The sequence below is a fragment of the Pseudophryne corroboree genome, chromosome 7, assembly GCF_028390025.1.
Source record: "Pseudophryne corroboree isolate aPseCor3 chromosome 7, aPseCor3.hap2, whole genome shotgun sequence".
Classification (NCBI taxonomy): Eukaryota; Metazoa; Chordata; class Amphibia; order Anura; family Myobatrachidae; genus Pseudophryne; species Pseudophryne corroboree.
Genome location: NC_086450.1, coordinates 207621973 through 207694061, shown reverse-complemented (window position 1 = coordinate 207694061; position 72089 = coordinate 207621973).

The following is a 72089-nucleotide window of genomic DNA, read 5'->3' as shown; positions in this document are numbered from 1 at the left end:
AAATTAGGGAAAGATCAAGATCCACTTCCACCTCGTGCTGAAGCTGCTGCCACTAGTCATGGCCGAGACGATGAAATGCCAGCAACGTCGTCTGCCAAGGCCGATGCCCAATGTCATAGTACAGAGCATGTCAAATCCAAAACACCAAATATCAGTAAAAAAAGGACTCCAAAACCTAAAATAAAATTGTCGGAGGAGAAGCGTAAACTTGCCAATATGCCATTTACCACACGGAGTGGCAAGGAACGGCTGAGGCCCTGGCCTATGTTCATGGCTAGTGGTTCAGCTTCACATGAGGATGGAAGCACTCAGCCTCTCGCTAGAAAAATGAAAAGACTCAAGCTGGAAAAAGCACAGCAAAGAACTGTGCGTTCTTCGAAATCCCAAATCCACAAGGAGAGTCCAATTGTGTCGGTTGCGATGCCTGACCTTCCCAACACTGGACGTGAAGAGCATGCGCCTTCCACCATTTGCACGCCCCCTGCAAGTGCTGGAAGGAGCACCCGCAGTCCAGTTCCTGATAGTCAGATTGAAGATGTCAGTGTTGAAGTACACCAGGATGAGGAGGATATGGGTGTTGCTGGCGCTGGGGAGGAAATTGACCAGGAGGATTCTGATGGTGAGGTGGTTTGTTTAAGTCAGGCACCCGGGGAGACACCTGTTGTCCGTGGGAGGAATATGGCCATTGACATGCCTGGTGAAAATACCAAAAAAATCAGCTCTTCGGTGTGGAAGTATTTCACCAGAAATGCGGACAACATTTGTCAAGCCGTGTGTTCCCTTTGTCAAGCTGTAATAAGTAGGGGTAAGGACGTTAACCACCTCGGAACATCCTCCCTTATACGTCATCTGCAGCGCATTCATAATAAGTCAGTGACAAGTTCAAAAACTTTGGCCGACAGCGGAAGCAGTCCACTGACCAGTAAATCCCTTCCTCTTGTAACCAAGCTCACGCAAACCACCCCACCAACTCCCTCAGTGTCAATTTCCTCCTTCCCCAGGAATGCCAATAGTCCTGCAGGCCATGTCACTGGCAATTCTGATGATTCCTCTCCTGCCTGGGATTCCTCCGATGCATCCTTGCGTGTAACGCCTACTGCTGCTGGCGCTGCTGTTGTTGCTGCTGGGAGTCGATGGTCATCCCAGAGGGGAAGTCGTAAGCCCACTTGTACTACTTCCAGTAAGCAATTGACTGTTCAACAGTCCTTTGCGAGGAAGATGAAATATCACAGCAGTCATCCTGCTGCAAAGCGGATAACTGAGGCCTTGACAACTATGTTGGTGTTAGACGTGCGTCCGGTATCCGCCGTTAGTTCACAGGGAACTAGACAATTTATTGAGGCAGTGTGCCCCCGTTACCAAATACCATCTAGGTTCCACTTCTCTAGGCAGGCGATACCGAGAATGTACACGGACGTCAGAAAAAGACTCACCAGTGTCCTAAAAAATGCAGTTGTACCCAATGTCCACTTAACCACGGACATGTGGACAAGTGGAGCAGGGCAGGGTCAGGACTATATGACTGTGACAGCCCACTGGGTAGATGTATGGACTCCCGCCGCAAGAACAGCAGCGGCGGCACCAGTAGCAGCATCTCGCAAACGCCAACTCTTTCCTAGGCAGGCTACGCTTTGTATCACCGGTTTCCAGAATACGCACACAGCTGAAAACCTCTTACGGCAACTGAGGAAGATCATCGCGGAATGGCTTACCCCAATTGGACTCTCCTGTGGATTTGTGGCATCGGACAACGCCAGCAATATTGTGTGTGCATTAAATATGGGCAAATTCCAGCACGTCCCATGTTTTGCACATACCTTGAATTTGGTGGTGCAGAATTTTTTTAAAAACGACAGGGGCGTGCAAGAGATGCTGTCGGTGGCCAGCAGAATTGCGGGACACTTTCGGCGTACAGGCACCACGTACAGAAGACTGGAGCACCACCAAAAACTACTGAACCTGCCCTGCCATCATCTGAAGCAAGAAGTGGTAACGAGGTGGAATTCAACCCTCTATATGCTTCAGAGGTTGGAGGAGCAGCAAAAGGCCATTCAAGCCTATACAATTGAGCACGATATAGGAGGTGGAATGCACCTGTCTCAAGCGCAGTGGAGAATGATTTCAACGTTGTGCAAGGTTCTGATGCCCTTTGAACTTGCCACACGTGAAGTCAGTTCAGACACTGCCAGCCTGAGTCAGGTCATTCCCCTCATCAGGCTTTTGCAGAAGAAGCTGGAGACATTGAAGGAGGAGCTAACACGGAGCGATTCCGCTAGGCATGTGGGACTTGTGGATGGAGCCCTTAATTCGCTTAACAAGGATTCACGGGTGGTCAATCTGTTGAAATCAGAGCACTACATTTTGGCCACCATGCTCGATCCTAGATTTAAAGCCTACCTTGGATCTCTCTTTCCGGCAGACACAAGTCTGCTGGGGTTGAAAGACCTGCTGGTGAGAAAATTGTCAAGTCAAGCGGAACGCGACCTGTCAACATCTCCTCCTTCACATTCTCCCGCAACTGGGGGTGCGAGGAAAAGGCTCAGAATTCCGAGCCCACCCGCTGGCGGTGATGCAGGGCAGTCTGGAGCGACTGCTGATGCTGACATCTGGTCCGGACTGAAGGACCTGACAACGATTACGGACATGTCGTCTACTGTCACTGCATATGATTCTCTCAACATTGAAAGAATGGTGGAGGATTATATGAGTGACCGCATCCAAGTAGGCACGTCACACAGTCCGTACTTATACTGGCAGGAAAAAGAGGCAATTTGGAGGCCCTTGCACAAACTGGCTTTATTCTACCTAAGTTGCCCTCCCACAAGTGTGTACTCCGAAAGAGTGTTTAGTGCCGCCACTCACCTTGTCAGCAATCGGCGTACGAGGTTACATCCAGAAAATGTGGAGAAGATGATGTTCATTAAAATGAATTATAATCAATTCCTCCGCGGAGACATTGACCAGCAGCAATTGCCTCCACAAAGTACACAGGGAGCTGAGATGGTGGATTCCAGTGGGGACGAATTGATAATCTGTGAGGAGGGGGATGTACACGGTGATATATCCGAGGATGATGATGAGGTGGACATCTTGCCTCTGTAGAGCCAGTTTGTGCAAGGAGAGATTAATTGCTTCTTTTTTGGGGGGGGTCCAAACCAACCCGTCATATCAGTCACAGTCGTGTGGCAGACCCTGTCACTGAAATGATGGGTTGGTTAAAGTGTGCATGTCCTGTTTTGTTTATACAACATAAGGGTGGGTGGGAGGGCCCAAGGACAATTCCATCTTGCACCTCTTTTTTCTTTTCTTTTTCTTTGCGTCATGTGCTGTTTGGGGAGGGTTTTTTGGAAGGACCATCCTGCGTGACACTGCAGTGCCACTCCTAGATGGGCCCGGTGTTTGTGTCGGCCACTAGGGTCGCTTATCTTACTCACACAGTCAGCTACCTCATTGCGCCTCTTTTTTTCTTTGCGTCATGTGCTGTTTGGGGAGGGTTTTTTGGAAGGGACATCCTGCGTGACACTGCAGTGCCACTCCTAGATGGGCCCGGTGTTTGTGTCGGCCACTAGGGTCGCTTATCTTACTCACACAGTCAGCTACCTCATTGCGCCTCTTTTTTTCTTTGCGTCATGTGCTGTTTGGGGAGGGTTTTTTGGAAGGGACATCCTGCGTGACACTGCAGTGCCACTCCTAGATGGGCCCGGTGTTTGTGTCGGCCACTAGGGTCGCTTATCTTACTCACACAGTCAGCTACCTCATTGCGCCTCTTTTTTTCTTTGCGTCATGTGCTGTTTGGGGAGGGTTTTTTGGAAGGGACATCCTGCGTGACACTGCAGTGCCACTCCTAGATGGGCCCGGTGTTTGTGTCGGCCACTAGGGTCGCTTATCTTACTCACACAGTCAGCTACCTCATTGCGCCTCTTTTTTTCTTTGCGTCATGTGCTGTTTGGGGAGGGTTTTTTGGAAGGGACATCCTGCGTGACACTGCAGTGCCACTCCTAGATGGGCCCGGTGTTTGTGTCGGCCACTAGGGTCGCTTATCTTACTCACACAGTCAGCTACCTCATTGCGCCTCTTTTTTTCTTTGCGTCATGTGCTGTTTGGGGAGGGTTTTTTGGAAGGGACATCCTGCGTGACACTGCAGTGCCACTCCTAGATGGGCCCGGTGTTTGTGTCGGCCACTAGGGTCGCTTATCTTACTCACACAGCTACCTCATTGCGCCTCTTTTTTTCTTTGCGTCATGTGCTGTTTGGGGAGGGTTTTTTGGAAGGGACATCCTGCGTGACACTGCAGTGCCACTCCTAGATGGGCCCGGTGTTTGTGTCGGCCACTAGGGTCGCTTATCTTACTCACACAGCGACCTCGGTGCAAATTTTAGGACTAAAAATAATATTGTGAGGTGTGAGGTATTCAGAATAGACTGAAAATGAGTGGAAATTATGGTTTTTGAGGTTAATAATACTTTGGGATCAAAATGACCCCCAAATTCTATGATTTAAGCTGTTTTTTAGGGTTTTTTGAAAAAAACACCCGAATCCAAAACACACCCGAATCCGACAAAAAAAATTCGGTGAGGTTTTGCCAAAACGCGGTCGAACCCAAAACACGGCCGCGGAACCGAACCCAAAACCAAAACACAAAACCCGAAAAATTTCCGGCGCTCATCTCTAGTTTGAATGACAGCCTCTGAGGATCCTTTAGTCCTCAGGAGTGAAGTTTCAAGCACCAGGTCATCAAAGCTAGTCTGGCTAGGTCCGGATGCAGACAGGGGCGAAAATGCACAGCACCGATCAGGTCTGAATTAGCCCCATAGTACAGATATTATCATGTAACATGTCCTCCTCAGTTAACCCAGCTGAGCACTACCTGCATGATCCTAATCCAAGGGCTTCAGCCTGTTTGCGGCCACTTTTGCTAGACATAATAGTACTGAGCAACAAAGTGGACTTACACAGTGCAAGTACAAATAAACAGAAGAGGGTATATATAATATGACTGCAACACAGATGTAATATACTTATATAAACATGTAGATAAACACTGTGAAAACTGCAATTCTAACCCAAATTCACCTAGTCCAGGGTATAGAATATCAGACACAGATATATGGGATACATGAACATGAAAACCAGACAGCAGATAAAGGCACTCAGTCACATGCAATGGAGTATACAAATTAGAGATGTGCGGCTGGCACTTTTCGTGTTTTGTGTTTTAGTTTTGGTTCTGATTCCAGTTTCGTGTTTTGGTTTTGGCTTGGTTTTGCCAAAACCACCATTTCGTGTTTTGGTTTTGGATCTGGATGAATTTTGAAAAAAACATGAAAACAGCTAAAATCACAGAATTTGGGGGTAATTTTGACCCTACGGTATTATTAACCTCAATAACATTCATTTCCACTCATTTCCAGTCTATTCTGAACACCTCACACCTCACAATATTGTTTTCAGGCCAGAAGGTTGCACCGAGGTGGCTGTATGACTAAGCTAAATGACACAAGTGTGCGGCACAAACACCTGGCCCATCTAGGAGTGGCACTGCTGTGTCAGACAGGAGGGCAGATATAAAAAAAAAGGTCCCAAACAGCACATGATGCAAAGAAGAAAAAGAGGTGCACCGAGGCTGCTGTATGACTAAGCCAAGCGACACAAGTGTGCAGGAAAAAACACCTGGCCCATTTAGGAGTGGCACTGCAGTGTCAGACAGGATGGCACTTTTCAAAGACTAGGCCCCAAACAGCACCTCATGCAAAGATGTAGACGAGGTGCAATGAGGTCACTGTATGACTAAGCCAGGCGACACAAACAATTGGCCCATCTAGGAGTGGCACTGCAGTGGCAGACAGGAGGGCAGATATAAAAAAAAAGCCCCAAACAGCACCTCATGCAAAGATGTAGAAGAGGTGCAATGAGGTAGCTGTATGACTAAGCCAAGCGACACAAACAATTGTCCCAGCTAGGAGTGGCAATGCAGTGGCAGACAGGAGGGCAGATATCCCAAAAAAAGGCCCCAAACCGCGCATGATGCAAAGAAGAAAAAGAGGTGCACCGAGGTTGCTGTATGCCTAAGCTAAGCGACACAACCACCTGGCCCATCTAGTAGTGTCACGCAGTGGCTGAATGTCGAAAGTGGGCCGCAATTGTTTGGTACACTGACAGCATCTCCTGCACACCCCTGTCATTTATCAAAAACTCAGCAATTGGTGGACTAATACATCAGTACCCATGGACTCTCACGGCAGTGTCTGACAGGATGGCACTTTTCAAAAACTAGGCCCCAAACAGCACCTCATGCAAAGATGTCGAAGAGGTGCAATGAAGTAGCTGTATGACTAAGCCAAGTGACACAAACAATTCCCACTGAAATTATACGTCCAAATCACTGGAATTATATGTCCAAATCACTGGAATTGAATGGCAAAATCACTGGAATTATACGTCCAAATCACTGGAATTAAATGTCAAAATCACTGAAATTATACATCAAAATCACTGGAATTATACGTCCAAATCACAGGAATTAAACGACAAAATCACTGGAATTATACATTCAAATCACTGGAATTATACGTCCAAATCACTGGAATTATACGTGAATTAAATGGCAAAATCATTGGAATTATATGTCCAAATCACTGTAATTATACGCCAAAATCACTGGAATTATACGTCCAAATCACTGGAATTAAATGTGAAAATGGAGGTTGAGGGCTTCTATCATCATGTGAAGCTGAACCACTAGTCATGAACATAGGCCAGGGCCTTAGCCGTTCGTAAATGGCATATTGGCAAGTTTACGTTTCTCCTCAGACCATTTAAATTTATATTTTTGGGTCTTTTTCCTGTACTTTGGCTTTTTGGATTTTACATGCCCTCTACTATCACATTGGGCATCGGCCTTGGCAGACAACGTTGATGGCATTTCATCGTCTATGTCATGACTAGTGGCAGCAGCTTCAGCACTAGGAGGAAGTGGTTCTTGATCTTTCCCTATTTTATCCTCCAAATTTTTGTTCTCCATTATTTTTCTGGAGTTATATAACACAATGGGGGTCATTCCAAGCTGATCGCTCGCTAGCAGTTTTTAGCAGCCGTACAAACGCATAGTAGCCGCCCATGGGGGAGTGTATTTTTGCTTTGCAGGAGTGCGAACGCCTGTGCAGCAGAGCACCTGCAAACACATTTTGTGCAAAACAAGACCAGCCCTGTAGTTACTTATCCTGTGCGATGATTGCTGCAACGAGTGACACAGTAATGACATCAGATACCTGCCCAGCAAATGCCCAGCCACGCCTGCATTTTTCCAAACACTCCCAGAAAACGGTCAGTTGACACCAATAAATGCCCTCTTTCTGTCAATCTCCTTGCGTTTGGCTGTGCGATTCATGCAAAGATGTAGAAGAGGTGCAATGAGGTACTGTAGCTGTATGACTAAGCCAAGCGACACAAACAATTGTCCCAGCTAGGAGTGGCAATGCAGTGGCAGACAGGAGGGCAGATATCCCAAAAAAAGGCCCCAAACTGCACATGATGCAAAGAAGAAAAAGAGGTGCACCGAGTTTGATGTATGACTAAGCTAAGCGACACAACCACCTGGCTGATGCATAGGGCACTACCACTGGTCTGATGCAGGACAACACAGCTAATTATACAGCAGCACCGGGCATATGGCAGCAGAGGACACCACCACTGTGAATGGTCACTGGACTGACTGATGCACAGGACACTACTATTGGTCTGATGCAGGACAACACAGCACCACTTTAAGGGACTTGTTGTTAATATTACACAGCAGCACTGGACATATGGCAGCTGAGTATACCACTGTGACTGCCTGGTCACTGGAATGACTGATGGCTGATGCACAGGACACTACCACTGGTCTGATGCAGGACAACACAGCAACACTGTAAGGGACTTGTTATTATTATACAGCAGCACTGGATATATGGCAGCTGAGTATACCACTGTGACTGCCTGGACAGTGGAATGACTGATCGCTGATGCACAGGACACTACCACTGGTCTGATGCAGGACAACACAGCAACACTCTAAGGGACTTGTTATTAATTATTATACAGCAGCACTGGACATATAGTAGCTGAGTATACCACTGTGACTGCCTAGTCACTGGAATGACTGATGGCTGATACACAGCCGGAGTGAAAATGGCGGGATGCGCGATTCCTTATATGTGTAAACCCTAGTATTTATAAGGGTATCCAATAGTATTTATGCTCCAAAGTGGTCTTTCGTGACATATGTATATATTATATGTGTACATAAATGAATTGTAATAAATACTGTATATTTATTTATTTGTAAATGCATGAATTTCAAGGGGATGTGAACATGTAACCAAGGCCTGTGTATTCGGGGGCCTAGAGTGGCACGAGAGGGACGGAGAGGTTGGGCCGGAGGCTCCCCATACCCCAGGGTAACTGCCCGGGGGGTAAGCTGAGACTGACTCGCAGGGAAGAAAAATGGCTGCTCATGAGAGGTCGTCGGTTGGTGATGCAGAAAATGGAGAGCAGCAGCGGAGGAGTGGGCACTGGACAATCGAGGAGAGGTTGACTTACTGAAAGATTTGGGGGAGTGTAACCATGAAGCTCACTGCCATCAGCATTGATCGATCCGCCGTAAGCCGAACGAATGCGGGTGGATCTCGTCTATGTCCCATCAGAAGCCGCACTGAAGTCCTCCTCCTAAGCGAGTGGGCGGTACGTACCAGCAAGGCAGAGAGCCAGGAGGGAGGTGCGGCTAGTATACCAAGAGCGATCCTCCGGAGCTGCGGGAGAAGGGACACAGCCTCATAGAGACTGAAGGGCAGCTGTCATGGCCAATACTTGAGTTGGGAGGAGGAGTCGAGGGAGAGGCTATTCCCCTTTCAGGCTGACAGATGAATAAGTAAGTGTTTAAGACAGCCAAACTGCACACAGGTATAGCACCTACCTGAGCTCATGATGTAAAGTTGACAGGACTAGAAACTGTCAGGAGGAAGCTATTATAGCCAAGCATATTTAACACTCCTATTAAGTACCAAGAGTATAATCTGCTGTTCCCTGCTGTTCTCACATGGGTGCCATAGAGTGCTGATAATCATCTGTAGACTACTAAACCATTAAAATCAGATGAAGAGTGCCCAAAACAGTAGAATCATAATATACAAGACTATTTGAACTATATTCGAGAAAGTATAACCTCCACACTTATACTACTACTTAAAGAGATGGTGAGAGGAGTAGGAATCTGTGATACTCGGTGAGGTTGCATGAAATTGAATACCTTAACAGTCACTATTTATGGATACTGTCAGTGCATATAATCCACTAGTGGTGTCCCTGGATTTATATGGTGAGGAAGACCAATAGTTCCAATTCAGTCTGGTGGTACACCGAACTAACCCTAGAGGGCATAGGGTACTATTGCATATAACCGGGGCCATTGTTGGTTAACCAAAGTCTAGCTCCATAAAGCAAGATATCTTCGGTAACAGGACCACTCCGATGAGGACTCAGAGAAATAGTTGAATATAAAAGACTAGGGACACTGAGTACCAGTGGAGGGTTCCCTGAATGCTGGTCTGTATTATTCAATTAAATACCCTTCAAGCCAGCCCGATAGCAGCCAAATTTAAAGGGAAAAACACTTCAATTGCACGGGAGTAACAATAGGAGCGGTGAACACAAAAGACTTCTAATATAACTTGCAGCTTGGAGAGTGTACTGTATCACAGAGAGGGAACAGAAAGAACCGAGATTTGGAAAGTACAAAGGTGTTAACCATACTAGGACTATATGCGATGGAATCCCACCTAACCTATATTTAATGATACAATTCTATCATAATCTTAATGAACTGCATTGTGCACACTATAACCGCAGGCCCAACTAACTGAGTATATATTATTCATGTATGAGTACCCGGGTCACTCTTGGTAATTTTTTGGGTTTCACCCACAGTTTTTTTTGTCTTGCATGCCTTGCTGATTGTATAGGCGAAGTATTTTCTCAGTGTATGTATTATATGTTATGTTGTGAGTATACTCAATATAACCATAATTGTTGTTGAGTTAAGCCTGTTGGTAATAAAATAACCCCACCATTAACCCTAAGAATACTTACCGGTGACGTTGTTTCCACATCCAAGGAAGAACCTGCAACGAAGAAATAGAAGGTGTAAAAGGTAACGCCGTCATACGAGACTATTTATTATTAAGTAATTCATCATATTAAAACACTATTCACTCCTTCTGTAAAGTGAGTACTGGGGTAATTGGATGGGTGGTCTGGGTGGAAATTAATCCAACACACTCACAAACGGCATTCCTAAGCTAGCCAGGGAAATATAACAGTATCCCAAATAGTTTAGGTGGAGGCACTGGGCAGTGATACAGGGTACTTCTGGGTGAATAGAGGGGTTACATTGGAGGCACTGCTGAGATCCGAAAGGGAAGTGATTCAACAGACACATCTGGATCTCCTGTTTACCAGATCTGGGAAGAATGGAGGAGGTTAATACAGAGGACATCTACCGATGGTGTAGGGAAAAAGGGGTGGAACCACTATGCAGTTTTGGATTGGGGGGACCTCTAACGTCAGTCAACGCTGAAACTGTACTAAAAGTGGTGGGAAGTCTTTATGGGATCTGTCAACCCTGGGTGGTGGAACGGCGGAGAGGACATGCTGGCGATACCCTTGCTATATTGGTGAGCAATCGATGTCCATTAGATCCCACTCTATTCCCCCATATGGTGATCATGGAATGCGCTCCATGGTGGAAGATACAATTATTATGGCCCAAAGGGAGAGATAGTGAGGAGGCTACGTCGGAGGAGGAACATGGGGATAATGCCCCCTCTACTGGGGAGTGTTTCCACACCACTAATGTGGGAATGGAACCAAAGGAATCACTAGAGATTCGAGATGGAGCTATTGCATCCGGGGTGGATTCAGTAGTAGATAAAATGGTTAGTCAGATGGAACGTTGGCATTATGAAGGAGGATACAGACGGTTAAGAATCTTCTCTGGGATCACTCAGGTGCCTGACGGCGAAGAGAATTATGACACTTGGTATGAGGCAGCGGTACAGCATTCAGAAGAATGGCAATGCCCAGAGCATATAAAGAAACAACGTATTGTGGAAAGCCTCTGCGGACCAGCCATGGGGGTGGTACAGGCCACCAGACGGAGTAAGATGACCGTGATGCTCAAATATTATATTGAAGCCTTAGACTTTTCCTTTGGCACACTTGAGGATGTAGGGGATCTAATGGCCAGATTGACCCGCACATATCAGGAGCCAGGTGAGACCCTAACTCATTATATCTATAGAGTGGACCGTTTGCTTTACAAAATTATAGATAAAGGAGGAATTGATAAGGACGCAGTTGATGCCAGTAGGATGAAGTAGGTGCTTAAAGGGGCGTTGACCACCAATCCTGTGGCTCAGAGGCTCAGATGTACACGGGCTACTGGTCCCCCCCCCCTACGTTGACCGAACTGGTGAAAGAAGTAAAGCTTGAAGAGGTACAAATTGAAACTAGAGAAAGGAACATAAAAAAGGTGAAAGTGGTAATACCAGCTGCCACTCCTCCTCCGATGGATGAACGGCTACTTAAATTGATTGAGGAGCAAAATAGGAAAATTGATCAGCTGATTTCGCTACAAACCCCTGACACTTCCAGTCCATATTGGTCTGTGGGAACAGGGCGAGGAGGGAATCGTGGAAGGGGAAGTAGAAACCCTATTATCTGCTACAGTTGTGTACAGCCAGGGCACCGATCTTTTGAGTGCCCGGGTAATGGGTCACGGAGAGGAGAAAATAGAAAATTACTAAGGAGACACACTACTCAGTTGGAAAACCCAAACGGGAGTCCTGTGACCCCCTCACAGGCTCCCCAATTATAAATGTTAGAGCAATGGGGAGTGCCCAGTGGTCCGCCACCATCCCAGATAGCCTAACGGGTCCGGCACCGCTGGTCAAAGCAATGATCAATGGCCAGGATTGTAATATACTAATGGATAGTGGCTCGCAGGTCTCTATTGTGTTCGAGTCGTGGTATCGGGAGCATTTGGCTGACATCCCCATTCAACCGCTTAGTGGCCTTACTGTCTGGGGCCTAAGTGAGCAGAAGTACCCTTATTTAGGATACATTATAACCCAGATTACGTTTGAACCGGGACTAATCACTCCCAATGAGACTGTTCCTCTAGTAGCTCTGGTTTGTCCCGACTCTCCAGGGGACAATGGTCAGCTTCTAGCAATCGTGGGTACCAACACTCACATGTTCAAGAATCTCATCAGATGGTGTGAAAAGGAAGACAAAGATAATCTGCGTCTCTTGGGAGGGTTATCCAACAATGGGGACTATCGATGCCGCCGGGTAGAAAGCCACCCAGATGTCCCCTCTAAGGGAGTTGATCTAGCCTCTTGTTTTCTGGGGAGTGATATCTCTCATGGAGATAAGCAGCAGTTGATGGAGCAACTCCTCTTGCGAGAAGCCGTGTTCTCTCATAGTGCTTGGGATTTAGGGACTGCAACTGGTGTAGAACATCACATTAACCTGAATGACGACACCCCCTTCAGAGAACGATCGCGACGTTTAGCACCTGCCGATTTTGAAGACGTGAGAGCGCATCTGCATAATTTATTAGAGAACCACGTAATAGCTGACTCAGAAAGTCCTTATGCGTCACCAATTGTGGTAGCTCGCAAGAAAAATGGAGAAATACGGTTGTGCATCGACTATCGTACTTTAAATAGCCGTACTGTTCCCGACCAGTACACCGTACCAAAAGTTGATGAAGCACTAGATTGTCTCCAAGGAAGTAGAGATGAGCGGGTTCGGTTTCTCTGAATCCGAACCCGCCAGAACTTCATGTTTTTTTTCACGGGTCCGAGCGACTCGGATCTTCCCGCCTTGCTCGGTTAACCCGAGCGCGCCCGAACGTCATCATGACGCTGTCGGATTCTCGCGAGGCTCGGATTCTATCGCGAGACTCGGATTCTATATAAGGAGCCGCGCGTCGCCGCCATTTTCACACGTGCATTGAGATTGATAGGGAGAGGACGTGGCTGGCGTCCTCTCCATTTAGATAATAAGAGACTGAGAGAGATTTACTGGAGCTGACTAGGAGGAGTACTGTTACTGTAGAAGTGTAGAGACTGAGTGGAGAGAGTTTACTAGTGAGGACAGTGCAGTTTACTTTATAATCCGTTCTCTGCCTGAAAAAAGCGATACACAGCACACAGTGACTCAGTCACATACCATATCTGTGTGCACTGCTCAGGCTCAGGCCAGTGTGCTGCATCATCTATTATCTATATATAATATTATATATATCTGTCTGACTGCTCAGCTCACACAGCTTATAATTGTGGGGGAGACTGGGGAGCACTACTGCAGTGCCAGTTATAGGTTATAGCAGGAGCCAGGAGTACATAATATATTATATAGTGAGTGACCACCAGACACACAGTGCAGTTTATTTAATATATCCGTTCTCTGCCTGAAAAAAGCGATACACACAGTGACTCAGTCAGTCACATACCATATCTGTGTGCACTGCTCAGGCTCAGGCCAGTGTGCTGCATCATCTATATATATTATATATCTGTCTGACTGCTCAGCTCACACAGCTTATAATTGTGGGGGAGACTGGGGAGCACTACTGCAGTGCCAGTTATAGGTTATAGCAGGAGCCAGGAGTACATAATATTATATTAAAATTAAACAGTGCACACTTTTGCTGCAGGAGTGCCACTGCCAGTGTGACTAGTGACCAGTGACCTGACCACCAGTATATATAATATTAGTAGTATACTATCTCTTTATCAACCAGTCTATATTAGCAGCAGACACAGTACAGTGCGGTAGTTCACGGCTGTGGCTACCTCTGTGTCGGCACTCGGCAGCCCGTCCATAATTGTATATACCACCTAACCGTGGTTTTTTTTTCTTTCTTTATACATACATACTAGTTACGAGTATACTATCTCTTTATCAACCAGTCTATATATTAGCAGCAGACACAGTACAGTGCGGTAGTTCACGGCTGTGGCTACCTCTGTGTCGGCACTCGGCAGCCCGTCCATAATTGTATATACCACCTAACCGTGGTTTTTTTTTCTTTCTTTATACATACATACTAGTTACGAGTATACTATCTCTTTATCAACCAGTCTATATTAGCAGCAGACACAGTACAGTGCGGTAGTTCACGGCTGTGGCTACCTCTGTGTCGGCACTCGGCAGCCCGTCCATAATTGTATATACCACCTAACCGTGGTTTTTTTTTCTTTCTTTATACATACATACTAGTTACGAGTATACTATCTCTTTATCAACCAGTCTATATTAGCAGCAGACACAGTACAGTGCGGTAGTTCACGGCTGTGGCTACCTCTGTGTCGGCACTCGGCAGCCCGTCCATAATTGTATATACCACCTAACCGTGGTTTTTTTTTCTTTCTTTATACATACATACTAGTTACGAGTATACTATCTCTTTATCAACCAGTCTATATATTAGCAGCAGACACAGTACAGTGCGGTAGTTCACGGCTGTGGCTACCTCTGTGTCGGCACTCGGCAGCCCGTCCATAATTGTATATACCACCTAACCGTGGTTTTTTTTTCTTTCTTTATACATACATACTAGTTACGAGTATACTATCTCTTTATCAACCAGTCTATATTAGCAGCAGACACAGTACAGTGCGGTAGTTCACGGCTGTGGCTACCTCTGTGTCGGCACTCGGCAGCCCGTCCATAATTGTATATACCACCTAACCGTGGTTTTTTTTTCTTTCTTTATACATACATACTAGTTACGAGTATACTATCTCTTTATCAACCAGTCTATATATTAGCAGCAGACACAGTACAGTGCGGTAGTTCACGGCTGTGGCTACCTCTGTGTCGGCACTCGGCAGCCCGTCCATAATTGTATATACCACCTAACCGTGGTTTTTTTTTCTTTCTTTATACATACATACTAGTTACGAGTATACTATCTCTTTATCAACCAGTCTATATATTAGCAGCAGACACAGTACAGTGCGGTAGTTCACGGCTGTGGCTACCTCTGTGTCGGCACTCGGCAGCCCGTCCATAATTGTATATACCACCTAACCGTGGTTTTTTTTTCTTTCTTTATACATACATACTAGTTACGAGTATACTATCTCTTTATCAACCAGTCTATATATTAGCAGCAGACAGAGTGTTTAGTGCCGCCGCTCACCTTGTCAGCAATCGGCGTACGAGGTTACATCCAGAAAATGTGGAGAAGATGATGTTCATTAAAATGAATTATAATCAATTCCTCCGCGGAGACATTGACCAGCAGCAATTGCCTCCACAAAGTACACAGGGAGCTGAGATGGTGGATTCCAGTGGGGACGAATTGATAATCTGTGAGGAGGGGGATGTACACGGTGATATATCGGAGGGTGAAGATGAGGTGGACATCTTGCCTCTGTAGAGCCAGTTTGTGCAAGGAGAGATTAATTGCTTCTTTTTTGGGGGGGGTCCAAACCAACATATCAGTCACAGTCGTGTGGCAGACCCTGTCACTGAAATGATGGGTTGGTTAAAGTGTGCATGTCCTGTTTTGTTTATACAACATAAGGGTGGGTGGGAGGGCCCAAGGACAATTCCATCTTGCACCTCTTTTTTCTTTTCTTTTTCTTTGCATCATGTGCTGATTGGGGAGGGTTTTTTGGAAGGGCCATCCTGCGTGACACTGCAGTGCCACTCCTAGATGGGCCCGGTGTTTGTGTCGGCCACTAGGGTCGCTAATCTTACTCACACAGTCAGCTACCTCATTGCGCCTCTTTTTTTCTTTGCGTCATGTGCTGTTTGGGGAGGGTTTTTTGGAAGGGACATCCTGCGTGACACTGCAGTGCCACTCCTAGATGGGCCCGGTGTTTGTGTCGGCCACTAGGGTCGCTTATCTTACTCACACAGCGACCTCGGTGCAAATTTTAGGACTAAAAATAATATTGTGAGGTGTGAGGTATTCAGAATAGACTGAAAATGAGTGTAAATTATGGTTTTTGAGGTTAATAATACTTTGGGATCAAAATAACCCCCAAATTCTATGATTTAAGCTGTTTTTTAGTGTTTTTTGAAAAAAACACCCGAATCCAAAACACACCCGAATCCGACAAAAAAAATTCGGTGAGGTTTTGCCAAAACGCGTTCGAACCCAAAACACGGCCGCGGAACCGAACCCAAAACCAAAACACAAAACCCGAAAAATTTCAGGCGCTCATCTCTACAAGGAAGCCAATTTTTTTTCCGGTGCTGGACCTGAGGTGTGGATATTACCAGATCCTGATGAGTGTTGCTGATAGGGCTAAGACTGCCTTTATATGCCCCATAGGGTTCTTTGAGTTCCTGAAAATGCCTCAAGGTATCAACGGAGCTCCTGCCACCTTTCAGCGGGCAATAGAAAAATCCGTAGGTGACGTGTTACCGAGAAGCTTTAGTATATCTTGACGATATCATTGTGTTTGGTAAGAACCTGGAAGAGCACAATCAATGTCTATTGAAAGTATTGGATCGTCTTCAAGCGCATGGGCTGAAATTATCGATCGAAAAATGTATATTATGCCAAACCTCGGTTAAGTATTTGGGGCATATTGTGAGCAGACAAGGTATATCTACGGACCCGGATAAGGTTGCTTCGGTGAAGAATTGGCCCAGACCCGACAACCTAGAGGATTTATAGTCGTTCTTGGGGTTCTGTGGTTACTATAGGAAGTTTGTGCCTCACTACTCCAAAATTGTGCTACCATTGACTGAGTTGACCCGTGGCTATCCCCTGGCCCATAAGAACAACAGTCGTGCAAAGGACGGGGAGCGGGTCTACTATAAACCACGGGAGTAATTTGGAGTATGGTGAACTGAACAGTGCGAAGAGGATTTCTGTCGATTAAAAGATTAACTCAAGCACCAGTGTTAGCCTATGCTCACCCTGAGCTACCTTTTGAAGTGAATATAGATGCGTCATTTGACAGCCTGGGGGGAGTACTATATCAAATCCAGGAAAACCGACTGAGACCCATTTCCTATGTTAGCAGAGGACTGTCTCGAAGTGAGAAGAACTACCCAGTTCATAAATTAGAATTTCTAGCACTGAAATGGGTAGTCAGTGAAAAGTTCCATGAATACTTGTATGGGGTGTCATTCGTAGTTCAAACCGACAACAATCCACTGACCTACATCCAGACGTCAGCGAAGTTAGATGCAACTGGCCATAGGTGGCTAGCAGCTTTAAGTAATTACGACTTTACGATCAAATATCGCCCTGGAAGTAATAATCAGGATACTGATGCATTGTCCCGAATGACACACTGCGAAGCTGGTAATGTAGGGGATGAATGGATTGAGGTGCCTGCTGCTGCAGTAAAAGGATTATGCCACCAAATACGCATCACTCGGTACACTGATCCTGCTGCCATATTGTCTCTGGGAGCTTCGATTGCTGCTTCCCCTTCCGCATATTGTCACATGAATCGTATTGCATTGGATGGGCTTAGTCGGGTTACTAAAGAACAAATGGCGTGGGAACAGCTAAATGATCCGACCATTTGCCCCATTCTAAGGATGGTAGAGAATCCAACCCTACTGGTTGACCAAGAGACATTGTCCTTGGAATCCAAGATCTTGTGGAGGCAACTAAGAAAGTTGAGCTTGATAAAGGGAATATTATATCGGAGAACCCAGAGACCTGATGGAACTTGTAAGCTGCAGATGGTATTGCCTGCTAGGTATAAACAACTGGTGCTTAAGTCATTACATGATGAACACGGGCACTTAGTATACGATAAAACCCAAGGCTTGGTCTCGGATCGATTCTTTTGGCCGTTTATGAACCATGACATCAACCAGTTCTGCAGAACATGTGGAAATTGTATCCTCCGAAAGACATTGCCGACTAAGTCCGCACCACTAGTGAACATTCAGAGTGCTGGACCGATGGAGTTAATTTGCATTGTTTTCCTGACTTTAGAGGGCACACGGGGGCAGGATTCTCATATATTGGTGGTAACCGATCATTTCAATAGATACGCCCAAGCTTACATAACTACCAATCAAAAAGCTATGACAGTTGCGAAAACTCTGTGGGACAAGTTTTTTGTTCACTAAGGACTTCCCGTCAGAATACATTCTGATCAGGGAAGGGAATTTGAGAGCAGAGTGATCAGAGAATTGTGTCAATGCTGCGGTATTCAAAAATCTCGCACAACGCCTTACCATCCCCAAGGTGATCCACAGCCTGAGTGCTTCAACCGGACCCTGTTGAACATGCTAGGTACTTTAAATGCCCAACGGAAGCTGCAATGGAACCGCCATGTGTCCCCGCTAGTACATGCATTAACTGTACAAAGAACGAGGCCACTGGATACACACTATATTATCTAATGTTTGGTAGAGAAGCTCAGTTCCCAATTGATGTTTGTTTAGGGACTCAGATGTACACCCTTCCTACGTCACACACTCAATACGTTAAACAGCTCAGACAGCAAGTAAAGGAAGCCTATCATCTGGCACAAAATACTGCCTATAAAATGGGAGAAAAGAATAAAACGCAATTTCATCGCCATGTAAAAGAACAGCAGCTGAACCCTGGGGATAGAGTGCTGATTAGATCCCTAGGGTTACCAAGGAGGCAAAAACTGAATAATCGGTGGAAATCAGAACCTTATATAGTAATGAAGCAGTTACCTGGTATACCTGTCTATCAATTGATGTCCGCAGATGGTATCAGGCCCATATTAACCTACCATAGACAACATTTACTGCCCATAGCACAAGATATTCAGTATGAGGATAGCTGAGACCAGGACCTTCGGGAGGAGGAGTATCCTGTAGCTACTGTCCCTACTCCCATTATTACTAATACTGGTGAAGATGATGATAAGGCAGAGTCGGAGGAATACACTTCGGGATACTACTATCAGGATAGTGCTGAGCCCACGGATCACATCATGCCTTCTCAAATTCACCAACCTACTCAGCTAGGTGTGCCTGATTGCTCTGATAGATGGGGACAGGAGGATGATGATACGGACAGGGACGAAAGTTGGGGAATAGGTGGAGAGGGGTCTAAGTTATCAATCAATTTGAGGAATGATTCAGAGGGTGCTGGTGGACAACCTCAATTGTCCCCTAGGCCTCAAAGGGCCCGGAGGCCCCCTAAATTACTTACCTACGATCAATTAGGAACTCCCACGGCAGTGCCGTGGGTACTACAACCCCATCTAGTGAGGTCCTGGCCCTATTTTGGGTATACTGTTTAAATCAGTGAGATAGGAAGTGAATAGAATGATTAAATCTCGTAATTAGATGGTGAACCCCATTTTTAACAAGAAAAATGTATTCACCAGGGGGAGAGTGTAACCCCTAATATTTATGAGGGTATCCAATAGTATTTATGCTCCAAAGTGGTCTTTCGTGACATATGTATATATTATATGTGTACATAAATGAATTGTAATAAATACTGTATATTTATTTATTTGTAAATGCATGAATTTCAAGGGGATGTGAACATGTAACCAATGCCTGTGTATTCGGGGGCCTAAAGTGGCACGAAAGGGACGGAGAGGTTGGGCCGGAGGCTCCCCATACCCCAGGGTAACTGCCCGGGGGGGGGGGTAAGCTGAGACTGACTCGCGGGAAGAAAAATGTCTGCTCGTGAGAGATCGTCAGTTAGTGGTGCAGAAAAGGGAGAGCAGCAGCGGAGGAGTGGGCACCGGACGATCAAGGAGAGGTTGACTTACTGAAAGATTTGGGGGAGTGTAACCACGGAGCTCCCTGCCATCAGCATTGATCGATCCACCTTAAGCCGAACGGATGTGGGTGGATCTCGTCTATGTCCCATCAGAAGCCGCACTGAAGTCCTCCTCCTAAGCGAGTGGGCGGTACGTACCAGCAAGGCAGAGAGCCAGGAGGGAGGTGCGGCTAGTATACTAAGAGCGATCCTCCGGAGCTGCGGGAGACGGGACACAGCCTCATAGAGACTGAAGGGCAGCTGTCATGGCCAATACTTGAGTTGGGAGGAGGAGTCGAGGGAGAGGCTATTCCCCTTTCAGGCTGACAGACGAATAAGTAAGTGTTCAAGACAGCCAAACTGCACACAGGTATAGCACCTACCTGAGCTCATGATGTAAAGTTGACAGGACTAGAAACTGTCAGGAGGAAGCTATTATAGCCAAGCATATTTAACACTCCTATTAGGTACCAAGAGTATAATCTGCTGTTCCCTGCTGTTCTCACATGGGTGCCATAGAGTGCTGATAATCATCTGTAGACTACTAAACCATTAAAATCAGATGAGGAGTGCCCAAAACAGTAGAATCATAATATACAAGACTATTTGAACTATATTCGAGAAAGTATAACCTCCACACTTATACTACTACTTAAAGAGATGGTGAGAGGAGTAGGAATCTGTGATACTCGGTGAGGTTGCAATACCTTAACAGTCACTATTTATGGATACTGTCAGTGCATATAATCCACTAGTGGTGTCCCTGGATTTAAATGGTGAGGAAGACCAATAGTCCCAATTCAGTCTGGGACACCGAACTAACCCTAGAGGGCATAGGGTCCTATTGCATATAACCGGGGCCATTGCTGGTTAACCACAGTCTAGCTCCATAAAGCAAGATATCTACGGTAACAGGACCACTCCGATGAGGACTCAGCGAAATAGTTGAGTATAAAAGACTAGGGACACTGAGTACCAGTGGAGGGTTCCCTGAATGCTGGTCTGTATTATTCAATTAAATACCCTTTAAGCCAGCCCGATAACAGAAGAAAGGAGGAGTTAATACCAGCCAAATTTAAAGGGAAAGACACTTCAATTGCACGGGAGTAACAATAGGAGCGGTGAACACATTAGACTTCTAATATAACTTGCAGCTTGGAGAGTGTACTGTATCACAGAGAGGGAACAGAAAAAACCGAGATTTGGAAAGTACAAAGGTATTAACCATACTAGGACTATATGCGATGGAATCCCACCTAACCTATATTTAATGATACAATTCTATCATAATCTTAATGAACTGCATTGTGCACACTATAACCGCGGGCCCAACTAACTGAGTATATATTTTTCATGTATGAGTACCCGGGTCACTCTTGGTAATTTTTTGGGTTTCACCCACAGTTTGTTTTTTCTTGCATGCCTTACTGATTGTATAAGCGAAGTATTTTCTCAGTGTATGTATTATATGTTATGTTGTGAGTACCCTCAATATAACCATAATTGTTGTTGAGTTAAACCTGTTGGTAATAAAATAGCCCCACCATTGACCCTAAGAATACTTACCGGTGACGTTGTTTCCACATCCAAGGAAGAACCTGCAATGAAGAAATAGAAGGTATAAAAGGTAACGCCGTCATATGAGACAATTTATTATTAAGCAATTCATCATATTAAAACACTATTCACTCCTTCTGTAAAGTGTGTACTGGGGTAATTGGATGGGTGGTCTGGGTGGAAATTACTACAACACACTCACAAATGGCATTCCTAAGCTAGGTGGAGGCACTGGGCGGTGATACAGGGTATCCCTGGGTGAATAGAGGGGTTACATATGGAATCCAAACCCCGCGAGAATCCGACAGCGGGATGATGACGTTTTGCCTCATTCTGGTTTCTGAGTCAGGCGAGGCTCGAATGGTGAAGTCCGGTAGGGCTTCGGTTCTCTGAGAACCAAACCCGCTAATCTCTAATACAAATGGTTGATAATGCTGCAAAAAGACCCTTATATCACCGCACAGTCCTGAGGCTGGAGGATAATGCAGGAAACTCGCACAAATTTAACTGTAATGAACACTTATGTTCACTAGCACTGCCTTGTGAGACAGGCAGGATACTTAAGTGTATGTAATAAACAGCCCTGTTCAGGCATTTTTACAGAGAGGCTTGTCCTGCATCCTGGAGACCTGCTGCTGATGGCTGCCCAGACTCCTGTGAGGGAAAAAGAAGGAGTGAAATGGGTGGTCTTCAGTATGCCCCGGCCGGGATCCCGGCGACCAGCATACCGGTGCCAGGATCCCGACCGCCGGCACGCCAACACCTATTCTCCCTCTTGGGGGTCCAGGGCCCCCCTGGTGGGAGAATAAATAGCGTGGCACGCAAAGAGTGCCACCGTGCCCACAGCATGGCGAGCGCAGCAAGCCCGCAAGGGGCTCATTGGCGCTCACCCAGCTCTCGGTATGCCGGTGGTCGGGATCCCGGCGCCGGTATTCTGGCCCCCGGGATCCCGGCCGCCAGCCACTCATACCACACCAGAGCAAAATAGCCCAAGGGTGGGAAAATCTACTTCAGATGGTGCCCTGTGCCGGGGAAGGGGCTACAGGTCAAGCGTCGCCTCCCCTATGCTGGACTTCTACCCCAGGTTCTATGGAGCCTTTTTAAAACAGGTGTTATTACATCTGACCTGTGCTCCTAATACCTTGGTGGTCTAGTGCGGTCCCTGCCCTGTGACAGTGTCCACGCCAGCACTGCGACCCGCTTCTCTAGACCACGGATGGAACACAATTTCAACCTTACCTGTCCCCCGGTGACAGCTCACAGAAACGCCTTGTGCCGTGAACATTCCACCGCAAGTACACGGGCAAGCCAGTGGGAGTATGCAGCGCTGTGTGGAGGGTGATTGAGCTGCAGCAATGAAGTCTCTCAGACATACAGCAATGCCAGCCCTTGTTGAAAAAATTAATTCTGTAAAGCTTTCAGGGCTGCCTGCATAGCCCTACTGTTTAGTGACCTGTTACTGCAGGCACCAGCTAAACTGAGCTCACAGTGCCTGGAGGTGGGGTTATAGAGTAGTGCCCCATTGCATCCTGGGACAGCTAAAGCTTTAACCTGTTGGTGCCCTGGATCCAGATCCATCTCTACACCCCAATGTTTCCCTGTAGAAACCCTATGTACCCTGCTGCAGAAAAATAGATAATGATGATAGATAGATAGATAGATAGATAGATAGATAGATAGATAGATAGATAGATAGATAGATAGATAAAAGAAAAAAGAATGCAGAAGAAGATGGCGCTACTGTGTCTAGGGGAAGAGTAGGTGGAAGGGCCAAAACAAATACTTATCCTGTGTTATTGATTCTTTCTCCCCAAACTTGGATCTTCTTGAATAGATGTTCTCGAATTCATATATGAATTCGAGAACATCTATTCATCGCACAGCGGCGATGCCTTTGCACTTCAGGAGTAACTCCTCGCTCCCTGGCCCGCAGCGGCTGTGTATGATGTCACGCAGCCGCTGCGGCCCGTCCCCCGTTCGGTCCGGTTACACCTGCGTTGGCCGGACCACGCCTACGAAACGGCGGCCAAACACGTCCCTTTCGCCCCCTGCCGCCCATCGATCACCTCTGCCTGTCAATCAGGCAGTGGCGATCGCTGTCCTGACACGGCCGTCGGCCGTCCCGCATGCGCAGGCGCACAAAGGCGCCGGCGCATGCGCAGCAGGGACCCGTTTGCTCTACTGCGTGAAAACGCAGCGAGCGAACGGGTCGGAATGACCCCCATGATCACATAATAGTACTTTCAATTCAAATTGTACAACACAGTCGCACAATTTTATTCACATTACACAGCATAGTAATGCCCCTTATTCAGGTTACATCACTCAGTGGTGTCCTTTATGCACATTGCACTACACAGTGGTACCCTCTATACATGTTATGCCACAAAGTAGTGCCCCTTATATACAGTACCCACAGTAGTGCCGTTATTCACAATTCCCACAGTAGTAGTGCCCCTTACATATAACGACCACAGTAGTGTCCCTTATACACATAATGGCCACAGAAGTAGTGCCGCTTATATAGAGAATTTCCACAGGAGTAGTGCCTCTTACACATAATGCCCACAATAGTAGTGCCCCTTATACATATCTCTGCCTCTGTCACTCCAGCAGCTCACCGCCTGTGTCCCTCCAGCAGCTCCATGCCCTGTATCCCTCCAGAAGCTTCCCCACTTCTATTGTCACTACAGCCCCCTCTCATCTTGTCTTCAAGATGCACAGAGCCTGCTCCTCTTCATGGCTCCTCTTCACTTCAGCAGAGGTGACAGCATGACCTCACATACGCCGTGACGGAAAAGGAAGCTACTGGGCCCTGAGGAGGGGATGAATGCTGTCCAACATACACAGCATGTGTGAGTACCAGGAGAGGTGGGCTGTAGATGGAGGAGGACCATGGAGCCACCAGGACCTGAGGAAGGGGGAGGTGACTGCAGCTCGTCAGTAAAACATCTATTGATGCAGGTGATGGGGCAGGTTTTTCTGTTGGAATTACTGTGCAGGGAAATGGAGGTGGTGGAACTAGTTCCCCCTACCATTAGAGGTGGTGGAACTCAGTTCCACCTGGTTCCCCCTCACTTTAACCCCTGCAAGTATGTCATGTTCAAAGTTAGTATAGATGTTGTTTTCTTGTGTGGGTTGGAAGCCAATATGTTTACCTGTAGTACCTACTGTACCCATGGAACTCACCATCCAGGTCCTCACAGCCCAATTAGGTGGGGTTCCACCATAACTAGGATTACCACACTATCCCTTTAAAACCAGGACACTCATGAATTGCAAAGGTTCTGTGGCTGGCTGACTTCAAGCCTGTATTTCACCTGGTTTTAATCAACCACAGCACCTATGTAATTCATAAGTGTCTCGGTTTAAAGGGATAGTATGGTAAACATAATCATAACAAGTGTCTCTGCTCAAGCTGGCTTGTCCACAATGATACATGAGCTCAGTGCAGATTTGTGCATATTAGCCCAGGAAAATCACTTGGAACATGGGAATCTAATTCTTATTAAATAAATGGATCAACTTTAATATATTCTCCAAGTCACTCTCTATTATATCTCTTATGGGCCCTACACACTGATAGATCCGCTGCCGAGCTGCCCGATGACGGATACGGCCAACGGGCGACCCTGCGGCGGGGGGGAGGGGGGGCAGTGACAGGGGGAGTGAAGTTTCTTCACTCCCCCCGTCACCCGGCTCCATAGCAGTGCAGGCAAATATGAATTATCTCATCCATATTGGCCTGCATGCACAAGCGACGGGGCACCAGCGATGAATGAGCGCGGGGCTGTGCATCGTTCATCGCCAGTGTGTAGGGCCCATTAGTTTCAATTGTCACATTGGAGCATCATATACTGTACTTAATCACAAGATCTGACACTCGATTGACACTCTTCTCCTGACTCTATGGATCACTCCATTGTACATATATAGCTTCAGGGTTCCTCAGAGTCTGTGCTCTTGGTAAACAACAGGTGTCCAGGACCAGGAGAGCCACCTGAAAGTAAACATGTATGACATACAGCCGCGGTGCCAGTGGAAATTTTGTGGGCATCTTATGCAGTACTCCTCCCATTGGATTTAATTCCACCACCTGAGTGTGGTGCTAGGTTCTGACACCATAGCCTAGCATCACACTCCCAGGATATCGCAGACATGGAATTGCAGAAGCCAATAGCTTCACAGCTAAAATCAGTGTCAGACTGGGGCATGAAGGACCCACCAGAGGAATACAGTGGTGGAGGCCCATGTTTAGGGGTGTGGTCAGTCTTCAGAGTGGGTGGTGCTAGCCTCCACAGAGGTTTGGTTAACCATTAGAAAGTGCGGTCTGGAACACTTGATAAAGATATATATAGTAAACTAGCTGAAGTACTCGGCGTTGTCTGGTTTAGAACCTTCAAGTTATTATGTTGCTATTCCGAGGCTTTTGGGTGCACAATATGTTTTGTCTTTACACCTCATTTCTGCCAGTTATTTTAGTTCATTGATTTATGGTTATTTCAGTCAGTTATTTCAGGTAATTGAATTATGGTTATTTTTGTCAGTTATTACAGTTAAAGTTTTCATCCAAATCCATCCAGTGGAAGGCACAGAACTGGCTCTCTATGTCAAAGTTCTGTCTGGTGTACACAAATGGAAGGTCCGACCAGGACCTCAACCATTTAGTATGTCTGCTTGGACTCAATGTTATCACTCTGTGAAATTTTCATCCAAATCCATCCAGTGGAAGGCACAGAACTGGCTCTCTATGTCAAAGTTCTGTCTGGTGTACACAAATGGAAGGTCCAACCAGGACCTCAACCATTTAGTATGTCTGCTTGGACTCAATGTTATCACTCGGTGAAATTTTCATCCAAATCCATCCAGTGGAAGACACAGAACTGGCTCCCTATGTCAAAGTTCTGTCTGGTATACACAAATGGAAGGTCCAACCAGGACCTCAACCATTTAGTATTTCTGCTTGGACTCAATGTTATCACTCGGTGAAATTTTCATCCAAATCCATCCAGTGGAAGGCCCAGAACAGGCTCACTGGGTCAAAGTTCTGCCTGTGAACACTATGAGGAGGTCCAACAAGGACCCGAACCCCCTAGTATGTCTTCTGGGATCCAATATTACCACTCTATGAGTGCAGGTGCCCCGCAGCACCAGTTGGCTAGTTGTTGCAGTTTTCCATACCCATACCGCCCCTTCCTCCTGATGTCCGCTTGTATGTGCAGAGTCTCATAAGAAGAGAGACACACGTGAAGGGTTGGTCATCGCCTGCTCTGGAGCTGATTGTAAGTAACACACACACACAGAGACCCCCCATCCACACACTCTCTACTTGGAGCAATGGCCCTCATTCCGAGTTGTTCGCTCGCAAGCTGCTTTTAGCAGCATTGCACACGCTAAGCCGCCGCTTACTGGGAGTGAACCTTAGCTTAGCAAAATTGCGAACGAAATATTCTCAAAATTGCGAATAGAAATTTCTTAGCAGTTTCTGAGTAGCTCGGGACTTACTCTGCCACTGCGATCAGTTCAGTCAGTTTCGTTCCTGGTTTGATGTCACAAACACACCCAGCCTTCGCCCAGACACTCCCCCGTTTCTCCAGCCACTCCCGCGTTTTTCCCAAAAACTGCAGCGTTTTTTCACACACTCCCATAAAAAGTCCAGTTTCCGCCCAGAAACACCCACTTCCTGTCAATCACACAACGATCCCAGAACAAAGAAAAAACCTCGTAATGCCGAGAGTAAAATACCAAACTTCTTAGCAAATTTACTTGGCGCAGTCGCAGTGCGAACATTGCGCACGCGCAATTAGCGGAAAATCGCTGCGATGCAAAGAAAATTACCGAGCGAACAACTCGGAATGAGGGCCAATGTGTGAATGCTCTACCTGGTGCAATGAGTAAAAGGGGCGCTTTCTGGTGCAATGTGTACAAGGGGCTCTACCTGGCGCAATGTGTAAAAGGGGCTCTACCTGTCATTGTAAAAGAGGACTCTAGCTGGCACAATGTGTAAAAGGTGGCTCTACCTGGAATAATGTGTGACTTGCTCTACCTGGTGCAATATGTATAAGGGAGACATCATGTATATAAGGCGCTCTGCCTATATTTTTATATATTTTTGCCACACAGCTTCAGTGCACACTCTCCCTGTTTGGAATATGGTGTGTGCGGGGGTGGCACAGGGCAACAACATGTCTAATTACGGCTTTGGTTTCCCCTGTACCCGTGTAGGCCAGTCCAACTCTGGCTAAGATGAGGCGGGACATTTAAACCAAATGAGCAATTACATCATTCATCCGGATTTCAAGAGACCATTAACCAATGTCAAACTACACAAAAATCTCCTTGTTCTCAACTTAATACAATCACATTTATGTAATATGTGCCTGAAGATTATGGCGAATACCTCCTGACTACACATTGATCATCCAGGTACATTGTTAGATTTTGATAACTTGCTGTCATGTGGTCCTACCTATCATCTCATTCCCTCATTTTCTAAACCAAGAACCAGAAAAATAATTGGATACAATTTCAGTCTGCATTTCATGTCTGCATTGAAAATGTTTATTCTTTTGCCTAATAAGATGACAGCTCCTCCTACTACTTGGAACTTTCAATATACTTTGAAATTTTCTCTTCCTATCTATAAACCAATAATCTTCCCTTATGACAGATAGAACAGACAATGGGGCAGATGTAACTGTTAATTTACATATTGAAGCTGATTGGTTGGTGCCTTTATCACCTTGCACATATCACTGGTCTATCACTTCCTTATGCCTTCCCCAGGTTAATACTAGAGATGAGCGGGTTCGGTTCCTCTGAATCCGAACCCGCCCGAACTTCAGGTTTTTTACACGGGTCCGAGCAGGCTCGGATCTTCCCGCCTTGCTCGGCTAACCCGAGCGCGCCCGAACGTCATCATCACGCTGTCGGATTCTCGCGAGGCTCGTATTCTATCGCGAGACTCGGATTCTATATAAGGAGCCGCGCGTCGCCGCCATTTTCACACGTGCATTGAGAGTCATAGGGAGAGGACGTGGCTGGCGTCCTCTCCGTTTAGAGAAGAGAGAGACACAGTATTTTCGGGGAGCATTATTAGGAGGAGTACTACTGTATACTACTATACTACTTGCTGAAGTGATATTTATAGATTAGATAGTGTGACTGTAAGTGTATTACCTGACTTGTGGGGGAGACACTGACAGTGGGGAGCAGTTAGAGTCTGAGAGCAGGACTCAGGAGTACATATAACGTACAGTGCACACTTTTGCTGCCAGAGTCAGTGCCACACTGCCATTGTTGTGACCACACTGACCACCAGTATAATAATATATTTTGTGATTGTCTGCTTAGGCCTCGGAGTACTAGTTGCAAGTTGCAACGTGACCTGTCCTGAAGTGACCACCAGTTTAATAATCAATCACCACCAGTTTAATATATATATATATATATATATATATATATATATATAAAATTGTATATAATATATATATATATATATATAATATTGTATACCACCTACCCGTGGTTTTTTTTTTTTCATTCTTCTTTATACATACTACTATAGTAGCTTACTGTAGCAGTCTGCGGTGCTGTGCTGACCTGACAGTGTCCAGCAGGTCCGTCATCAGTCATTACATAATAAATATATATAGTACCTGTCCGGCTGCAGTACTAGTGATATTATATTGATTTCATCTCATTATCAATAATTTATCATCCAGTCTAGACTCTATATTAGCAGCAGACACAGTACGTTAGTCCACGGCTGTAGCTACCTCTGTGTCGGCACTCGGCAGTCCATCCATAATTGTATACCACCTACCCGTGGTTTTTTTTTTCTTTCTTCTTTGTACATACTAATATAGAGTATAGTAGCTTACTGTAGCAGTCTGCGGTGCTGCTGAGCTGACAGTGTCCAGCAGGTCCGTCATCAGTCATCATTACCTAATAAATATATTATCTACCTGTCCGGCTGCAGTACTAGTGATATTATATATACATACATATATATATTGATTTCATCTCATTATCAATCATCCAGTCTATATTAGCAGCAGACACAGTACGTTAGTCCACGGCTGTAGCTACCTCTGTGTCGGCACTCGGCAGTCCATCCATAATTGTATACCACCTACCCGTGTTTTTTTTTTTTTTTTTTCTTCTTTGTACATACTACTATAGTATAGTAGCTTACTGTAGCAGTCTGCGGTGCTGCTGAGCTGACAGTGTCCAGCAGGTCCGTCATCAGTCATCATTACCTAATAAATATATTATCTACCTGTCCGGCTGCAGTACTAGTGATATTATATATACATACATATATATATTGATTTCATCTCATTATCAATCATCCAGTCTATATTAGCAGCAGACACAGTACGTTAGTCCACGGCTGTAGCTACCTCTGTGTCGGCACTCGGCAGTCCATCCATAATTGTATACCACCTACCCGTGGTTTTTTTTTTTCTTTCTTCTTTGTACATACTAATATAGAGTATAGTAGCTTACTGTAGCAGTCTGCGGTGCTGCTGAGCTGACAGTGTCCAGCAGGTCCGTCATCAGTCATCATTACCTAATAAATATATTATCTACCTGTCCGGCTGCAGTACTAGTGATATTATATATACATACATATATATATTGATTTCATCTCATTATCAATCATCCAGTCTATATTAGCAGCAGACACAGTACGTTAGTCCACGGCTGTAGCTACCTCTGTGTCGGCACTCAGCAGTCCATCCATAATTGTATACCACCTACCCGTGGTTTTTTTTTTCTTTCTTCTTTGTACATACTACTATAGTATAGTAGCTTACTGTAGCAGTCTGCGGTGCTGCTGAGCTGACAGTGTCCAGCAGGTCCGTCATCAGTCATCATTACCTAATAAATATATTATCTACCTGTCCGGCTGCAGTACTAGTGATATTATATATACATACATATATATATTGATTTCATCTCATTATCAATCATCCAGTCTATATTAGCAGCAGACACAGTACGTTAGTCCACGGCTGTAGCTACCTCTGTGTCGGCACTCGGCAGTCCATCCATAATTGTATACCACCTACCCGTGGTTTTTTTTTCTTTCTTCTTTGTACATACTACTATAGTATAGTAGCTTACTGTAGCAGTCTGTGGTGCTGCTGAGCTGACAGTGTCCAGCAGGTCCGTCATCAGTCATCATTACCTAATAAATATATTATCTACCTGTGCGGCTGCAGTACTAGTGATATTATATATACATACATATATATATATATTGATTTCATCTCATTATCAATCATCCAGTCTATATTAGCAGCAGACACAGTACGTTAGTCCACGGCTGTAGCTACCTCTGTGTCGGCACTCGGCAGTCCATCCATAATTGTATACCACCTACCCGTGGTTTTTTTTTTTCTTTCTTCTTTGTACATACTACTATAGAGTATAGTAGCTTACTGTAGCAGTCTGCGGTGCTGCTGAGCTGACAGTGTCCAGCAGGTCCGTCATCAGTCATCATTACCTAATAAATATATTATCTACCTGTCCGGCTGCAGTACTAGTGATATTATATATACATACATATATATATTGATTTCATCTCATTATCAATCATCCAGTCTATATTAGCAGCAGACACAGTACGTTAGTCCACGGCTGTAGCTACCTCTGTGTCGGCACTCGGCAGTCCATCCATAATTGTATACCACCTACCCGTGGTTTTTTTTTTCTTTCTTCTTTGTACATACTACTATAGTATAGTAGCTTACTGTAGCAGTCTGCGGTGCTGCTGAGCTGACAGTGTCCAGCAGGTCCGTCATCAGTCATCATTACCTAATAAATATATTATCTACCTGTCCGGCTGCAGTACTAGTGATATTATATATACATACATATATATATTGATTTCATCTCATTATCAATCATCCAGTCTATATTAGCAGCAGACACAGTACGTTAGTCCACGGCTGTAGCTACCTCTGTGTCGGCACTCGGCAGTCCATCCATAATTGTATACCACCTACCCGTGGTTTTTTTTTTTCTTTCTTCTTTGTACATACTACTATAGTATAGTAGCTTACTGTAGCAGTCTGCGGTGCTGCTGAGCTGACAGTGTCCAGCAGGTCCGTCATCAGTCATCATTACCTAATAAATATATTATCTACCTGTCCGGCTGCAGTACTAGTGATATTATATATACATACATATATATATTGATTTCATCTCATTATCAATCATCCAGTCTATATTAGCAGCAGACACAGTACGTTAGTCCATGGCTGTAGCTACCTCTGTGTCGGCACTCGGCAGTCCATCCATAAGTATACTAGTATCCATCCATCTCCATTGTTTACCTGAGGTGCCTTTTAGTTGTGCCTATTAAAATATGGAGAACAAAAATGTTGAGGTTCCAAAATTAGGGAAAGATCAAGATCCACTTCCACCTCGTGCTGAAGCTGCTGCCACTAGTCATGGCCGAGACGATGAAATGCCAGCAACGTCGTCTGCCAAGGCCGATGCCCAATGTCATAGTACAGAGCATGTCAAATCCAAAACACCAAATATCAGTAAAAAAAGGACTCCAAAACCTAAAATAAAATTGTCGGAGGAGAAGCGTAAACTTGCCAATATGCCATTTACCACACGGAGTGGCAAGGAACGGCTGAGGCCCTGGCCTATGTTCATGGCTAGTGGTTCAGCTTCACATGAGGATGGAAGCACTCAGCCTCTCGCTAGAAAAATGAAAAGACTCAAGCTGGCAAAAGCACCGCAAAGAACTGTGCGTTCTTCGAAATCCCAAATCCACAAGGAGAGTCCAATTGTGTCGGTTGCGATGCCTGACCTTCCCAACACTGGACGTGAAGAGCATGCGCCTTCCACCATTTGCACGCCCCCTGCAAGTGCTGGAAGGAGCACCCGCAGTCCAGTTCCTGATAGTCAGATTGAAGATGTCAGTGTTGAAGTACACCAGGATGAGGAGGATATGGGTGTTGCTGGCGCTGGGGAGGAAATTGACCAGGAGGATTCTGATGGTGAGGTGGTTTGTTTAAGTCAGGCACCCGGGGAGACACCAGTTGTCCGTGGGAGGAATATGGCCGTTGACATGCCTGGTGAAAATACCAAAAAAATCAGCTCTTCAGTGTGGAGGTATTTCAACAGAAAAGCGGACAACAGGTGTCAAGCCGTGTGTTGCCTTTGTCAAGCTGTAATAAGTAGGGGTAAGGACGTTAACCACCTCGGAACATCCTCCCTTATACGTCACCTGCAGCGCATTCATAATAAGTCAGTGACAAGTTCAAAAACTTTGGGCGACAGCGGAAGCAGTCCACTGACCAGTAAATCCCTTCCTCTTGTAACCAAGCTCACGCAAACCACCCCACCAACTCCCTCAGTGTCAATTTCCTCCTTCCCCAGGAATGCCAATAGTCCTGCAGGCCATGTCACTGGCAATTCTGACGAGTCCTCTCCTGCCTGGGATTCCTCCGATGCATCCTTGCGTGTAACGCCTACTGCTGCTGGCGCTGCTGTTGTTGCTGCTGGGAGTCGATGGTCATCCCAGAGGGGAAGTCGTAAGCCCACTTGTACTACTTCCAGTAAGCAATTGACTGTCCAACAGTCCTTTGCGAGGAAGATGAAATATCACAGCAGTCATCCTGCTGCAAAGCGGATAACTGAGGCCTTGACAACTATGTTGGTGTTAGACGTGCGTCCGGTATCCGCCGTTAGTTCACAGGGAACTAGACAATTTATTGAGGCAGTGTGCCCCCGTTACCAAATACCATCTAGGTTCCACTTCTCTAGGCAGGCGATACCGAGAATGTACACGGACGTCAGAAAAAGACTCACCAGTGTCCTAAAAAATGCAGTTGTACCCAATGTCCACTTAACCACGGACATGTGGACAAGTGGAGCAGGGCAGGGTCAGGACTATATGACTGTGACAGCCCACTGGGTAGATGTATGGACTCCCGCCGCAAGAACAGCAGCGGCGGCACCAGTAGCAGCATCTCGCAAACGCCAACTCTTTCCTAGGCAGGCTACGCTTTGTATCACCGCTTTCCAGAATACGCACACAGCTGAAAACCTCTTACGGCAACTGAGGAAGATCATCGCGGAATGGCTTACCCCAATTGGACTCTCCTGTGGATTTGTGGCATCGGACAACGCCAGCAATATTGTGTGTGCATTAAATATGGGCAAATTCCAGCACGTCCCATGTTTTGCACATACCTTGAATTTGGTGGTGCAGAATTTTTTAAAAAACGACAGGGGCATGCAAGAGATGCTGTCGGTGGCCAGAAGAATTGCGGGACACTTTCGGCGTACAGGCACCACGTACAGAAGACTGGAGCACCACCAAAAACTACTGAACCTGCCCTGCCATCATCTGAAGCAAGAAGTGGTAACGAGGTGGAATTCAACCCTCTATATGCTTCAGAGGTTGGAGGAGCAGCAAAAGGCCATTCAAGCCTATACAATTGAGCACGATATAGGAGGTGGAATGCACCTGTCTCAAGCGCAGTGGAGAATGATTTCAACGTTGTGCAAGGTTCTGATGCCCTTTGAACTTGCCACACGTGAAGTCAGTTCAGACACTGCCAGCCTGAGTCAGGTCATTCCCCTCATCAGGCTTTTGCAGAAGAAGCTGGAGACATTGAAGGAGGAGCTAACACGGAGCGATTCCGCTAGGCATGTGGGACTTGTGGATGGAGCCCTTAATTCGCTTAACAAGGATTCACGGGTGGTCAATCTGTTGAAATCAGAGCACTACATTTTGGCCACCGTGCTCGATCCTAGATTTAAAGCCTACCTTGGATCTCTCTTTCCGGCAGACACAAGTCTGCTGGGGTTGAAAGACCTGCTGGTGAGAAAATTGTCAAGTCAAGCGGAACGCGACCTGTCAACATCTCCTCCTTCACATTCTCCCGCAACTGGGGGTGCGAGGAAAAGGCTCAGAATTCCGAGCCCACCCGCTGGCGGTGATGCAGGGCAGTCTGGAGCGACTGCTGATGCCGACATCTGGTCCGGACTGAAGGACCTGACAACGATTACGGACATGTCGTCTACTGTCACTGCATATGAGTCTCTCACCATTGAAAGAATGGTGGAGGATTATATGAGTGACCGCATCCAAGTAGGCACGTCACACAGTCCGTACTTATACTGGCAGGAAAAAGAGTCAATTTGGACGCCCTTGCACAAACTTGCTTTATTCTACCTAAGTTGCCCTCCCACAAGTGTGTACTCCGAAAGAGTGTTTAGTGCCGCCGCTCACCTTGTCAGCAATCGGCGTACGAGGTTACATCCAGAAAATGTGGAGAAGATGATGTTCATTAAAATGAATTATAATCAATTCCTCCGTGGAGACATTGACCAGCAGCAATTGCCTCCACAAAGTACACAGGGAGCTGAGATGGTGGATTCCAGTGGGGACAAATTGATAATCTGTGAGGAGGGGGATGTACACGGTGATATATCGGAGGATGATGATGAGGTGGACATCTTGCCTCTGTAGAGCCAGTTTGTGCAAGGAGAGATTAATTGCTTCTTTTTTGGTGGGGGTCCAAACCAACCCGTCATTTCAGTCACAGTCGTGTGGCAGACCCTGTCACTGAAATGATGGGTTGGTTAAAGTGTGCATGTCCTGTTTATACAACATAAGGGTGGGTGGGAGGGCCCAAGGACAATTCCATCTTGCACCTCTTTTTTCTTTAATTTTTCTTTGCGTCATGTGCTGTTTGGGGAGAGTTTTTTGGAAGGGACATCCTGCGTGACACTGCAGTGCCACTCCTAGATGGGCCCGGTGTTTGTGTCGGCCACTAGGGTCGCTTATCTTACTCACACAGCTACCTCATTGCGCCTCTTTTTTTCTTTGCGTCATGTGCTGTTTGGGGAGGGTTTTTTGGAAGGGACATCCTGCGTGACACTGCAGTGACACTCCTAGATGGGCCCGGTGTTTGTGTCGGCCACTAGGGTCGCTTATCTTACTCACACAGCTACCTCATTGCGCCTCTTTTTTTCTTTGCGTCATGTGCTGTTTGGGGAGGGTTTTTTTGGAAGGGACATCCTGCGTGACACTGCAGTGACACTCCTAGATGGGCCCGGTGTTTGTGTCGGCCACTAGGGTCGCTTATCTTACTCACACAGCTACCTCATTGCGCCTCTTTTTTTCTTTGCGTCATGTGCTGTTTGGGGAGGGTTTTTTGGAAGGGACATCCTGCGTGACACTGCAGTGACACTCCTAGATGGGCCCGGTGTTTGTGTCGGCCACTAGGGTCGCTTATCTTACTCACACAGCTACCTCATTGCGCCTCTTTTTTTCTTTGCGTCATGTGCTGTTTGGGGAGGGTTTTTTGGAAGGGACATCCTGCGTGACACTGCAGTGCCACTCCTAGATGGGCCCGGTGTTTGTGTCGGCCACTAGGGTCGCTTATCTTACTCACACAGCTACCTCATTGCGCCTCTTTTTTTCTTTGCGTCATGTGCTGTTTGGGGAGGGTTTTTTGGAAGGGACATCCTGCGTGACACTGCAGTGCCACTCCTAGATGGGCCCGGTGTTTGTGTCGGCCACTAGGGTCGCTTATCTTACTCACACAGCTACCTCATTGCGCCTCTTTTTTTTCTTTGCGTCATGTGCTGTTTGGGGAGGGTTTTTTGGAAGGGACATTCTGCGTGACACTGCAGTGCCACTCCTAGATGGGCCCGGTGTTTGTGTCGGCCACTAGGGTCGCTTATCTTACTCACACAGCTACCTCATTGCGCCTCTTTTTTTCTTTGCGTCATGTGCTGTTTGGGGAGGGTTTTTTGGAAGGGACATCCTGCGTGACACTGCAGTGACACTCCTAGATGGGCCCGGTGTTTGTGTCGGCCACTAGGGTCGCTTATCTTACTCACACAGCTACCTCATTGCGCCTCTTTTTTTCTTTGCGTCATGTGCTGTTTGGGGAGGGTTTTTTGGAAGGGACATCCTGCGTGACACTGCAGTGACACTCCTAGATGGGCCCGGTGTTTGTGTCGGCCACTAGGGTCGATTATCTTACTCACACAGCTACCTCATTGCGCCTCTTTTTTTCTTTGCGTCATGTGCTGTTTGGGGAGGGTTTTTTGGAAGGGACATCCTGCGTGACACTGCAGTGACACTCCTAGATGGGCCCGGTGTTTGTGTCGGCCACTAGGGTCGCTTAGCTTAGTCATCCAGCGACCTAGGTGCAAATTTTAGGACTAAAAATAATATTGTGAGGTGTGAGGTATTCAGAATAGACTGAAAATGAGTGTAAATTATGGTTTTTGAGGTTAATAATACTTTGGGATCAAAATGACCCCCAAATTCTATGATTTAAGCTGTTTTTTAGTGTTTTTTGAAAAAAACACCCGAATCCAAAACACACCCGAATCCGACAAAAAAAATTCGGTGAGGTTTTGCCAAAACGCGGTCGAACCCAAAACACGGCCGCGGAACCGAACCCAAAACCAAAACACAAAACCCGAAAAATTTCCGGCGCTCATCTCTAGTTAATACATCTGCCCCAATGTCTGACACTGTAAGAGGCTTTACTTAAAATACAGAAAATGCTAATTCAAATAGGTGTGTGTGTATGTCTATATAAACCATGAAAGACTATTGTGGAAAAAGTCACATTTAAAAAAATAAATATATGTATATTAAACATTAAAATCATGTTGCAAGGTGGAGAGTTACACACAACCGTATACACTAAGCCCACTGACTGCAACACACTCCTCAGACATGACAGCTTCCACTCCCCAGCCTTAGTACAAGGTTTACCCTACTCCCAGTTCCTCAGGGTGTGCAGAATTACCAGCGCCCCTGAGGATTTGGAGGTCCAATTAGAAGCCATGACTAATCGGTTTCTACAAAGGGGCTATCCCCTTGGTTTACTGAAACAGGCACATGAAAGGGCAAGATCAAGGAATAGACAAGAGTTACTACAGGTGAAGACACCTGTAGTGCAGTCAACCAAAGTGGCCTGGGTAAACCAATTTAACACAGCTAGTAGAAGAACCTGCAAAAAAGTCAAGCAAATGTGGCCGATAATAACCACTGACCCTAATTTACAAGTGTTAAAAACCCGCAGAATTATGCCTTGCTATACCCGCAGTGCGAATATTAAAGATCTCGTAGTCAAGAATGATGTGATGGGGTTTAAGTTGGTGCAACCCACGACACACTTTTTGACACGCAAAGCAGGCTGCCACTAGTGCCTGGGCTGCACCACCTGCAGCTACAGTATATGCTGACGGGGGACTGCATCTCGCATCCCCACACAGGGATAAAGATAGGGATCCAAAGGTCACTTACATGCAGCTCAGTTTTTGTTATTTATGTGTTAATTTGCCCATGCAGCCTGTACTACGTGGGCAAGACACAGTGCTTGTTTAAAGAAAGGATGGCCCAACACAGGTCCGCCATTAGGGCGGCACTGTTGTCGGGCAGTAGTGAGCTACCTGTGGCGCGTCACTTTGCGCAAATGCGCCACAGTCTGTCATCTGTACGATACAAAATAGTGGATCAGGTTCCAGACTCACTGCGGGGAGGCAATCGAGCAAAAAAACTGTTGTAGCTCGAAGCGAGGTGGATCCATAAATTAGATACCATCCATCCACGGGGCTTAAACGAGTATTTAAGTTTGAGCTGTTTTTTATGAGCCAGGCGGCGAGGTTAGTATAACAACTGCTTCAATTGGTCAAATAGAGCAAGGATAGAGAGGTAGCTGGATCATTGGTTGCACATAATGTGTATTTCCTCGAGTATGCTTGAGATACAGTATTTGTATTACTGAGATATACTCACCTGGATCAGGTGTATGTTAGTGACACTACATCTGGCAGCTTTTAGATCGCTTCAATATTCGACTGCCCATTGTGACTATGTTATAATGAGATTTACCAATATGCCAGTAATGTGAGATTTATGTAATTTTCATTAATATTTTTTACATTTTTTAACACTTTGTTACACTGTCTATCACACACATGTTTGATGCAGTGTGTGTTTTGTGTACCATGGGTTTTGTTTTAACTAATTGATTCTATTTTACAGCACTGATTTCCACTTAGGTGGTCATAGTTTATATGTCACTGCTGTAAGTCTGTTATGCTGTGTTATTGTATTTGTGTATCCCCATGGCAACGTGTGCTCACTTCCTGTGTCTACCCCCTCAGCGGCCGTGCCGCCCGTCCACGGAATTACGTCACTCCTGAGGGGCGGGGTCAGCCGAACCCGGAAGTGCGGGCGCCATGGAATGGGACGCCACTGGCCGCGGCGGGGGCTGGCGGGCCAGGGGAAGGAAAGCTATTTAAATGTTGTATTGCACTTGTTTGCTGTGTCCTGAAGAAGGGAGCACGACTCCCGAAACGTTGACCCACATTAAAGCACGTTTCTGAATTTGTGGAAGTCTCCGAGTGCTGCCTTCCATCGACTATACATTGTGCTATTGCTGCTTAAGGAGGGCACCGGAGCAGATACCCTGGAGGGACGAGGAGTGCCAGACCAAGTGCTGGACTATATTTATATACATATATATATATATATATACACACACACACACACAGTCACACACACACACACACACACACACACACACACACACACTATAGTGCAAAAGTCTTAGGCTGGTGTGGAAAAAATGCTACAAAGTAAGAACGCTTTCGAAAATAGAAGTATTATTAGTTTATTTTTATCAATTGCCAAAATACAAAGTGAATGATCAGAGTAGAAGCCAAAAACAAATCAGTATTTGGTGTGACCTCCCTTTGCCTTCCAAACAGCATTTCTTCTAGGTACATTTGCACAAATCCAGGGATTTTGTAGGATTATAGGGGGTTATTCAGACCTAATCACTGTTGTGCGAATTCGCAAGCCGGCAGATTATCGATCGACTGTGCATGCATACGGATCGAAATCAGAAGATGTCCAGCAGTGCAATCAGCTCTAAACTGGCAAAAACCAGTGGGACCTAACTACACCCATCTACTGTATGGAGAAGGCTGGCCAAAAATGGTCTTCATGGAAGAATTGTGGCTTAAAAATCATGCCTTCGATGTGGAAACAAGGCTCAACTATGAAAGCATAGGAACTGAGGTGCAGAAAAATGGCAGCAGATGCTCTGGACTGATGATTCAAATTTGAAATATTTGGCTGTAACAGAAGGTGGTTTGTTTACCAAAGGGCTGGGGAGCGTTACAATAATGATTGTCTGCAGGCAACAGTAAAGCATGGTGGAGGTTTCTTGCAAGTTTGCGGCTGCATTTTAGCCAGTTGAGCTGGGAATTATGGGCCTTATTCAACACCGGGTGCAAAAGTCCAAAAATTGCAGTGAAGTAATTTTCAGACTGCTGTGCATGCGCAGCTAAAGCACAGCACATGCGCTATCATTCACAGTGCGATCGGGCATTAGAGGTACATCAACACAGTGTTGTGGGAGGTGTGGCATCCAAAATGGTGGAGGGTCTGTGACGTTGGAGGGCCAGCTGTTTGACATCACATGCAAGCCACTGCGAACAGAAATATAGCGGCGGACCAACTGCAAACACAGCAAGACTGTGTATGCAGGGGCTCAACCCTTATTTTAAATTATGCAATACGATCGCAATTGATTTGCGATCATATCACTTGCCGTCAATTAGCATGCTGGGCGGCCTTGCCATGTGCTGGGCAGCCCCCAGCATGCAATCAAAAGCAGTAGCAGAATCTGCTATTTAGCAGAATCTGATACTGACTGAGGTCCTATGTCAGGATTAATGGTGTCCTCCTTGCTGAGAAATACAGGCAGGTACTTATCCATCATGCAATACCATCAGGGAGACGTCTGATTGGCTCAAAGTGTATTCTGCAGCAGGACAACGACCCCAAACATACAGCCAATGTCATTAAGAGCTATCTTCAGTGTAAAGAAGAACATGGAGTCAATGAAGTGATGATATGGCCCACACAGAGCCCTGATCTCAACATTATCAAGTCATTCTGGGATTACATGCAGAAAGAGAAGGATTTGAGCAAGCCTACATCCACAGAAGATCTGTGATTAGTTCTCAGCAGTCTGCTGTTTAGAAGTGCTATCCCGGCAGAGAAGCTTGGTTTATACAACTTAACCGTTGCCAACAGTAGATTCAGCATCACTGTTTTGTTTTTTTTCATTGTAATTCCACATTGATATTTTTAAACTGTGGGACCACTGTGATTATTCTGGTATATACCCTACAGGGTTTTTTCCGGATTCCTTTGATGTTTAAACCCCTGATGAAGTCCATTGGACAAAACGTTATTTATGGCTGTGAGAACATCAGACATCCACTCTTTTGACTTTGAGATGTCATTGGATTAAGAAACTTCGGGGTAAATTTACTAAGATGTGAGTTCTATTTAAGATGGGAAGTTGCCCATAGCAGCCAATCAGATTCCAGGTATTATCCTCTAGAAGGGTCTAGATTAATGAGAAGTAGAATCTGATTTGTTGCTATGGGCAACATCCCATCTTAAATAGAACTCCCATATTAGTAAATTTGCCCCTTCATGTCTACAAAATGCCTACATCATTTAGGATTTTAATACATATGTTTTCAATGTGGATGTTATATTCATATGATGAAGACACAGTAATTGTATCAACTGTGGTTCATTGTTCATTGTGAATAAATTGAATTTTAGTAAATTGTGGTCAAATTTTGGAGATTGACGATATTCTATAAGATACAGCTCCAGTTCGCCGAGAACCGAACCCTACCGAACTCCACGTGTCAAACACGGTTCCGAGCCCGAATCGGTTAATCCCGCCTGACTCGGAAAACCCGAACGAGGCAAAACGTCATCATCCCATGGTGACACACACACACACACAGTGAGTCCTGGGGGAGGGGGCATGGTGATACACACACACACACACACACACACACACACACAGTGGGTCCCGGGGTAGGGGCCATGGTGTGACACACACACACACACACACACACACACACACACACACACACACACACACACTGTCCTGGGGGAGGGGGCATGGTGACACACACACTCACACACAGTGGGTCCTGGGGGAGGGGGGCATGGTGACACACACACTCACACACAGTGGGTCCTGGGGGAGGGGGACATGGTCTCACACACACACACACACACACACACACACACACACTGGGTCCTAGGGGAGGGGGCATGGTGTCACACACACACACACACACACGCACACGCGCACACACACACACAGTGGATCCTAGGGGAGGGGGCATGGTGTCACACACACACACACACACACACACACACACACACACACACAGTGGGTCCTGGGGGATGGGGGCATGTTGACACACACACTCACATACAGTGGGTCCTGGGGGAGGGGGGTATGGTGACACACACAGTGGGTCCTGGGCGAGGGTGGCATGGTGACACACACACACAGACACACATACACACAGTGGGTCCTGAGGGAGGGGGGCATGGTGACACACACACACACACTCACATACAGTGAGTCCTGGGGGAGCGGAGCATGGTGACACACACTCACACACACAGTAGGTACTGGGGGAGGGGGGCATGGTGACACACACATACAGTGGGTCCTGGGGGAGTCTGGCATGGTGACACACACAGTGGGTCCTGGGGGAGGGGGGCATAGTGACACACACTCACACACAGCGGGTCCTGGGGGAGGGGGGCATAGTGACACACACACTCACACACAGCGGGTCCTGGGGGAGGAGGGCATGGTGTGACACACACACTCACACACAGTGGGTCCTGGCAGAGCAGGATTAAGGCATCGGGGGGCCCGGGGTACTTAAGACAGGGGGGCCCTAAGGTGTAAATTTAATATATATATATATATATATATGATACACGCTGTATCATTTGAAGTAGGGGAGTATCGGGTAGTTTGGATAAATTATCTATTATATATATATATATATATATATATATACACATACATACCACACACACATACATATATATATATATATTTATACACACATACACACCTATATACATACATATGGGTTGGGTCTGATATGCCGGCGGGTTCCAAGCAGTGTTGGGATTCCAGCATCAGTATTGCGACTGCTGGAATCCCGACTGCCGGGATCCTGACCTGATCCAATACACATATATATATATATATGTATATATATATATATACACACACACATACACACACACATATATATATATATATACACATACACACGCACACAAATAAATATATATATATATATATATATATATATCTCAACATTTTCATCAGTACGACCCGGGTCGGATCTAGACCTTCCGGCGCCCAGGGCGAAAGTTTCCTGTGGCGCCCCCCAGGCAAAATAGAGGGAAGGGGCATGGCCACAGTTATCCCCCTGTACTTGTGCCCCCAGTAGTTCTGACCCCTGTAGCTGTGCCCCCAGTCGTTGTGCCCCCAGCATATTTGACCCCAGTAGATTTGTCCCCAGTAGCTGTGCCCCCAGTAGCGCCGCTTACAAACACACACAAAAAAACAAAAATACAACACAATACTTACCAGCCCCGCTCCTGCTTCCCGTCCGCTGCTGCGCTGCCCTCCGTCTCTGGCCGCCGGCTCCTCTCTATGGGAGAGACGTCACGTCGTCTCTCCCATAGCAGCGCCACACAGACACTAGAGGTGCAGCTGGGGAGCGGAGGTCAGGATGCGGCTCTTGCCACGACGGCGGCGCCCTCGGGACACCGGTGCTCCGGGCAAAAAGAGCAAGAGCCGCTACTGAGTACGACAATCCATTTTAATATATATATATACACATACATACACATATATATATATATATATATATATACATACATACACATATATTATATATATATATAAATATAGAATCCACAATATGCCGGCACTCCATGTACAAATAACAGCGTGCTCTGGTGCTACACCAAAAAAGAAGTATCCAATGCAAAAAAGAGGAGGCACTCAGAGTCAGCAAGATATAGCAAAATGATGTATTCAAATTCGGTCAAGTACTTTCGAGGTCAGAACCCCGTCATCAGGACCACATCACAACGAATTACAGCCACAAGACAATACAGCACTTACCCCACTTAAATCTCCCTCCACAGTCACGCTGCCTGACGACGCCGGACTCCGGGATCCAATGGCCGGAAATGCGTCATCGTGACCTACTTCCTGTGGGCGCGATCAGCGTTGCCCCAGCAACCGCTGGCTTGCGTTCCACAGAGGCCCCGAGTGCATTTCACACTGCCTCCTCCTCCCAGACAGTGGTTGCCATGGCACCAGGATAATCAGCGGGCCAGACGCACGATCTGTGTAACAAAAGTCAAAACATAAATACATAAATAAAAATAGGAACATACAACAGTGAAACAAACAGATAATGCAATATTGTCACTGCAGACAGAAAAACAATACATAAACATAGAGCATCTATACTAAGGAGTTCCAATTTATTTTGTCGTTAAGACCTGCTGGTTTAGTGGTGCCCAGTCTCACTATCCACCTGGACTCCTTAATGAGTAAAGCCTTAGTCCTATCTCCACCTCTCAAGGAAGCAGGCACATGATCGATCATAAAATATTTGATCGATTCCTGGGGGTGATTGTATTCGAGGAAATGACGTGCCACTGGTTGGTCCACGTCCCTGCCATTGAAAATCAATTTCAATGCAGATCTGTGTGCATTCATACGTTCCTTAAACTTCCGTGAGGTCTGCCCAACGTAGTATAAACCACACGGGCAGACCACCACGTACACAACGAAGGAGGTATTGCAAGTCAGTACATACCTAATGTCATAAACCTTATCCGTGTGTGGGTGCCTAAATTCCTTACACTGTATTAGGAATTTGCAGGTGATGCAATTACTGCAACTGTAGCAGCCGGGTGGTTTCCTATAAACATTAGGTGGTGGTAACTCATTGCACCCCGAGATATCCGCCTTAACCAGTCTATCCCACAAGTTCCTGCCACGTCTAAAAGCCGCCACAGGTCTCAGGTTATGTAACATGGGCAATTCCCTATCAGAACGCACAATTGGCCATAGCGCTTTTGAAGCTCTTTTGATAATGGGACTAGCTGTAGTGTAATCGCTACTCCAAGGTAAGATGGTGTCAGGATCCCTACGGACTGGATTTAGTAATTGATCCCTAGGCATATTAAGTACTCTTTCTTTCTGTAGGGTCAAGGTTTCTAAATCATAACCTCTGCTACAAAATTTATCCACCATTTTGTCCAGTTTGGTGGAGACCTTATCAGGAGCACTAGTGATTCTGGCTACCCGTATCATTTGAGATACCGGCAAGCCTTTTTTCAGTGCTTCTGGATGGTGGCTAGATGCCATAAGTAGGGTGTTCCTGTCCGTGGGCTTGGTGTACACCCCTGTTTCAAACACACCATTCTTTACTGTAACATGTACGTCAAGGAAATTAGCCTCAGTAGTACTGTAAGTATAAGTGAACTTGATAGGTGACTGTGTAATACCCTGTGTAGTACAGTACATTGTTGAGTAGTTAATAATAAAAAAAAAAAAAAATGTGTGTAATAAAAATATTTTAGGTTTGTGGCTCTCATGGAGGGCACCAGGACTTGTGTAGCAGTTTTCTGACCCCTTCGTGGGGAATAAATGGACCAGGTCAAGCAGTTAATGACCCAGAGGAGACAGGTTGATTGACCGTTATAGGGGAGAGTTAGTTGTCTATAACTCTCGCGGGTCAGCGCGTGCAAGAGACGAACGGCGGGACTGATCCGGGTCCTGAGACCGAAGCTACTTAAGGATGGTAAGGAGTGACGGTTGGCGGCTGTCTGAGGAGATCGCGGTACGCGGAGGTACTGCACGGCTCGGGACGGAGGCGCCCTCTGAGGATCGTAAGAAAGAGACCAGAGCAGACTCACCCACGGTAATCTCGGTGCCCAAGGAGAGGAGAGACAGCCGTCGTAGCGGAGGCTCCGTGGAAAGAAGCTATCCGGAGGCGCGGCTTCCACAGTGTCAGCGGTGAGCAGGAGAGCTCTGACAGGAGAGTGTTTCCTGAGAGGCGGCCCCACAGACACTATATGGGAGTCGGCTAAACAGACCCAGGACCAACAGGAGTAGTGAGTCATTGCACAGAGGGGAAGGGAGAGGCGGAACGAGACACTCCATATTAGGTCGGGGGGTGGACTTATTTCATTCAGAAAAGGGCCTCTCAAAGAAGGGTATTTATAGCCATACTTCCCTATACATCTTCTACATTGCAGACTGGCACCGAGGGGGATTTAATGAATAGACTCACTATCTTTCATCCAGTTAGCCTTTCGGAGAAACAGGAAAGAGCAAGTCTCCTATGACAAGTCAGCTCAGTGTAACAGGTGAATTGTGTCAGGGATAGACTTACCTCATCTACATTGCAGACACAGAGATTAGTCACCTCGACAGTCATTTGTCATATATCAGCGCAGCTTGACCTGAGATAGAAGAAAGAAAGGAAACATTATTGTTATATTATAAACTGCGGAATAAGCGAGAGAATTATTATCTGCAAGTTCACGTGTTACCTAACGTGTGGTTATACCATTGAATGCAGCTAGTTATACCACCAATAGAAAGAGCAACCAGGGATATATCCAGTACCGAGGAGAATAGTCAGTTATCATTACCAATTCTGGCATACCTGATTACCTTGTGGAGTACAAATTAAATAACTTCATTTTATTCAGACAGAGCAAGGATAATTGAGGAAGAATACAGTAGTTGGTACCTTAGCTACATAGTATACGGGATACTCGTAAGAAAAAGAGTTATGTGCACCAACGACATGGCCATCTACAAATGATTAACTGCGCAGTTAGAACTTTTAGTGTTATGTAAGGATATCTGTATTGGTATATGGTATAGATACTATGGTGGATACTTAAGCAGAAAAAGTAGGAATAAATTTGTTTCATCACTTTTATTTAATAGAAAAATATTATTATATGGTAACAGTCGAGAATTGTAAATTTTCTCTTTATGTATATGGAAGAAAGTGTGTTGCCTTCAGTATAATAATCTGACTATTTCTTTTAAAAAAAAACCCACTAATAACGTAAGTTACTGTATAATAAATTGGTATTTATTTCATAAATTGTTTTCAAATTTATATATCATTAAATACAAGTTTTATTTAGTGCATTAGTAACTCTTCTCAATAAAGGAACATTCAAGCAACAGCAACAGTAAAGAAGAAAACAAATCATTTATATTCATCAATATAATCTGTATGTGGTGTTTTACAAGTGAATTTTTGGCGTCTACGAACAGGATAGAATGTCAGAGTCACAGGGAACTCAGACTCCTGCATCAACATCTACCCGAAGGAGACTACCCGCGTCACCTGGTCCATCTCCGGCCGGGCGGAATCAAGGATTAGCCACACCCATTACGATGCCATATTATTTTGGTGCCTCCTGGCTTCCCACTTATTCTGGAGACATGCGTACCCCGGGTACCAGCCAACTTAAGGAGTTTAGAAATAAGATGCGGTCCATGTTTAGATTGTACCCGCTGAGTGAAGTACAGAAAGTGGAGATTGTATTGGGACAATTAAAAGGTTCTGCATTACGAGAAGCAGAAGCATGGTCAGAGGAAGAGAAGGAGACTGCGGAAGGAATACTGGAAAAATTGGGGTGTATCTTTGCCTTGAAAACTATTTCTAACTTAAAAAGCCGATTGTACGCTAGAAAACAACGAGCTGGCGAAACATTAAGGGATTTCGCTTTGGGGTTGCAGGAGGCAATGAGGGCTGTCCAAGCCTTAGAACCCCGTGAGATACAACAGGCTGATGAGACTTTAATTAATCTCTTCATTGAAGGAGCACAAGGGGAAGCCATCCAGGCTCAACTGAGGATGTGGAGGCGGCAACAGCCGAAATGTTCTTTTTCACAGTTTAAAGAAGAAATTCTTCAAATTCTGGGACTCAATTTCTGTGAAGACTCTGAATATGAGGTGCCAGTGGAGCCAGAGGAGGAAACCAAATCACACATGAAAATGGAAGTCGCATTGCCTAAGACAATTACCCAACAAGCGCAAACTTCATCTAGTCAGGATTCCATGGGGACATTAAACTCTAAACTTACGGAGCTTACTTTGCACCTAGCCAGGATGGATCAGAGACTTGAAGAGTTGAGTCAAGGTCAAAACATCGGCCGACGTCGGGAATGGCGGCAAGATCGGGGTGCAAGGAATCGCTCTCGTTGGGATGTACCAGTAGGAACAGGCAGACGTCCTACTGATCAATTTGACGCTCAGGGACAGCCTATATGCAGGGGTTGTGGACAAAGCGGTCATATAGAAAGAAATTGTCCCAATGCAGCTTTAAACGAAGAGAACCCGAGGCCGGGGACCGACCCTCGGGAGGAGATATATCAATAGGTCCGACGTCGCAGGAGTGGTGGCCCAGGTACGTTGGGGAGTGTCCTCGCCTTAAAATCCAGATCAATGGCGTGGAGATGGCTGCTCTCCTAGATACAGGATCTCAAGTTTCAACTATCCGGCTTAATGAGTTTCTCAAACACTGGGAAGAACGGAAAATCATTGCCCCACCGACTACTTGGTTACATCTGTTGGCCAGTAACGGACAACCTATCACCTATCGTGGCTACTGGGAAGCTGACATGAGAGTGGGTCAGGCAAACTTGACCAGACAGGGATGCCTAGTGACGACGGTCTCTAATGAATTTTTACCACCAGTTATACTCGGGATGAATGTTCTTCGAAACTGTCCCGATGAATTAGTCGAAGCCCTGCGCACAGAAATGAAGACTGCCGCCCCCGGGGAGCGGAGGATGCTTCAACAGACTATTCGGCTCATCGAGGGGCAGAAAACATTTGCTAACGATCAAGGGGAGGTTGGCAAAGCAAGGATTGCCGACCGACGGCCGGTAATACTGAGGCCCAACTCAGAGAACGTCGTTTGGTGCAAGTACGCATCGGTCCTGGCGGTCGAGGTTATGATGCCCTCGTAGAATCTGGTGATCCGGATGGACAGCTGCCCTTTGCAGTGGCCAGGACCTTGGTAAGAGTAGAACAGGGTAGAGTGCCTGTTCGCCTCTTGAATCCTCAAAACTACCCGGTGCGACTCTTTCGACACTGCATAGTAGCCAGGGTGTCTCAAGTAAATTTTCAGGATATCTTTGGAGAGAATATGCCCTCTGCATATCAAGGGACAATGACCAAAGGTGTGTCGGCCACTGAGAATGAGGATCCCTGGTGGAATGAGATCCAGATTGGAGATTTGAATACACCAACAGAGCAGAGGGAAGGAGTATTACAACTGATACGAAAGAATGCAGTGGCTTTTAGTCAGAACCCTTCTGACTTTGGGAAGGCTGAAGGTGTGTACCATTCTATTCACACAGGAAGTAATCCTCCCATAAAAGAGAGACACCGATCCTTACCACCAGCCATGTATCAACCTGTACGGAAAATGATTGACGACATGAAGGCTGCAGGTATCATCCGAGAGAGTTACAGCCCCTGGGCTGCCCCATTAGTCATAGTTAAGAAGAAGGACGGAAGTCTCCGGTTTTGCGTGGATTATCGCAAATTGAACGCCGTAACCCATAAGGATGCCTATCCGCTACCAAGGATAGAAGAGTCATTAACGGCCTTAAAGACAGCGGCTTACTTTTCTACCCTAGACCTCACTAGCGGATATTGGCAGATTCCGATGGCACCGGGGGATCAAGAAAAAACTGCCTTCACCACGCCAATGGGTTTATTTGAATTTAACAGAATGCCTTTTGGGCTTTGCAATGCACCGGCTACTTTTCAACGTGTAATGGAGCATTGTCTCGGACAACATAACTTTGAGATAGTACTGCTGTATTTAGATGACGTTATAATTTTCTCCAAGAGTTATGAAGAGCATCTCACACATCTTGGAGAGGTATTCAAACAGCTCATTAAATCAGGATTAAAGCTCAAGCCGGCCAAATGTCATCTTCTCAAACCAGAAGTCCATTACTTGGGTCATATTGTCAGCGCTCAGGGTGTCCAACCAGATCCTGAAAAGATCCACGTGGTACAGGAGTGGCCCGCCCCAAAAACCGTAAAGGATGTCCGGAGTTTCTTGGGTTTCGTGGGGTACTACAGACGGTTCGTGAAAGATTTTGCCAAACTAGCTACTCCATTGCATGAACTTCTGCGCGGCACATCTGGTCAGGAAAGGAGAAGCTCATCCTCAATTCTATGGGGCAAGGATCAGCAACGTGCCTTTGACACACTCAAAACCTCTCTAGTGACTGCTCCTCTACTCGCTTATCCCGATTATGAGAAGCCTTTTCTCGTTTATACCGACGCAAGTCATCGAGGGTTAGGAGCTGTGTTGTCACAGATGCAAGATGGCCGAGAAAGGGTGATAGCCTATGCCAGTAGAGGCCTTCGTAAAACTGAACGGAACAGTGAGAACTATAGTACCTTTAAATTAGAGTTACTTGCTCTTATTTGGGCCATCACCGAGAAATTCAGAAATTACCTGGCTGCTTCTCCGGTTATTATTATGACTGACAATAATCCATTGGCTCATTTGTCCACTGCTCGATTGGGAGCACTCGAACAACGCTGGGTATCTCGCTTAGCCAATTTTCAGTATACAGTCGAATACCGGAGTGGAAAATCAAATGGAAACGCTGATGCCTTATCCCGCCTACCAGTTGCTGATCTTCCCGAGATGGAGGCAGACGATGCTGAAGATGTCGAGACCCCGGTGTTTCATCCTGTGGCCAAAGAACGGGTCGCAACGTCTAATCCAGTCTCTGTTTCCCCTCACGCCCAGCCTGAAAGTCCTCCTCCTACCTTGCCTGAGGTGGATTGGATAACCATGCAGCAAAGAAGCCCTGTTTTGACCAAGCTAATGGAACTTATCAGACAGAGACGCTCCCTGAACAAAACACAGCGAGCAGAAGCTGATCCTGAATTAATTAAATTACTGAGACACAGAATGCGCATCCGGGTAAAACACGGACTTATCATGCGTGGCAGCCTTGACCCCAGCACGCATCAACCTAATGTGCAAATAGTAGTTCCAAGACATCAGGCTACCCTTTTGCTTGAGGCATATCACAATAAGTCGGGACACTTCGGCACGCAGAAAACTGAGACCGTGTTACGAAAGAGGTTCTTCTGGGTTGGAATGAGAGAGGACATTGAAAAATGGTGCCGTGACTGTGTATCTTGCAACATCAAAAGGTATCCAGACCATAGCCAAAAAGATTTACTGCATTCCATTAAGAGCGGACGCCCTTTGGAGATTGTCGCTCTAGATCATGTGAAATTGGAAGCCAGCAACATGGGATATCAGTATGCATTAACTATGACGGATCATTACAGCAAGTTCCTTGTCGTCATTCCTGCCAAAGACTTAACTGCACGAACCACGGCTGAACTCTTCTTGAAACATTTTGTAAGGCCATATGGGTACCCGGAACGCATTCTGACCGACCAAGGCCCCGCCTTTGAATCTCAGCTGTTCCATGAACTTTGCTCCTTATATGGCTGTCTCAAAGTAAGAACCACCGCTTATCACCCACAGGGGAATGGGTTGTGTGAACGAGCAAACCGAACCATCATTGGAATGCTTCGTAGTCTGTCTGTGGAAAACCGTGCCCAATGGCCTGCTCTTCTTCCTGAACTTACCTACTTATATAACAATACCGAACACTGTTCCACCGGGTTTACACCATACTACCTAATGTTCGGCAGGCAGGGCAAGCTGCCTAGGGACTTGGAATTGAATCCCGCTGTAATCGACCCCGTTGATCTCCGAGTTGATTGGGTACGGGAACATCAGCGCCGAATTGAAACCGCTAGAAGGATTGTAGAACAAAAGATGGAGGCAGCCCACCAACGACAGGGGAGAGCTTATAACGCCAATGCTCGGCCCACTCCTTTACATGAAGGCGACAAAGTCTGGTTAAAAAAAAATCATCGTTCTAGTAAACTCGATGCTTTATGGGAGGACACCCCTTATGTCGTGGTCAGCGTTCCAGCAGGTGATATCTACACCTATCGAGTCCGTCATGGTCAAGAAGGACCAGTTAGAGTTGTATCGCGAGAGCAACTAAAACCCTGTACAATGGAAGTTCGGGCGGAAAAAGAAGACTTAGTCTTAACCGCAGAATCGCCCATCACAGGGGAACTTCCACTCCAAGATCCCATAGAGCTCTTGTTGTTCCTGGGAGGCACCGGTCCGCAAAGCTTAACAAAAACTGTGGCCCCAGAAACTATAGTGGAGAAATCCCTTGAATGTAACGATTTCTCTTATGTTGGGGATGGTCAAGTTAAAGATGGGGTATTTATCCCAAACAGTAGAAAGTCAACACGCAGTACTAAAGGTATACTACCTCTAAGGTATCGTGATTAAGATAGTTTGGAGACCTACTAGTATTATTGTGCTTGTAAATGTATGTATAAATTGATCCGAGTTCAAATGTTTAAGATGCGTGGGGACACGCATAATTCCAGAGGGGAAACGTGTAATACCCTGTGTAGTACAGTACATTGTTGAGTAGTTAATAATAAAAAAAAAAAAAAATGTGTGTAATAAAAATATTTTAGGTTTGTGGCTCTCATGGAGGGCACCAGGACTTGTGTAGCAGTTTTCTGACCCCTTCGTGGGGAATAAATGGACCAGGTCAAGCAGTTAATGACCCAGAGGAGACAGGTTGATTGACCGTTATAGGGGAGAGTTAGTTGTCTATAACTCTCGCGGGTCAGCGCGTGCAAGAGACGAACGGCGGGACTGATCCGGGTCCTGAGACCGAAGCTACTTAAGGATGGTAAGGAGTGACGGTTGGCGGCTGTCTGAGGAGATCGCGGTACGCGGAGGTACTGCACGGCTCGGGACGGAGGCGCCCTCTGAGGATCGTAAGAAAGAGACCAGAGCAGACTCACCCACGGTAATCTCGGTGCCCAAGGAGAGGAGAGACAGCCGTCGTAGCGGAGGCTCCGTGGAAAGAAGCTATCCGGAGGCGCGGCTTCCACAGTGTCAGCGGTGAGCAGGAGAGCTCTGACAGGAGAGTGTTTCCTGAGAGGCGGCCCCACAGACACTATATGGGAGTCGGCTAAACAGACCCAGGACCAACAGGAGTAGTGAGTCATTGCACAGAGGGGAAGGGAGAGGCGGAACGAGACACTCCATATTAGGTCGGGGGGTGGACTTATTTCATTCAGAAAAGGGCCTCTCAAAGAAGGGTATTTATAGCCATACTTCCCTATACATCTTCTACATTGCAGACTGGCACCGAGGGGGATTTAATGAATAGACTCACTATCTTTCATCCAGTTAGCCTTTCGGAGAAACAGGAAAGAGCAAGTCTCCTATGACAAGTCAGCTCAGTGTAACAGGTGAATTGTGTCAGGGATAGACTTACCTCATCTACATTGCAGACACAGAGATTAGTCACCTCGACAGTCATTTGTCATATATCAGCGCAGCTTGACCTGAGATAGAAGAAAGAAAGGAAACATTATTGTTATATTATAAACTGCGGAATAAGCGAGAGAATTATTATCTGCAAGTTCACGTGTTACCTAACGTGTGGTTATACCATTGAATGCAGCTAGTTATACCACCAATAGAAAGAGCAACCAGGGATATATCCAGTACCGAGGAGAATAGTCAGTTATCATTACCAATTCTGGCATACCTGATTACCTTGTGGAGTACAAATTAAATAACTTCATTTTATTCAGACAGAGCAAGGATAATTGAGGAAGAATACAGTAGTTGGTACCTTAGCTACATAGTATACGGGATACTCGTAAGAAAAAGAGTTATGTGCACCAACGACATGGCCATCTACAAATGATTAACTGCGCAGTTAGAACTTTTAGTGTTATGTAAGGATATCTGTATTGGTATATGGTATAGATACTATGGTGGATACTTAAGCAGAAAAAGTAGGAATAAATTTGTTTCATCACTTTTATTTAATAGAAAAATATTATTATATGGTAACAGTCGAGAATTGTAAATTTTCTCTTTATGTATATGGAAGAAAGTGTGTTGCCTTCAGTATAATAATCTGACTATTTCTTTTAAAAAAAAACCCACTAATAACGTAAGTTACTGTATAATAAATTGGTATTTATTTCATAAATTGTTTTCAAATTTATATATCATTAAATACAAGTTTTATTTAGTGCATTAGTAACTCTTCTCAATAAAGGAACATTCAAGCAACAGCAACAGTAAAGAAGAAAACAAATCATTTATATTCATCAATATAATCTGTATGTGGTGTTTTACAACTGCAAGTTGTTAATCTCCTCCATCATGCCCTCGAATGCTGTAATACCCCCCGACCAAAGCATAAATACATCATCTATGTATCGCTTGAATAATAGTATATTGTTACTTCTCTCAGGGGTGTTGAAAAACATATGCAATTCCTGTTCGAACATGTATATATTCGCATAACTGGGGGCTACAGAAGACCCCATAGCACACCCCCGTTGTTGCAAATAATACATGCCGTCGAACAGAAAATAATTACGATTGAGTGTCAAATTCAAAAGTATCAAAAATAACTCATGGTTAAAGACAGACATAGGTACAAATTTCTCAATAAAGCATTTCATAGCCAGCAAACCACCATCGTGTGGGATGCACGTATATAGACTGCAGATGTCCAGACAACACATTAGCGTGCCTTCCGGTACACTGCCAAAGTCCTTCAGAATATTTAGGAAAGTAGAAGTGTCCTTCAGGAACGTATCCTGTCTACTCAGATGGGGTTGAAGGACGAAATCCAATAACTGAGACACAGGGGAGTATAGAGAGTCCCGTGCGGAGATGATAGGCCTACCTGGCGGTTTCACACAATTTTTATGAAGCTTAGGTAGTGTGTACAGCACTGGCACCCTAGGGTGTAGTACACACAAAGCTTCAAAGCATTTTTTAGAAATCACTTTAGAGTCCATGGCAGTTTTCAGAATGTCCACCAATTCTTTCTGATATTGTGTAGTCGGATCACGGTGAAGTTTACTATATACCTTGGTGTCGGACAGTTGTGAACAAATTTCAGAGCGATAGTCAACCAGATCCTGGATGACTATCGCCCCGCCCTTGTCTGCTGGGCGTATAACAATGTCCTGATAGGTCTCAAGTTGTTTAAGGGCATCTCTCTCCGATTTGGACAAATTACACCGGATCTTGTATGGTGAACTCGTATACTTAGTGATCGATTCATCTAGAAGGCGCCCAAATGTCCTCAATGACGGATTGGTCGACACTGGATCAAAAGTCGACCTAGAGGTTTGCATTAAGAAAGAATCTATAGGGCTCCCACTCCCCGTCGATTCCTTGTTATAAAAAAATTCTTTAAGTCGTAATTTACGGGAAAAGCTATGTAAGTCCCTGCGCCAGCTAAATTCATCGAAAAAATTTGTGGGGACAAAACTAAGGCCATGGTTCAAAACACTGATTTCCGACTTCTGTAATACTCTACTAGATAAGTTGAAAATCAAGGTTTCGCTTTCTCTTTTACAGCGGCTTTTCTTTCTCCGCGCGTTCTGGCCCCCCCTGCGGGTGGCAAACCGTCTTGGACTTTTGATTTTGCTTTTGTTTTCTGGCCAACCCCTAAAGGGGCACTCTGCATCTTACTTGGGTCATCTGATTCTGAAACGGCAAAGTCGCTGTCAGTACTGGATCTGTTATCATCCTTTCGTACTCCGGGTTTTCTCCTCTGCCACGGTCTCCGTTTCCTGGAGCTGCTACTCTGTTGATCACCACCATGCAGCCATAGGTAAACCCGATTTTCATCATAATCAGTGTCCACAGCAAATTTCTTATTGCGCTTAAATTTGAGTAAATCTTTCCTATACTGGTTACATTGGGTCTCCAATTTCAGTAACCAGTCCGTTTCAGTGTCTTTCTCCAGAGTAGGAAGATGTTCTTGTTCAAATGCATTAATCTTCTGTCTGGTATTCACCAGTTCCCTGTTAGCTTCATCCACCACCAGCACCATTAAATCAAATGCACACTTATTCAGTATCGCTACCCACTTCCTGACAAACTCAGGATTATTGCGTCCTATCGTGGGCACATTGCGGACCCGGAAGCCTCTCGGGATTTTCCGTTCCCTATAGTATTCAGCAAGCGATATACTGTGCAAGGAAAAGTCCACTTCACGTCGCTTCATGCGAAGTAGCTGGTGATAGATGTCGTCAGGATTTTGCATTCGATCGATCGCAGTTGGAGTTTCACTGGACAGAATGCGATCAATTTCCACTGTGGAAAAACTAAAAGTCTCCCCCATAGGAGTCACCAGCACCCCGTGACCACTGCCCTGGTCTTTAGATCCGGAGGTTGCTGGTTCCATGGTAGTCATAAAAAATGAATATACCTTATGGGGTTAAATGTTGTAGACTGGCAAGTACTCACAACATCAAGTACAAGTAGCGGGTGCCTTGCAACACGTACTGTGGTCAGTACAATAATGCAGAATCCACAATATGCCGGCACTCCATGTACAAATAACAGCGTGCTCTGGTGCTACACCAAAAAAGAAGTATCCATGTTAGTTTCGGCTCATTCAGTGTGCTTCAATGTGAATTTCGGATCATTCAGTGTGTTACAATGTGAATTTCGGCTCATTAAGAGTGCTACAATGTGAATTTCGGATCATTCAGTGTGTTACAATGTGAATGTCAGCTCATTCAGTGTGCTACAATGTGAGTTTCGGCTCATTCAGTGTGCTACAATGTGAATGTCGGCTCATTCAGTGTGCTATAATGTGAATTTTGGATCATTCAGTGTGCTACAATGTGAATTTCGGCTCATTCAGTGTGCTACAATGTGAGTTTCGGCTCATTCAGTGTGCAACAATGTGAGTTTCGGCTCATTCAGTGTGCTATAATGTGAGTTTCGGCTCATTCAGTGTGCTATAATGTGAATTTCGGCTCATTCAGAGTGTTACAATGTGAATTTCGGCTCATTCAGTGTGCTATAATGTGAATTTCGGCTCATTCAGTGTGCTACAATGTGAATTTCGGATCATTCAGTGTGTTACAATGTGAATTTCGGCTCATTCAGAGTGCTACAATGTGAATTTCGGATCATTCAGTGTGCTATAATGTGAAGTTTGGATCATTCTGTGTTCTATGATGTGAATTTCGGCTCATTCAGTGTTCTATGATGTGAATTTCGGCTCATTCAGTGTGCTACAATATGAATTTCGGATCATTCAGTGTGTTACAATGTGAATTTCGGCTCATTCAGAGTGCTACAATGTGAATTTCGGATCATTCAGTGTGCTATAATGTGAATTTTGGATCATTCTGTGTTCTATGATGTGAATTTCGGCTCATTCAGTGTGCTACAATATGAATTTCGGATCATTCAGTGTGCTATAATGTGAATTTCGGCTCATTCAGTGTGCTATTATGTGAATTTCGGATCAATCTGTGTTCTATGATGTGAATTTCGGCTCATTCTGTGTTGTATAATGTGAATTTCGGCTCATACTCAATTATGGACATTATTCTGGTTGCATTTCATTTTAGCAATAAAATTGCTAAAATGCGCCACGCTGACAGTGAGCATGCAATCAAAGTGCGGTCGCATCCCTGAGGGACTGCACTTTCATTGGGGGCCGGCGTAGAAGGGTGTGGTTGGGAAAGGGGATCAGAGCTTTTTTGGGGCGGCTATGTGACATCACACGCACCCACTGCAACCCGAAAAATGGCGGTGCATTGCCTGCATACGCAGCCTAGCTACGTCTGCAGGGGGTCATCCTTCATATCTGCTTCAGCGATGTGATCGCAAAATAATTGAAATCGCATCGCTGGATGCCAATTAGCATCCTGGACGGACCCCAGCATGCTACAGAAACGATTGCAGATTCTGCTTTTAAGCAGAATATGCAAACCAACCTAAATAGGGTCCTATGTCACTACTATTGCCATCGCATTCAGTGATATACAGGAATTATGACTTACAAGTAAAACTAGTACAAAAACATTTCTAAGGATTGCGTGTGGTGTGATATGGGAGAAGGTCCATGGGGGGGTGACACCATGAGTTACCACACCGGGTGACACCAACCCTAGTGACGCCTCTGCATGGTGACACACACACTCACACACAGTGGGTCCTGGCAGAGCAGGATTAAGGCATCGGGGGGCCCGGGGTACTTAAGACAGGGGGGCCCTAAGGTGTAAATTTAATATATATATATATATATATATATATATATGATACACGCTGTATCATTTGAAGTAGGGGAGTATCGGGTAGTTTGGATAAATTATCTATTATATATATATATATATATATATATATATATATATATACACATACATACCACACACACATACATATATATATATATATATATATTTATACACACATACACACCTATATACATACATATGGGTTGGGTCTGATATGCCGGCGGGTTCCAAGCAGTGTTGGGATTCCAGCATCAGTATTGCGACTGCTGGAATCCCGACTGCCGGGATCCTGACCTGATCCAATACACATATATATATATATATGTATATATATATATATACACACACACATACACACACACATATATATATATATATACACATAAACACGCACACAAATATATATATATATATATATATATATATCTCAACATTTTCATCAGTACGACCCGGGTCGGATCTAGACCTTCCGGCGCCCAGGGCGAAAGTTTCCTGTGGCGCCCCCCAGGCAAAATAGAGGGAAGGGGCATGGCCACAGTTATCCCCCTGTACTTGTGCCCCCAGTAGTTCTGACCCCTGTAGCTGTGCCCCCAGTCGTTGTGCCCCCAGCATATTTGACCCCAGTAGATTTGTCCCCAGTAGCTGTGCCCCCAGTAGCGCCGCTTACAAACACACACAAAAAAACAAAAATACAACACAATACTTACCAGCCCCGCTCCTGCTTCCCGTCCGCTGCTGCGCTGCCCTCCGTCTCTGGCCGCCGGCTCCTCTCTATGGGAGAGACGTCACGTCGTCTCTCCCATAGCAGCGCCACACAGACACTAGAGGTGCAGCTGGGGAGCGGAGGTCAGGATGCGGCTCTTGCCATGACGGCGGCGCCCTCGGGACACCGGTGCTCCGGGCAAAAAGAGCAAGAGCCGCTACTGAGTACGACAATCCATTTTAATATATATATATACACATACATACACATATATATATATATATATATATATATATATACATACATACACATATATTATATATATATATAAATATAGAATCCACAATATGCCGGCACTCCATGTACAAATAACAGCGTGCTCTGGTGCTACACCAAAAAAGAAGTATCCAATGCAAAAAAGAGGAGGCACTCAGAGTCAGCAAGATATAGCAAAATGATGTATTCAAATTCGGTCAAGTACTTTCGAGGTCAGAACCCCGTCATCAGGACCACATCACAACGAATTACAGCCACAAGACAATACAGCACTTACCCCACTTAAATCTCCCTCCACAGTCACGCTGCCTGACGACGCCGGACTCCGGGATCCAATGGCCGGAAATGCGTCATCGTGACCTACTTCCTGTGGGCGCGATCAGCGTTGCCCCAGCAACCGCTGGCTTGCGTTCCACAGAGGCCCCGAGTGCATTTCACACTGCCTCCTCCTCCCAGACAGTGGTTGCCATGGCACCAGGATAATCAGCGGGCCAGACGCACGATCTGTGTAACAAAAGTCAAAACATAAATACATAAATAAAAATAGGAACATACAACAGTGAAACAAACAGATAATGCAATATTGTCACTGCAGACAGAAAAACAATACATAAACATAGAGCATCTATACTAAGGAGTTCCAATTTATTTTGTCGTTAAGACCTGCTGGTTTAGTGGTGCCCAGTCTCACTATCCACCTGGACTCCTTAATGAGTAAAGCCTTAGTCCTATCTCCACCTCTCAAGGAAGCAGGCACATGATCGATCATAAAATATTTGATCGATTCCTGGGGGTGATTGTATTCGAGGAAATGACGTGCCACTGGTTGGTCCACGTCCCTGCCATTGAAAATCAATTTCAATGCAGATCTGTGTGCATTCATACGTTCCTTAAACTTCCGTGAGGTCTGCCCAACGTAGTATAAACCACACGGGCAGACCACCACGTACACAACGAAGGAGGTATTGCAAGTCAGTACATACCTAATGTCATAAACCTTATCCGTGTGTGGGTGCCTAAATTCCTTACACTGTATTAGGAATTTGCAGGTGATGCAATTACTGCAACTGTAGCAGCCGGGTGGTTTCCTATAAACATTAGGTGGTGGTAACTCATTGCACCCCGAGATATCCGCCTTAACCAGTCTATCCCACAAGTTCCTGCCACGTCTAAAAGCCGCCACAGGTCTCAGGTTATGTAACATGGGCAATTCCCTATCAGAACGCACAATTGGCCATAGCGCTTTTGAAGCTCTTTTGATAATGGGACTAGCTGTAGTGTAATCGCTACTCCAAGGTAAGATGGTGTCAGGATCCCTACGGACTGGATTTAGTAATTGATCCCTAGGCATATTAAGTACTCTTTCTTTCTGTAGGGTCAAGGTTTCTAAATCATAACCTCTGCTACAAAATTTATCCACCATTTTGTCCAGTTTGGTGGAGACCTTATCAGGAGCACTAGTGATTCTGGCTACCCGTATCATTTGAGATACCGGCAAGCCTTTTTTCAGTGCTTCTGGATGGTGGCTAGATGCCATAAGTAGGGTGTTCCTGTCCGTGGGCTTGGTGTACACCCCTGTTTCAAACACACCATTCTTTACTGTAACATGTACGTCAAGGAAATTAGCCTCAGTAGTACTGTAAGTATAAGTGAACTTGATAGGTGACTGCAAGTTGTTAATCTCCTCCATCATGCCCTCGAATGCTGTAATACCCCCCGACCAAAGCATAAATACATCATCTATGTATCGCTTGAATAATAGTATATTGTTACTTCTCTCAGGGGTGTTGAAAAACATATGCAATTCCTGTTCGAACATGTATATATTCGCATAACTGGGGGCTACAGAAGACCCCATAGCACACCCCCGTTGTTGCAAATAATACATGCCGTCGAACAGAAAATAATTACGATTGAGTGTCAAATTCAAAAGTATCAAAAATAACTCATGGTTAAAGACAGACATAGGTACAAATTTCTCAATAAAGCATTTCATAGCCAGCAAACCACCATCGTGTGGGATGCACGTATATAGACTGCAGATGTCCAGACAACACATTAGCGTGCCTTCCGGTACACTGCCAAAGTCCTTCAGAATATTTAGGAAAGTAGAAGTGTCCTTCAGGAACGTATCCTGTCTACTCAGATGGGGTTGAAGGACGAAATCCAATAACTGAGACACAGGGGAGTATAGAGAGTCCCGTGCGGAGATGATAGGCCTACCTGGCGGTTTCACACAATTTTTATGAAGCTTAGGTAGTGTGTACAGCACTGGCACCCTAGGGTGTAGTACACACAAAGCTTCAAAGCATTTTTTAGAAATCACTTTAGAGTCCATGGCAGTTTTCAGAATGTCCACCAATTCTTTCTGATATTGTGTAGTCGGATCACGGTGAAGTTTACTATATACCTTGGTGTCGGACAGTTGTGAACAAATTTCAGAGCGATAGTCAACCAGATCCTGGATGACTATCGCCCCGCCCTTGTCTGCTGGGCGTATAACAATGTCCTGATAGGTCTCAAGTTGTTTAAGGGCATCTCTCTCCGATTTGGACAAATTACACCGGATCTTGTATGGTGAACTCGTATACTTAGTGATCGATTCATCTAGAAGGCGCCCAAATGTCCTCAATGACGGATTGGTCGACACTGGATCAAAAGTCGACCTAGAGGTTTGCATTAAGAAAGAATCTATAGGGCTCCCACTCCCCGTCGATTCCTTGTTATAAAAAAATTCTTTAAGTCGTAATTTACGGGAAAAGCTATGTAAGTCCCTGCGCCAGCTAAATTCATCGAAAAAATTTGTGGGGACAAAACTAAGGCCATGGTTCAAAACACTGATTTCCGACTTCTGTAATACTCTACTAGATAAGTTGAAAATCAAGGTTTCGCTTTCTCTTTTACAGCGGCTTTTCTTTCTCCGCGCGTTCTGGCCCCCCCTGCGGGTGGCAAACCGTCTTGGACTTTTGATTTTGCTTTTGTTTTCTGGCCAACCCCTAAAGGGGCACTCTGCATCTTACTTGGGTCATCTGATTCTGAAACGGCAAAGTCGCTGTCAGTACTGGATCTGTTATCATCCTTTCGTACTCCGGGTTTTCTCCTCTGCCACGGTCTCCGTTTCCTGGAGCTGCTACTCTGTTGATCACCACCATGCAGCCATAGGTAAACCCGATTTTCATCATAATCAGTGTCCACAGCAAATTTCTTATTGCGCTTAAATTTGAGTAAATCTTTCCTATACTGGTTACATTGGGTCTCCAATTTCAGTAACCAGTCCGTTTCAGTGTCTTTCTCCAGAGTAGGAAGATGTTCTTGTTCAAATGCATTAATCTTCTGTCTGGTATTCACCAGTTCCCTGTTAGCTTCATCCACCACCAGCACCATTAAATCAAATGCACACTTATTCAGTATCGCTACCCACTTCCTGACAAACTCAGGATTATTGCGTCCTATCGTGGGCACATTGCGGACCCGGAAGCCTCTCGGGATTTTCCGTTCCCTATAGTATTCAGCAAGCGATATACTGTGCAAGGAAAAGTCCACTTCACGTCGCTTCATGCGAAGTAGCTGGTGATAGATGTCGTCAGGATTTTGCATTCGATCGATCGCAGTTGGAGTTTCACTGGACAGAATGCGATCAATTTCCACTGTGGAAAAACTAAAAGTCTCCCCCATAGGAGTCACCAGCACCCCGTGACCACTGCCCTGGTCTTTAGATCCGGAGGTTGCTGGTTCCATGGTAGTCATAAAAAATGAATATACCTTATGGGGTTAAATGTTGTAGACTGGCAAGTACTCACAACATCAAGTACAAGTAGCGGGTGCCTTGCAACACGTACTGTGGTCAGTACAATAATGCAGAATCCACAATATGCCGGCACTCCATGTACAAATAACAGCGTGCTCTGGTGCTACACCAAAAAAGAAGTATCCATGTTAGTTTCGGCTCATTCAGTGTGCTTCAATGTGAATTTCGGATCATTCAGTGTGTTACAATGTGAATTTCGGCTCATTAAGAGTGCTACAATGTGAATTTCGGATCATTCAGTGTGTTACAATGTGAATGTCAGCTCATTCAGTGTGCTACAATGTGAGTTTCGGCTCATTCAGTGTGCTACAATGTGAATGTCGGCTCATTCAGTGTGCTATAATGTGAATTTTGGATCATTCAGTGTGCTACAATGTGAATTTCGGCTCATTCAGTGTGCTACAATGTGAGTTTCGGCTCATTCAGTGTGCAACAATGTGAGTTTCGGCTCATTCAGTGTGCTATAATGTGAGTTTCGGCTCATTCAGTGTGCTATAATGTGAATTTCGGCTCATTCAGAGTGTTACAATGTGAATTTCGGCTCATTCAGTGTGCTATAATGTGAATTTCGGCTCATTCAGTGTGCTACAATGTGAATTTCGGATCATTCAGTGTGTTACAATGTGAATTTCGGCTCATTCAGAGTGCTACAATGTGAATTTCGGATCATTCAGTGTGCTATAATGTGAAGTTTGGATCATTCTGTGTTCTATGATGTGAATTTCGGCTCATTCAGTGTGCTACAATATGAATTTCGGATCATTCAGTGTGTTACAATGTGAATTTCGGCTCATTCAGAGTGCTACAATGTGAATTTCGGATCATTCAGTGTGCTATAATGTGAATTTTGGATCATTCTGTGTTCTATGATGTGAATTTCGGCTCATTCAGTGTGCTACAATATGAATTTCGGATCATTCAGTGTGCTATAATGTGAATTTCGGCTCATTCAGTGTGCTATTATGTGAATTTCGGATCAATCTGTGTTCTATGATGTGAATTTCGGCTCATTCTGTGTTGTATAATGTGAATTTCGGCTCATACTCAATTATGGACATTATTCTGGTTGCATTTCATTTTAGCAATAAAATTGCTAAAATGCGCCACGCTGACAGTGAGCATGCAATCAAAGTGCGGTCGCATCCCTGAGGGACTGCACTTTCATTGGGGGCCGGCGTAGAAGGGTGTGGTTGGGAAAGGGGATCAGAGCTTTTTTGGGGCGGCTATGTGACATCACACGCACCCACTGCAACCCGAAAAATGGCGGTGCATTGCCTGCATACGCAGCCTAGCTACGTCTGCAGGGGGTCATCCTTCATATCTGCTTCAGCGATGTGATCGCAAAATAATTGAAATCGCATCGCTGGATGCCAATTAGCATCCTGGACGGACCCCAGCATGCTACAGAAACGATTGCAGATTCTGCTTTTAAGCAGAATATGCAAACCAACCTAAATAGGGTCCTATGTCACTACTATTGCCATCGCATTCAGTGATATACAGGAATTATGACTTACAAGTAAAACTAGTACAAAAACATTTCTAAGGATTGCGTGTGGTGTGATATGGGAGAAGGTCCATGGGGGGGTGACACCATGAGTTACCACACCGGGTGACACCAACCCTAGTGACGCCTCTGCATGGTGACACACACACTCACACACAGTGGGTCCTGGCAGAGCAGGATTAAGGCATCGGGGGGCCCGGGGTACTTAAGACAGGGGGGCCCTAAGGTGTAAATTTAATATATATATATATATATATATATATATGATACACGCTGTATCATTTGAAGTAGGGGAGTATCGGGTAGTTTGGATAAATTATCTATTATATATATATATATATATATATATATATACACATACATACCACACACACATACATATATATATATATATATATATATATATTTATACACACATACACACCTATATACATACATATGGGTTGGGTCTGATATGCCGGCGGGTTCCAAGCAGTGTTGGGATTCCAGCATCAGTATTGCGACTGCTGGAATCCCGACTGCCGGGATCCTGACCTGATCCAATACACATATATATATATATGTATATATATATATATACACACACACATACACACACACATATATATATATATATATACACATACACACGCACACAAATATATATATATATATCTCAACATTTTCATCAGTACGACCCGGGTCGGATCTAGACCTTCCGGCGCCCAGGGCGAAAGTTTCCTGTGGCGCCCCCCAGGCAAAATAGAGGGAAGGGGCATGGCCACAGTTATCCCCCTGTACTTGTGCCCCCAGTAGTTCTGACCCCTGTAGCTGTGCCCCCAGTCGTTGTGCCCCCAGCATATTTGACCCCAGTAGATTTGTCCCCAGTAGCTGTGCCCCCAGTAGCGCCGCTTACAAACACACACAAAAAAACAAAAATACAACACAATACTTACCAGCCCCGCTCCTGCTTCCCGTCCGCTGCTGCGCTGCCCTCCGTCTCTGGCCGCCGGCTCCTCTCTATGGGAGAGACGTCACGTCGTCTCTCCCATAGCAGCGCCACACAGACACTAGAGGTGCAGCTGGGGAGCGGAGGTCAGGATGCGGCTCTTGCCACGACGGCGGCGCCCTCGGGACACCGGTGCTCCGGGCAAAAAGAGCAAGAGCCGCTACTGAGTACGACAATCCATTTTAATATATATATATACACATACATACACATATATATATATATATATATATATATACATACATACACATATATTATATATATATATAAATATAGAATCCACAATATGCCGGCACTCCATGTACAAATAACAGCGTGCTCTGGTGCTACACCAAAAAAGAAGTATCCAATGCAAAAAAGAGGAGGCACTCAGAGTCAGCAAGATATAGCAAAATGATGTATTCAAATTCGGTCAAGTACTTTCGAGGTCAGAACCCCGTCATCAGGACCACATCACAACGAATTACAGCCACAAGACAATACAGCACTTACCCCACTTAAATCTCCCTCCACAGTCACGCTGCCTGACGACGCCGGACTCCGGGATCCAATGGCCGGAAATGCGTCATCGTGACCTACTTCCTGTGGGCGCGATCAGCGTTGCCCCAGCAACCGCTGGCTTGCGTTCCACAGAGGCCCCGAGTGCATTTCACACTGCCTCCTCCTCCCAGACAGTGGTTGCCATGGCACCAGGATAATCAGCGGGCCAGACGCACGATCTGTGTAACAAAAGTCAAAACATAAATACATAAATAAAAATAGGAACATACAACAGTGAAACAAACAGATAATGCAATATTGTCACTGCAGACAGAAAAACAATACATAAACATAGAGCATCTATACTAAGGAGTTCCAATTTATTTTGTCGTTAAGACCTGCTGGTTTAGTGGTGCCCAGTCTCACTATCCACCTGGACTCCTTAATGAGTAAAGCCTTAGTCCTATCTCCACCTCTCAAGGAAGCAGGCACATGATCGATCATAAAATATTTGATCGATTCCTGGGGGTGATTGTATTCGAGGAAATGACGTGCCACTGGTTGGTCCACGTCCCTGCCATTGAAAATCAATTTCAATGCAGATCTGTGTGCATTCATACGTTCCTTAAACTTCCGTGAGGTCTGCCCAACGTAGTATAAACCACACGGGCAGACCACCACGTACACAACGAAGGAGGTATTGCAAGTCAGTACATACCTAATGTCATAAACCTTATCCGTGTGTGGGTGCCTAAATTCCTTACACTGTATTAGGAATTTGCAGGTGATGCAATTACTGCAACTGTAGCAGCCGGGTGGTTTCCTATAAACATTAGGTGGTGGTAACTCATTGCACCCCGAGATATCCGCCTTAACCAGTCTATCCCACAAGTTCCTGCCACGTCTAAAAGCCGCCACAGGTCTCAGGTTATGTAACATGGGCAATTCCCTATCAGAACGCACAATTGGCCATAGCGCTTTTGAAGCTCTTTTGATAATGGGACTAGCTGTAGTGTAATCGCTACTCCAAGGTAAGATGGTGTCAGGATCCCTACGGACTGGATTTAGTAATTGATCCCTAGGCATATTAAGTACTCTTTCTTTCTGTAGGGTCAAGGTTTCTAAATCATAACCTCTGCTACAAAATTTATCCACCATTTTGTCCAGTTTGGTGGAGACCTTATCAGGAGCACTAGTGATTCTGGCTACCCGTATCATTTGAGATACCGGCAAGCCTTTTTTCAGTGCTTCTGGATGGTGGCTAGATGCCATAAGTAGGGTGTTCCTGTCCGTGGGCTTGGTGTACACCCCTGTTTCAAACACACCATTCTTTACTGTAACATGTACGTCAAGGAAATTAGCCTCAGTAGTACTGTAAGTATAAGTGAACTTGATAGGTGACTGCAAGTTGTTAATCTCCTCCATCATGCCCTCGAATGCTGTAATACCCCCCGACCAAAGCATAAATACATCATCTATGTATCGCTTGAATAATAGTATATTGTTACTTCTCTCAGGGGTGTTGAAAAACATATGCAATTCCTGTTCGAACATGTATATATTCGCATAACTGGGGGCTACAGAAGACCCCATAGCACACCCCCGTTGTTGCAAATAATACATGCCGTCGAACAGAAAATAATTACGATTGAGTGTCAAATTCAAAAGTATCAAAAATAACTCATGGTTAAAGACAGACATAGGTACAAATTTCTCAATAAAGCATTTCATAGCCAGCAAACCACCATCGTGTGGGATGCACGTATATAGACTGCAGATGTCCAGACAACACATTAGCGTGCCTTCCGGTACACTGCCAAAGTCCTTCAGAATATTTAGGAAAGTAGAAGTGTCCTTCAGGAACGTATCCTGTCTACTCAGATGGGGTTGAAGGACGAAATCCAATAACTGAGACACAGGGGAGTATAGAGAGTCCCGTGCGGAGATGATAGGCCTACCTGGCGGTTTCACACAATTTTTATGAAGCTTAGGTAGTGTGTACAGCACTGGCACCCTAGGGTGTAGTACACACAAAGCTTCAAAGCATTTTTTAGAAATCACTTTAGAGTCCATGGCAGTTTTCAGAATGTCCACCAATTCTTTCTGATATTGTGTAGTCGGATCACGGTGAAGTTTACTATATACCTTGGTGTCGGACAGTTGTGAACAAATTTCAGAGCGATAGTCAACCAGATCCTGGATGACTATCGCCCCGCCCTTGTCTGCTGGGCGTATAACAATGTCCTGATAGGTCTCAAGTTGTTTAAGGGCATCTCTCTCCGATTTGGACAAATTACACCGGATCTTGTATGGTGAACTCGTATACTTAGTGATCGATTCATCTAGAAGGCGCCCAAATGTCCTCAATGACGGATTGGTCGACACTGGATCAAAAGTCGACCTAGAGGTTTGCATTAAGAAAGAATCTATAGGGCTCCCACTCCCCGTCGATTCCTTGTTATAAAAAAATTCTTTAAGTCGTAATTTACGGGAAAAGCTATGTAAGTCCCTGCGCCAGCTAAATTCATCGAAAAAATTTGTGGGGACAAAACTAAGGCCATGGTTCAAAACACTGATTTCCGACTTCTGTAATACTCTACTAGATAAGTTGAAAATCAAGGTTTCGCTTTCTCTTTTACAGCGGCTTTTCTTTCTCCGCGCGTTCTGGCCCCCCCTGCGGGTGGCAAACCGTCTTGGACTTTTGATTTTGCTTTTGTTTTCTGGCCAACCCCTAAAGGGGCACTCTGCATCTTACTTGGGTCATCTGATTCTGAAACGGCAAAGTCGCTGTCAGTACTGGATCTGTTATCATCCTTTCGTACTCCGGGTTTTCTCCTCTGCCACGGTCTCCGTTTCCTGGAGCTGCTACTCTGTTGATCACCACCATGCAGCCATAGGTAAACCCGATTTTCATCATAATCAGTGTCCACAGCAAATTTCTTATTGCGCTTAAATTTGAGTAAATCTTTCCTATACTGGTTACATTGGGTCTCCAATTTCAGTAACCAGTCCGTTTCAGTGTCTTTCTCCAGAGTAGGAAGATGTTCTTGTTCAAATGCATTAATCTTCTGTCTGGTATTCACCAGTTCCCTGTTAGCTTCATCCACCACCAGCACCATTAAATCAAATGCACACTTATTCAGTATCGCTACCCACTTCCTGACAAACTCAGGATTATTGCGTCCTATCGTGGGCACATTGCGGACCCGGAAGCCTCTCGGGATTTTCCGTTCCCTATAGTATTCAGCAAGCGATATACTGTGCAAGGAAAAGTCCACTTCACGTCGCTTCATGCGAAGTAGCTGGTGATAGATGTCGTCAGGATTTTGCATTCGATCGATCGCAGTTGGAGTTTCACTGGACAGAATGCGATCAATTTCCACTGTGGAAAAACTAAAAGTCTCCCCCATAGGAGTCACCAGCACCCCGTGACCACTGCCCTGGTCTTTAGATCCGGAGGTTGCTGGTTCCATGGTAGTCATAAAAAATGAATATACCTTATGGGGTTAAATGTTGTAGACTGGCAAGTACTCACAACATCAAGTACAAGTAGCGGGTGCCTTGCAACACGTACTGTGGTCAGTACAATAATGCAGAATCCACAATATGCCGGCACTCCATGTACAAATAACAGCGTGCTCTGGTGCTACACCAAAAAAGAAGTATCCATGTTAGTTTCGGCTCATTCAGTGTGCTTCAATGTGAATTTCGGATCATTCAGTGTGTTACAATGTGAATTTCGGCTCATTAAGAGTGCTACAATGTGAATTTCGGATCATTCAGTGTGTTACAATGTGAATGTCAGCTCATTCAGTGTGCTACAATGTGAGTTTCGGCTCATTCAGTGTGCTACAATGTGAATGTCGGCTCATTCAGTGTGCTATAATGTGAATTTTGGATCATTCAGTGTGCTACAATGTGAATTTCGGCTCATTCAGTGTGCTACAATGTGAGTTTCGGCTCATTCAGTGTGCAACAATGTGAGTTTCGGCTCATTCAGTGTGCTATAATGTGAGTTTCGGCTCATTCAGTGTGCTATAATGTGAATTTCGGCTCATTCAGAGTGTTACAATGTGAATTTCGGCTCATTCAGTGTGCTATAATGTGAATTTCGGCTCATTCAGTGTGCTACAATGTGAATTTCGGATCATTCAGTGTGTTACAATGTGAATTTCGGCTCATTCAGAGTGCTACAATGTGAATTTCGGATCATTCAGTGTGCTATAATGTGAAGTTTGGATCATTCTGTGTTCTATGATGTGAATTTCGGCTCATTCAGTGTTCTATGATGTGAATTTCGGCTCATTCAGTGTGCTACAATATGAATTTCAGATCATTCAGTGTGTTACAATGTGAATTTCGGCTCATTCAGAGTGCTACAATGTGAATTTCGGATCATTCAGTGTGCTATAATGTGAATTTTGGATCATTCTGTGTTCTATGATGTGAATTTCGGCTCATTCAGTGTGCTACAATATGAATTTCGGATCATTCAGTGTGCTATAATGTGAATTTCGGCTCATTCAGTGTGCTATTATGTGAATTTCGGATCAATCTGTGTTCTATGATGTGAATTTCGGCTCATTCTGTGTTGTATAATGTGAATTTCGGCTCATACTCAATTATGGACATTATTCTGGTTGCATTTCATTTTAGCAATAAAATTGCTAAAATGCGCCACGCTGACAGTGAGCATGCAATCAAAGTGCGGTCGCATCCCTGAGGGACTGCACTTTCATTGGGGGCCGGCGTAGAAGGGTGTGGTTGGGAAAGGGGATCAGAGCTTTTTTGGGGCGGCTATGTGACATCACACGCACCCACTGCAACCCGAAAAATGGCGGTGCATTGCCTGCATACGCAGCCTAGCTACGTCTGCAGGGGGTCATCCTTCATATCTGCTTCAGCGATGTGATCGCAAAATAATTGAAATCGCATCGCTGGATGCCAATTAGCATCCTGGACGGACCCCAGCATGCTACAGAAACGATTGCAGATTCTGCTTTTAAGCAGAATATGCAAACCAACCTAAATAGGGTCCTATGTCACTACTATTGCCATCGCATTCAGTGATATACAGGAATTATGACTTACAAGTAAAACTAGTACAAAAACATTTCTAAGGATTGCGTGTGGTGTGATATGGGAGAAGGTCCATGGGGGGGTGACACCATGAGTTACCACACCGGGTGACACCAACCCTAGTGACGCCTCTGCATGGTGACACACACACTCACACACAGTGGGTCCTGGCAGAGCAGGATTAAGGCATCGGGGGGCCCGGGGTACTTAAGACAGGGGGGCCCTAAGGTGTAAATTTAATATATATATATATATATATATATATGATACACGCTGTATCATTTGAAGTAGGGGAGTATCGGGTAGTTTGGATAAATTATCTATTATATATATATATATATATATATATACACATACATACCACACACACATACATATATATATATATATATATATATTTATACACACATACACACCTATATACATACATATGGGTTGGGTCTGATATGCCGGCGGGTTCCAAGCAGTGTTGGGATTCCAGCATCAGTATTGCGACTGCTGGAATCCCGACTGCCGGGATCCTGACCTGATCCAATACACATATATATATATATGTATATATATATATATATACACACACACATACACACACACATATATATATATATATACACATACACACGCACACAAATATATATATATATATATATATATATATATATCTCAACATTTTCATCAGACACACAAAAAAACAAAAATACAACACAATACTTACCAGCCCCGCTCCTGCTTCCCGTCCGCTGCTGCGCTGCCCTCCGTCTCTGGCCGCCGGCTCCTCTCTATGGGAGAGACGTCACGTCGTCTCTCCCATAGCAGCGCCACACAGACACTAGAGGTGCAGCTGGGGAGCGGAGGTCAGGATGCGGCTCTTGCCATGACGGCGGCGCCCTCGGGACACCGGTGCTCCGGGCAAAAAGAGCAAGAGCCGCTACTGAGTACGACAATCCATTTTAATATATATATATACACATACATACACATATATATATATATATATATATATATATATATATATATATACATACATACACATATATTATATATATATATAAATATAGAATCCACAATATGCCGGCACTCCATGTACAAATAACAGCGTGCTCTGGTGCTACACCAAAAAAGAAGTATCCAATGCAAAAAAGAGGAGGCACTCAGAGTCAGCAAGATATAGCAAAATGATGTATTCAAATTCGGTCAAGTACTTTCGAGGTCAGAACCCCGTCATCAGGACCACATCACAACGAATTACAGCCACAAGACAATACAGCACTTACCCCACTTAAATCTCCCTCCACAGTCACGCTGCCTGACGATGCCGGACTCCGGGATCCAATGGCCGGAAATGCGTCATCGTGACCTACTTCCTGTGGGCGCGATCAGCGTTGCCCCAGCAACCGCTGGCTTGCGTTCCACAGAGGCCCCGAGTGCATTTCACACTGCCTCCTCCTCCCAGACAGTGGTTGCCATGGCACCAGGATAATCAGCGGGCCAGACGCACGATCTGTGTAACAAAAGTCAAAACATAAATACATAAATAAAAATAGGAACATACAACAGTGAAACAAACAGATAATGCAATATTGTCACTGCAGACAGAAAAACAATACATAAACATAGAGCATCTATACTAAGGAGTTCCAATTTATTTTGTCGTTAAGACCTGCTGGTTTAGTGGTGCCCAGTCTCACTATCCACCTGGACTCCTTAATGAGTAAAGCCTTAGTCCTAT